This window comes from Staurois parvus, unplaced genomic scaffold (genome assembly GCF_062004578.1).
Source record: "Staurois parvus isolate SC_StPar_1 unplaced genomic scaffold, SC_StPar_1.0 ptg000051l, whole genome shotgun sequence".
Classification (NCBI taxonomy): domain Eukaryota; kingdom Metazoa; phylum Chordata; class Amphibia; order Anura; family Ranidae; genus Staurois; species Staurois parvus.
In genome coordinates this window covers 5,960,786-6,014,161 of record NW_028317847.1, presented here as the reverse complement: position 1 = coordinate 6,014,161, position 53,376 = coordinate 5,960,786, and the positions used below count along the sequence as shown (strand labels likewise).

Below are 53,376 nucleotides of genomic sequence, written 5' to 3'. Positions count from 1 at the left end.
CTGCTGGTTGGAGAGCTCATGCTCTGAGATTTTGGACACCTTTTGTTTTGATGCATCTGTAATGTATTTAGCTATTGGGGTTGCATCATGGGCAGTTTGGTGCTTGTTTTTACAATTGTGGCACAATGGTGAATGATGAGGCTAAAAGCTTTAGCTAGCAATATTACCATTAGAGGGATGCAATGAGGGGAAGGTAAAACTACTTTTCATTGCTGGAAGTCCCACAAAGATATGCAGGCCAGGACTGGCCATAGGGCACACCAGGCATTTGCCTAGTGGGCCAGGGCTGCCTTGATAGGATGGGCGACCGGGCATCACATACGGGAACTGGACTGCGCATTTCTTGGTTCCTCTATGTGCCACCCAACCACCCCTCCTATTCATCTCTTGCATGCCCTGGGCTCCTGTATGCTCCCCCCACAGCTGCCTCCCCTTCATCTCCTGCAGTGCTGCCTCCAGGTTCTCTCCCCTCCCTGCAGCTCCAATGGAGCTTTTGGCAGCATATTCTGTCCCAAGTGCTGACAGTTCCCTGCCCACCACAGACGAAGGAGGAGAGAGAAAGCTGCCCCTCCTCCTCCCACCCTCTCCTTCTGTGTCTGCCCCTCCCACACTTCCCTCCAGCCTTGTGTCTTCTCTCCCAGGCCTTCTTTCTTTCTTTCCTTCTCTTCTACAAAAAAATGGAAAAAGGTAATAAAATATAAAATTGTAAAAAATTAAAGAACAATAAAAACCTACTGAAACTAGTGGCGAAACTACCAGAGTCGCAAAGGTTGCTCTTGTGACCGGGCCCTAGCATTCCACCACTGGGCTCCAAGAAAAGGGCTTGGGGCTGCTCAGTTCAAAATGCCCAAGAATATTTTTTGGCCCAGTCTAGGCTTGGAGATATGAGACTCTAACAGTTGATTTAATCCACCAGCATCAACCAAAGAATGATTTTATCCTTAGTGTTTCAGTTGTGTCTCAACGGAACCCTTTCATAGGAAATATTATAATATACATTACTGCATAGAATACACAGGCTGAGTTATTTATTTTATTATTTTATTTATTACAGGTAGTTATATAGCGCATTCAATTTACATGTTGCTTTACATATATAATGTACATTCACATCAGTCCCTAACCCTCAAGGGGTGTGCAATCTAAAGTCCCTAACTCACATTCATACATACACATACTAGGGCCAATTTAGGCAGGATCCAATTCCCCTACCAGCATGTCTTTGGAGTGTGGGAGGAAACCAGAGTACCCGGGGGAACCCACGCAGGTTAAAGAATAAGTGTACTTTTTAAGAACTGTGCTTCCTTTAAAGTAAAGGTAAACCCAATCATTAAAATCCCATATGGAAAAACAAATCTAAAGTACCTAAACACACCATTTTACAAACTTCTAATGCAATCCTCCATGTAAAGAGAAACAAGGAAGTTAAATACTATGTCTAACAAAATGTTCTTGTGTTTGCTACATTTTTTTCCTGGGGTGTATTTATAAAAAAATTGCATAGCAATTCGCCCAGTGCAGTGCATGTAGTTTTGTGTGAATGGGGCAAAGAAAAATAATTACAAAAAGTTACAGTATCTTACAGAAGTGAGTACACCCCTCACATTTTTGTAAATATTTGATTCTATCTTTTCATGTGACAACACTGAAGAAATGACACTTTACTACAATGTGACTTAGTGAGTGTACAGCTTGTATAACAGTGTAAATTTGCTGTCCCCTCGAAATAACTCAACACACAGCCATTAATGTCTAAACCGCTGGCAACGAAAGTGAGTACACCCCTAAGTGTAAATGTCCAAATTGGACCCAATTTGCCATTTTCCCTCCTCGGTGTCATGTGACTCGTTAGTGTTACAAGGTCTCAGGTGTGAATGGGGAGCAGGTGTGTTAAATTTGGTGTTATCGCTCTCACTCTCTCATACCGGTCACTGGAAGTTCAACATGACACCTCATGGCAAAGAACTCTGAGGATCTGAAAAAAAGAATTGTTGCTCTACATAAAGATGGCCTAGGCTATAATAAGATTGCAAAGACCCTGAAACTGAGCTGCAGCATACAGCAGTTTAACAGAACAGGTTCCACTCAGAACAGGCCTCGCCATGGTCAACCAAAGAAGTTGAGGGCACATCCTCAGCGTCATATCCAGAGGTTGTCTTTGGGAAATAGACATATGAGTGCTGCCAGCATTGCTGCAGAGGTTGAAGAGGTCAGCCTGTCAGTGCTCAGACCATACGCCGCACACGGCATCAAATTGGTCTGCTTGGCTGTCGTCCCAGAAGGAAGCCTCTTCCAAGGATGATGCACAAGAAAGCCCGCCAACAGTTTGCTGAGGACAAGCAGACTAAGGACATGGAGTGCTGGAACCATGTCCTGTGGTCTGATGAGACCAAGTAATTTTATTTGGTTCAGATGGTGTCAAGCGTGTGTAGCGGCAACCAGGTGATGAGTACACAGACAAGTGTGTCTTGCCTACAGTCAAGCATGGTGGTGGAGTGTCATGGTCTGGGGCTGTATGAGTGCTGTCGGCACTGGGAAGCTACAGTTCATTGAGGGAACCATGAATGCCAACATGTACTGTGACATACTGAAGCACAGTATGATTCCCCTCCCATCAGAGACTGGGCCGCAGGGCAGTATTCCAACATGATAATGACCCCAAACACACCTCCAAGACGACCACTGCCTTGCTAAAGAAGCTGAGGGTAAAGGTGATGGACTGGCCAAGCATGTCTCCAGACCTAAACCCTATTGAGCATCTGTGGGGCATCCTCAAACGATAAGGTGGAGGAGCTCAAGGTCTCTAACATCCACCAGCTCCGTGATGTCGTCATGGAGGAGTGGAAGAGGACTCCAGTGGCAACCTGTGAAGCTCTGGTGAACTCCATGCCCAAGAGGGTTAAGACAATGCTAGAAAATAATGGCAGCCACACAAATATTGACACTTTGGGCCCAATCTAGACATTTTCACTTAGGGATGTACTCACTTTTGTTGCCAGCGGTTTAGACATTAATGGCTGTGTGTTGAGTTATTTTGAGGGGACAGCAAATTTACACTGTTATACAAGCTGTACACTCACTATGTCACATTGTAGCAAAGTGTAATTTCTTCAGTGTTGTCACATGAAAGGTAGAATAAATTATTTACAAAAATGTGAGGGGTGTACTCGATTCTGTGAGATACTGTATTAGGCAATTTCCTGTGCCGGTCAAATCATTTTTGTTGACTTGTTGACCACTTAAAGCGGAGGTCCAATCTCCTCTGAAAAAAATAAAAGTCAGCAGGTACAAAAACTGTTTTTTTTTTTTTTTTTTGTGTGATATAAACGAAAAAAGACTAAAATTAAATAAAAAAAAAACAATATTTTTTACTGTCTGTTAAAAAACATATCCAATAAAAAAATTAAAATGTATTCTGCTACATGTCTTTGGTAAAAAAATGACAATAAGTGTATATTGATTGGTATACGTGAAAGTTATAGCATCAACAAACGATATGATATATATATATACTGGAATTTTTAGTTATTTTTTTCATACTACTAATGGCAATGATCAGCATCAACTTATAATGGGACTGCGATACTGCGTCGGGCAATCTGACACTATCTGACGCTGAAGGGAACTGTGTAACTGCCACTGACATCTCCAGTGAGACTGATACAGTGATCAGTGATACTATATACTGTCACTGTACTAATGGCTGGGAAGGGGTTAACATCTAGGGTGATCGAGGGATTCAATGTGAGCCTAACAATGTGTAATGTGTGTATTAAGCCTCATGCACAGCTGTTTTTTTTTGGCTTTGCGGTTTTTATCTACAGCCAGTAAACTCCCCAGCATGTTATCCTATGTGTCTGTGCACACATAGACTGTATCAGTGTTTTTTGGCAGGGGCGTTTTGTGGCTGGAAAAAAACCCAGGAGGACTAGCGGGTTTCTAGAGGAGGTTTTTAGCTGTAAAAACTCTTGAACGCTGGTAAGCAGGGTAAAAAGCAGCAAACCGGCGTTTTTGAGCAATTGTTTGAGCCAAAATTTTATTTTATTTTTTGTGTGTAAATGTTTAGCATTTACATGCAAAAAATAAAATAAAATTTTGGAAAAACGTGGCTAAACACTAATGCAAAAAGCTACAAAATGCAAAAACTTTTTTTTTTAATGCAACTTTATACAGCTAACGCAACCAGCGTTTTTAAAATATCCAGTGTGCATGAGGACATGTGTGCTGCTTTTACTAATAGATCTCTTTGCTTCTCATCCCTGCCCAGGCTGCCCTTCCTCAGTACATTTCAGGCGGGCAGTTTGGCCACTGAATGGTGATAAGTATCATAGGATACTACAGTTGCTGATCGCCATCATTACTAGTAAAAATAATAAAAAACAAAAAATCCCATCATCTATACTGCCATTTGTAAACGCTATAACTTTCACGTAAACCAATTCATTTACACGTATTGAGATATTTTCTAGCAAAGACATGTAGCAGAATACATTTTGGCCTAAATGTATGACGAAATTAGATTTTTTCAATTTTTTTACTGGACATGTTTAATAGCAAAAAGTAAAAAAATATTGTTTTTTTCTCAAAATTGTAAGGCTTTTTTTTTAATAGCGCAAAAAATAAAAACTGCACAGGCAATCAAATACCACCAAAAGAAAGCTCTATTTGTGAGGAAAAAGGAAGAAAATTTAATTTGGCTGCAGCGTTGCATGATTGCGCAATTGTCAGTTAAAGTAACACAGCGCCGTAATGCAAAAAATGGCCTGGTCAGGAAGGGGGGGAAATCCTCACGAGGGCAAGTGGTTAAAATATGATTAGTTTGGTTTGTGTTTTTTCCTGGCAAAAAAAACGCTTCCTGAAGTTAGCTATTTTTGTTTAATTATATATATATATATATATATATATATATATATATATTTTTTTTTTATTCTGTATATATATATGTAAATATGTTTTTAATATGTCGTTTGTAAGATTTTTAATAAACAAAAATTTACACTCATTAGTACTGAAGAAGTGGTTTGGATAAGTTACGGAACACTTTCAACATTTCAGAAGTCCATTTCAATGTGACCAACTACTAATGGCTATATCATGACTGGGATAAAGAGAACCTTCACAGACATACTTACAGGCATTTGTGTGCTGTGCTGATGATTTTAGGGCTCCTGCCACTGGGGTTGATATACTAAAGGCAAATTGCCTGTTATATAAGGAAACTTGCAGAATTTTCCCCAGAGTATAGTGAATAAGGTGAAGCTCTGCTGACTGGCGTTTTGCGTTGCGTTTTTGCCACTTTTTGCTTTTTTTTCATTCTTTTTTCATTTTTCTTGTTGCTAGGCAGATTTAAAACGCATCAAAAACTCATCAAAAAATGGCAAAAATGCACTTCATGCTTTTCTGCACCATTTCCATTGCAGTCTATAGAATCAGAAACGCAACTTTTTGCATTAAAAAAAGTTCCTGACCCTTTCCAAAAAATGCACCGGGTGAAAATGCAGAGATGTGAACGTGTCCCATAGGAAATCATGTTAAGTGGACCGTACTGCGTTTCTGCAAAATGCTGCAGAAGACACTTAGGAGTGAACCTAGGGTAATCTCTGGGGATAATTCCACTGTGCAACTTCCCTTGCAAAGTGAACAAGCTATTTGCCTTTAGTAAATCAACCCAGGCACAGTCAGCCCTCCCGTACTGTAGGCTCAGACCCTAATGGTGCAGCAAAGAGACCCAGGTCTGGCTGGGATCCAAGATGAGTCTGACTGGTCTGCGGGACCTGTACAAATCATTAGTAAGACCTCATCTGGAATATGCAGTTCAATTTTGGGCACCAATTCACAAAAAGAACATTGGGGAACTGGAGGAAGTACAGAGAAGGGCAACCAAACTGATAAGAGGCATGGAGGAGCTCAGCTATGAGGAAAGATTAGAGGAACTGAATTTATTCTCTCTTGAGAAGATTAAGGAGGGATATGATCACCATGTATAATACATAAGGGGGGATATGATCTCCATGTATAATACATAAGGGGGGATATGATCTCCATGTATAATACATAAGGGGGGATATGATCTCCATGTATAATACATAAGGGGGGATATGATCACCATGTATAATACATAAGGGGGATATGATCACCATGTATAATACATAAGGGGGGGGGGGATATGATCTCCATGTATAATACATAAGGGGGGATATGATCTCCATGTATAATACATAAGGGGGGATATGATCTCCATGTATAATACATAAGGGGGGATATGATCACCATGTATAATACATAAGGGGGGGATATGATCTCCATGTATAATACATAAGGGGGGATATGATCTCCATGTATAATACATAAGGGGGGATATGATCACCATGTATAATACATAAGGGGGGGGATATGATCTCCATGTATAATACATAAGGGGGGATATGATCTCCATGTATAATACATAAGGGGGGATATGATCTCCATGTATAATACATAAGGGGGATATGATCTCCATGTATAATACATAAGGGGGGTATGATCTCCATGTATAATACATAAGGGGGGATATGATCTCCATGTATAATACATAAGGGGGGATATGATCTCCATGTATAATACATAAGGGGGATATGATCTCCATGTATAATACATAAGGGGGGATATGATCTCCATGTATAATACATAAGGGGGGGATATGATCACCATGTATAATACATAAGGGGGGATATGATCTCCATGTATAATACATAAGGGGGGATATGATCTCCATGTATAATACATAAGGGGGGATGTGATCTCCATGTATAATACATAAGGGGGGATATGATCTCCATGTATAATACATAAGGGGGGATATGATCACCATGTATAATACATAAGGGGGGGGGGGATATGATCTCCATGTACAATACATAAGGGGGGATATGATCACCATGTATAATACATAAGGGGGGATATGATCTCCATGTATAATACATAAGGGGGGGATATGATCTCCATGTATAATACATAAGGGGGGATATGATCTCCATGTATAATACATAAGGGAGGATATGATCTCCATGTATAATACATAAGGGGGGGGATATGATCTCCATGTATAATACATAAGGGGGGATATGATCTCCATGTATAATACATAAGGGGGGGGATATGATCTCCATGTATAATACATAAGGGGGGGATATGATCTCCATGTATAATACATAAGGGGGGGGATATGATCTCCATGTATAATACATAAGGGGGATATGATCACCATGTATAATACATAAGGGGGGGGATATGATCTCCATGTATAATACATAAGGGGGGATATGATCTCCATGTATAATACATAAGGGGGGATATGATCACCATGTATAATACATAAGGGGGATATGATCTCCATGTATAATACATAAGGGGGGATATGATCTCCATGTATAATACATAAGGGGGATATGATCTCCATGTATAATACATAGGGGGGATGTAATCACCATGTATAATACATAAGGGGGGATATGATCTCTATGTATAATACATAAGGGGGGATATGATCTCCATGTATAATACATAAGGGGGGGATATGATCTCCATGTATAATACATAAGGGGGGATATGATCTCCATGTATATTACATAAGGGGGGATATGATCTCCATGTATAAATACATCAGTGGTCCATATAGTGAACTCGGTGTAGAGCTATTCACCCTGAGGTCATCACAGAACACAAGGGGGCACTCTTTACGTCTGGAGGAAAAGAAATGTAATCTCCAAACATGGAAAGGTTTCTTCACAGTAAGAGCTGTGAAAATGTGGAATAGACTCCCTCAAGAGTTGATTCTTTCCAGCTCAGTGGATTGCTTTAAAAAGGCCTGGGTTGTTTCTTATATACACAGAATATAACTGGATACCAACATTTATAGGTAAAGTTGATCCAGGGAATATCCGATTGCCTCTTGGGGGATCAAGAAGGAATTATTTCCCCAGCAGGAGCAAATTGGATCATGGTTTGCTAGGTTTTTTTTTTGCCTTCCTCTTGATCAACTGTGGGTATAGTATTATATCTTTTTTTTATGGTTGAACTGGATGGACTTTTGGCTTTTTTCAGTCAGACTAACTATGTAACTATGCTGCCCATTAGACTTGCACTGGCCTAGCCCCTTTTTTTTCACCAAGCAGGGTCTATCAGGTAAGCTGTATAGGCTCCATGATTTCTAATGGCGGTCCTGTAGCAACCCTACTAGCTACTCAACTGCTAATGGTTAGGAACAATATAACAGTTATTTTTATCATAAAGGTGCACTTTTTCTTTAACAAAACAGTAGAACATCAAATTACTGTATAAAATGTGTATCTCATAGCAGCCAATCAGGTGTCAGATCAGTTAATAGTTGGTATATGATTGGTAGCTAATGTTTCTTCTTTCAGTGCTGTATAGTCCCAGAGCATTATCTGGACAGCTCTTCCTAAAAAAGAGGTGTCAGGTATAAACTTGTCCTTCATCCCAGAAATTGTCCAGTGGATGGCTGAATCATTTTTACCCTGGTCTTTGTGATCTGGGTCCCATTAACCCTTGGCTTTGCTTTCCCAGCCCTGTCGTATTCTGGTGATCCTTTGGTCGATGCATGGAATGATGAGGATGAATTTCATGGCCAGCACGGCACATGGGATGATCAAGGAGATGACAAAGGCTGGGGGGAGATACCACCGGTAGAACGCATCGTAGATGAATCTGTCCCCACCGTAGACCAGTGTGTGTGCTGTGCAGAGGACCAGGGTCAGGTAGCCCAGTTTTGACTGCAAGGATAATGAGAAAAAAAAAGCATTTAGCAAAGCTGCAAAGAGACCCGATAAAGATATGACCATTGTGAGCTGTTATTTTCTTGTGAAATGTAAGAAAACCGCTAAATTCAGGAATCAAATACATACATACATAGGAGCTGTAGGAGTTTTTCTTGCCATATGATTTTATTAATGGCTAGTGATGGGCTGAACACCCCCCTGTTCGATTCTCGGTCGAATATTTGAACATAACGGAAGTTCAACCTCGAACTTCGAACAGAGGTTAGGGGACAATTCACTCAGTGGTATCTTACCCTATATGAGTACACAGCTACTAAAAACATTCTTTATTGTTTCAGCTGTCAATGGGGTTCCCACTGACAGCTAAATGTAAAAAGAATTGTCGGCATTGCCCGGCATTTAAAAATGTTTTTTATTAAATGCGTGGGGTCCCCCCCATCCATACCAAGCTCTTCAATGGGCAGGTCGGCAACTGGATATCTTCCTGCAGGTCAGCTTTAGAGTGTATGTAAAGCCATAACTTTGTTTTTCAGTTTTGGATAAAGTAGGGAATGGTTAAAGGAAACTCAAAAACTATTCCGTGCAGTTTAACTACACCCTTACTGCAAGGGTTAATTGTTTGTGATGTTGTTTAGGTCTAGGAGACATAGAATAGAAGATCTACTTACCCAATCCTCTGCTCCTCCATGCTGCTAGACCAGTCCCCGCAGCATCTTCTCCCCCACACTCCAGCGGTCTAGGGCCCTTACATCATCAAGACCAAGGCAGGGTCCATAGCCCAGCATGGGACGTGATGACGCCAAGGGACAGTCCACTGCTGAAGTGTGTAGGAGCACCGTCTGCCAAGGGAGCAGAAGATCATGTTAAAGTGCTTCTCTCCCCTAGACTAAACCACTTAATGTGTTACTAAACCCACAACAATAACATCAGACTGTATATGCAATAAAGCATGCTTGTTATACTCACTGTGGAACCTAAGGGGTTAATCCTCTGCATTGTGTAAAAACACTGTTTGATCCTGTCTTCTCTGATCCTCCCCTTCTTCCAGTGTCCCCCTCCTATCTCCTGATAAGACATATTGTGTGGAGTCACTCTGCACATGCTCAGTTTGGTGTGTATTGCTAGAGGTTTTTTTTTCTTTTCTTGGGAGAGTGCATGTGATCAGCACAGGGCCAATCAGCACTGTCCAGAGGTCAGGGGTCTTGCATCCTCCTACAAGAGAATGAAAACTCACCCCACAAGTTTTAACATGTGCTTGGATGGACACTGACAGAAGTCACAAGACTGCTCTTACTGATGATGAGAAAAGGTATTTAGCAGTTTATATTTACTAAAATAATTAAATTTTCATGTTCTGTGTACTGTGGGGACCAGATATAGTGAATGCAGGGTCCGGGGAGACCAGATATAGTGAATGCAGGGTCTGAGGAGACCAGATATAGTGAATGCAGGGTCCGGGGAGACCAGATATAGTGAATGCAGGGTCCGGGGAGACCAGATATAGTGAATGCAGGGTCCGGGGAGACCAGATATAGTGAATGCAGGGTCCGGGGAGACCAGATATAGTGAATGCAGGGTCCGGGGAGACCAGATATAGTGAATGCAGGGTCCGGGGAGACCAGATATAGTGAATGCAGGGTCCGGGAAGACCAGATATAGTGAATGCAGGGTCCGGGGAGACCAGATATAGTGAATGCAGGGTCTGGGAAGACCAGATATAGTGAATGCGGGGTCCGGGGAGACCAGATATAGTGAATGCGGGGTCCGGGGAGACCAGGTATAGTGAATGCAGGGTCCGGGGAGACCAGGTATAGTGAATGCGGGGTCCGGGGTTTAGTAACACTTTAACCCTTATAGTGCAATCACAGTCCCACCTAAAGGGATAATTTTTCAGTTTCCTAGAGTTGGTCTTTAAGACCATTTTATACTTCAATATTTTTATTGACAATTGGTTTACAGTGGTATGCATAGGAACAATAACATTTCCGCCCACATGGCGAAATGGTGAGAATAAACAAAGTCATGGAACATAAAAGCATATATATAAAAAAACAGCATTCTCACCAGGTAGCAAACATTCCAACAGACGATGGACAAGGGCATTGCCAGAGAAATTAACCACCAATATAAAACCCCAATTCAAAAGAAAAAAAGTTAAGAATAGGGAGATCGAGAGAAAAGATCTAGGATAAGACAAGGAGGAGAGAAGAAAAGAAAAAGACAAAAAAAAAAAAGGGGGGGGGGGGAAGAGGGAGAAAAAGAGAGTCAGCTGCGGCATTGTTTTGTTAAGCAATGGAGATACAGTCAGGTCCATAAATATTGGGACATGGACACAATTCTAACATTTTTGGCTCTATACACCACCACAATGGATTTGAAATGAAACAAACAAGATGTGCTTTAACTGCAGACTGTCAGCTTTAATTTGAGGGTATTTACATCCAAATCAGTTGAACGGTGTAGGAATTACAACAGTTTGCATATGTGCCTCCCACTTTTTAAGGGACCAAAAGTAATGGGACAATTGGCTTCTTAGCTGTTCCATGGCCAGGTGTGTGTTATTCCCTCATTATCCCAATTACAATGAGCAGATAAAAGGTCCAGAGTTCATTTCAAGTGTGCTATTTGCATTTGGAATCTGTTGCTGTCAACTCTCGAGATAAAATCCAAAGAGCTGTCACCATCAGTGAAGCAAGCCATCATTAGGCTGAAAAAAACAAAACAAACCCATCAGAGAGATAGCAAAAACATTAGGCGTGGCCAGAACAACCGTTTGGAACATTCTTAAAAAGAAGGAACGCACCGGTGAGCTCAGCAGCACCAAAAGACCTGGAAGACCACGGAAAACAACTGTGGGGGATGACTGAAGAATTCTTTCCCTGGTGAAGAAAACACCCTTCACAACAGTTGGCCAGATCAAGAACACTCTCCGGGAGGTAGGTGTATGTGTGTCAAAGTCAACAATCAAGAGAAGACTTCACCAGAGTGAATACAGAGGGTTCACCACAAGATGGAAACCATTGGTGAGCCTCAAAAACAGGAAGGCCAGATTAGAGTTTGCCAAACGACATCTAAAAAAGCCTTCACAGTTCTGGAACAACATCCTATGGACAGATGAGACCAAGATCAACTTGTACCAGAGTGATGGGAAGAGAAGAGTATGGAGAAGGAAAGGAACTGCTCATGATCCTAAGCATACCACCTCATCAGTGAAGCATGGTGGTGGTAGTGTCATGGCGTGGGCATGTATGGCTGCCCATGGAACTGCTTCTCTTGTATTTATTGATGATGTGACTGCTGACAAAAGCAGCCGGATGAATTGTGAAGTGTTTCGGGCAATATTATCTGCTCATATTCAGCCAAATGCTTCACAACTCATTGGACGCCGCTTCACAGTGCAGATGGACAATGACCCAAAGCAGACTGCAAAAGCAACCAAAGAGTTTTTTAAGGGAAAGAAGTGGAATGTTATGCAATGGCCAAGTCAATCACCTGACCTGAATCCGATTGAGCATGCATTTCCCTTGCTGAAGACAAAACTGAAGGGAAAATGCCCCAAGAACAAGCAGGAACTGAAGACAGTTGCAGTAGAGGCCTATCAGTGCATCACCAGGGATGAAACCCAGCATCTGCTGATGTCTATGCGTTCCACACTTCAGGCTGTAATTGACTGCAAAGGATTTGCAACCAAGTATTAAAAAGTGAAAGTTTGATTTATGATTATTATTCTGTCCCATTACTTTTGGTCCCTTAATAAGTGGGAGGCACATATGCAAACTGTTGTCATTCCTACACCGTTCACCTGATTTGTATGTAAATACCCTCAAATTAAAGCTGACAGTCTGCAGTTAAAGCACATCTTGTTCGTTTCATTTCAAATCCATTGTGGTGGTGTATAGAGCCAAAAATGTTAGAATTGTGTCGATGTCCCAATATTTATGGACCTGACTGTATATCTGATCCATGGTTCCCACGTTCCCTCAAATCTAGATTCATCATTATTGACAATGCTAGTTAACTTATCATTTACCATTATCCAATTAAGTTTTTGTTTAACCCCGTCTAGCAGAATCAATGATTGTCTCCAACTTCTAGCTATGGTAATACGTGCCACCAGTAAGAGGTAATGAATTTTTTTAGTCGATTTTTTGGAAACGGTAGTAGGTCTGCAGGTTTACTATTCACCTTAACGAGCATGTGGTCAGTTCAATGAGTGAATTGGTCAATGGGTGAAATGTTATTATATATAAAAAAAACACAGGCCACATCATCATGATTACTATTAATTAAACTAAGTCCTACCTTATAGTCCAAATAAAGACAATTATGTCATAATGACGAGTGCTCTGCAAGACCATGATTATACAGTATAATTAAAAATGGTTTGCAACATTAGTGGTGTAGACACAATCAAGCAGGAGCATGCATGGCTGTTTTTCCACCCATGCCCATGATGTTGTAATGGCTTGTGGTTAGAGAGTCTTGAGGAGCAATGTTAATTCATATAGAGGCCTAAGTCATAGAGTAGGACCGATCTGATTAGAAGCTGATTAATCCATCAGCATGATTTTGGAAGGAAGTCTTCAAGAACTTCAGACAAGCTCTGGTGGGACTTTCAGTGGAGGGGTAATGCGCTCTCTCACCACACATCTATCTCATTAGATTCTTAAGGCTGAACTTTTATTCTCTCAATTTATAAAATAATGAAGTGATAATCAAACTAAAAATGTAAAGTTGTCCCTGTATATATAGAAAAAAATTTCTAACAGCCAGGGGCGGACTGACTATTCGAGCACTTGGGCACTGCCCGAGGGCCCGGGGTCAGTAGGGGGCCCCATGAAATGCCCCTGGTACCTTTTTTATAGGCTTTTTTGAGTGTGGGCAAGGACACAGGGGCCCCATGATCCCCTATTGCCCGGGGGCCCCATGAGTTGTCAGTCCGCCCCTGCCTACAGCATAGTGCAAAGGGAAATCATATCAAATTAGGTATAGAGGAAGACCACCAGGACCGTCTTGAGCACACAGCTTTCCAATTGTTTCAGATAAACCAGAAAGTCTGAGGTGACCCCTCTCTTCTCATTATAGTATACTGTAGAATTTCTTAAAGTCAAAAATCCTTCCACTTGCAGACCAGAGAGAAACTCTACTATAATGAGAGGCGAGGGATCACCTCAGACTTTCTGGTCTATCTGAAACAATTATAGAGCTGTGTGCTCGAGTTGGTCCTGGTGGCCCTCCTCTATACTCAAGTTGATATGGTACTCCTTTGCACCTCTCTCATTATAGTAGAATTTCTTAAAGTCAAAAATCCTTCCACTTGCCGATCAGAGTGAAAATACAGTATGCTATAATGAGAGGAGAGGAATCACCTCAGACTTTCTGGTTTATCTGAAACAATTAGAAAGCTGTGTGCTCGAGATGTTCCTGGTGGCGTTTCTCTATTCTCAGTTTGATATGATAATCCTTTGCACTTCACTGTAGGTAAATGTTGCTTTATTATACTGAGCCTACTTTCCATTTTTAGTTTGATTTATCACTTATTTATTTTATGAGTTAACAGAATAAAATTTAAGTCCTAGGGATCTACTGGGAGAGATGCACATCGCCCCTCCTGAAAGTCCCAACAGGGCTTGCCTGAAGTTCTTGAAGGCTTCTTCCCAAAGTCATGATGATGGGTTAATCAGCTTCTAACCAGACTGGTCCTACTCTATGACTTAGGGTCTATATTCAAATCAACACTACTCCTCGAGACTCTCTAATCACAAGATATTACAACCTCATGGGCATGGGTGAAAAAACAGCCTTGCGTGATCCTGCTTGATTGAGGCTATACCAATAATGCTGCAAACCATGGACAAGTATACTGTATAATTATGGTCTCGCATAGTACCTATCATTATGACATAATTGATTTTGCACTACGCTGTAGGTAAATGTTGCTCTAATATACTTTGACTACGTTCCATTTTTAGTTTAATTTTCACTTTTTTTTATTTTATAAGTTGATAGAATACAAATTAAGTCTTAAAGAGGAGTTACAGTGAAAATGAACAAAAATAAAAGCCAGCAGCTATAAAAACTGTAGCTGCTGACTTTTAAAAAACAGACACTCGCCTGTCCCTCGATTCCGCGGTGTCCCCCCCCCCGGAGCCCGCTTCACCAGCCATCATGTGTTCCCGGCATCAGCATCTTCAGTGTGGGCACCGGGCTGTGACAGCTTGCGGCTTTACAGCCGGGTGCCCACTGTGCATGTGCAAGTAGCGCTGCACTGTCTGAATGGTCCCGAAGTCTTCTGGGACCTGTCACATGTCCCAGAAGACTGCGGGGAGTGAGGAGGGAGGGACAACTTCTGCTTCCAATCGTCTAGGTAATCGCAGCAGAAGTGGGAGCAGGTACCTGCCAATTTCGGGTACCCGCTCCCCTAAGGTGCCAATCCTTAACGGGGAGTGGGGGGCCAGTCCTTAAAGCGGAACTTCCCCTTCCCACAGTCTGATGGCTGACTGTCCCTCGACGTCCTCATGTCCGGTGCAAGGGGTGTATATAATGTGGAGACCAGTCTAGCTGCGGGGAGGAGCGGGTAAGTATATCTCCTTTTCTTGTTCCCTTAGACCCAAACAAGCAATGAAAGTGTTACTAAAACCAGGACCCTGCATTCACTATATCTGGTCTCCCCGGACCCTGCATTCACTATATCTGGTCTCCCAGGACCCTGCATTCACTATATCTGGTCTCCCACAGTCCATACAACATGGAAATGCAATTAATTTAGTAAATATAAACTGCTTAATACCTTTTCTCATCAGCATTTAGAGCAGTCTTGTGACTTCAGCAGAGCACTGGTTAAAGCTTGTAGGATGAGTTTTTTAGGAGGATGTGAAATCCCTGACCCTCTGTCTGGATAGTGATGATTGGCCCTGTGCTGATCACATGCACCCTCCCAAGAAAAAAAAAAATACTCTAGCAATAAACACCAAACTGAGCATGTGCATGTGACTATGGCTTCAGTCTGTATCAGGTGGTCATTTCAACAAGAGGAGGGACAGAGAAGACAGGATTACACAGCTTTTTTACACAATGCAGAGAATTAACCCCTTAGGTTCCACAGTGAGAATAACAAGCTTGCTTTACTGCATATAAAGACTGATTTTACTGCTGTGGGTTAAGGAACACTTTAACCCTTGCAGAGCTGGCATAACCCCATTGCAAGAGATACTTTTTTATTTGTCTGGAGTATGGCTTTAAAACATCCGCATGGCAATTTTTTTTTTAACATAGAGGGGATGCAAAAATGATAAAAGTTGGTGCTCTATATATAGGTTGTTATTCCATTATCAGGAAAGGAAATTAAAGTGTTAATTGGTTGTATTAGTGATTTAAAAAAGATCCAGCAGCAACTTGCCAGTTCCAGAAGACCCTATTTTAAAATGTTATTGTACTTTTTAATTAGGTTGAAGTTCCTAATTGAATTTAAAAAAAAAAGCTGCATCATTTGTTATACAATATTCTTTCGAGACTACACCGAAATAAAGAGCAGTGTACCGATACAAACTTGTAACTTCTCAAATACCATTTAAGGGAGTTTTACAGTCTTTTTAAAAGGAAAATATAAAAATTGGTTAATATTATTTTTCTATATTTTTTTTGTTATAAATGAAAGTTTTACACTTTTAAATAATGTGTATACAATCTGTATTGTACTAATTATTGTTGATTTTTGGTTTTCGTTTACAGACTGGATGAGAATTGGTAAGTGTGTCCCTTCCCTGGTTTAATTGTCTGTGCAGTTATATTGAACATTTTGAATGGCGTTCTGCATATGGACAGGGGTAGAGGCCAGGGGAGGATGTAACATTAACCACTTGAGCTCCTGAGGATTTACCCCCCTTAATGACCAGGCCTCTTTTTGCTACTCGGCGCTGCACTAATTCAACTGATAATTGCGCGGTCATGCAATGCTGCACCCAAACGAAATTTACGTCCTTTTTTTCACACAAATAGAGCTTTCTTTCGCTGTAATTTGATCACCTGTGCGCTTTTTATTTTTCACGCTATAAACAAAAAAAGGACAAAAATGTTGAAGAAAAACAATATTTTTTACTTTGAGCTATAAAAAATATATAGTAAACTCAAAGTTGGTTATAAATTTAGGCAAAAATGTATTCTGCTACGTGTTTTTGGTAAAAAAATCCCAATAAGTGTATATTGATTGCTTTCTGTGGAAGGTATAGCGTCTACAATCTATGGTATAAATACTGCAATTTACGCCTTTTTTCTGCTATACAGCGCTGCGCTAGTTTAACGGACAATTGCGCGGTCATGCAATATGGTACATAAATGAAATTTACATCCTTTTTTCCCCACAAATTGAGCTTTCTTTCGGTGGTATTTGATCGCCTGTGCGGTTTTTATTTTTTGCGCTATAAAAAAAAAGTCTGACAATTTTGAGGAAAAAAAACAATATTTTGGACTTTTTGCTATAAAACATGTCCACTAAAAAAAAATGCAAAAATCAAATTTAGTCATAAATTTCTGCCAAAATGCATTCTGCGACATGTCTTTGCTAAAAAAAAACCCAATACGTGTAAATTAATTGGTTTACGTGAAAGTTATAGCGTTTACAAATGGAAAGATACTGGGATTTTTAATTTTTATTTATACTAATAATGGCGCCGATCAGCGACATATGGCGGCAATCAGAGACATATGACGGCGACCAGCGACTTATGGCGGGACTGCGGCGAACATTTTGACACTGGGGGGGGAACTGACTTGGGGTCACTAACATCCCCAGTGACACCAATACAGTGATCAGTGAAAAACACCACTGAAACTGTACTAATGTCACTGGGGAGGAAGGGGTTAACATTTTTAGAATTTGCTGTGTAAGGGGAGTGTTTTACTAGGGGGCAGGGGTGTGTACTGGACGGGGGAGGGAGGGGGGAGCTGATCGAGGGAGAGCAGCTTGTCGGCGAACTGTCACAGAGCAGGGCTGTGTGTAAACAATGCAGCCCTGCTCTGTGTCAGTGATCACCGCTCATCGCGGGAAAACGGCTGGTAAAAACCGTCCGTGACCCGGCGGCGGAGACCCGCTGCTGACACCCGCGGGACAGGTAGGGCGGGCGCCTGCCTCGCGCACGCCCCCTACCTGGCTTGAAGGCGGCCGTTTTAAAACGTGCTTTTGCCTACGAGCGCCGCCCTGCCTCCGTTTATATGCGGTGGCTGGGCGGCAAGTGGTTAAAGCGTTACTAAACCCAGGACCCTGCATTCACTATATCTGGTCTCTCACAGTACAAAGAACATGGAAGTGCAATTATTTTAGTAAATAATACCTTTTCTCATCAGCGGTTAGAGCACTCTTGTGACTTCAGCAGAGCACTGGTTAAAGTTTGTAGGAGGAGTTTTCTTTCTGCTCTAGGATAATGCAAAACCCCTGACCTCTGTCTGGACATCGCTGATTGTCCCAAGAAAAAAAAACCTCTCTAGCAATACACACTAAACTAAGCATTCACATGTGGCTACAGGTTCAGTCTGTTTTATCAGGTGGACATTTGAACAAGAGGAGGAGCAGAGAAGTCAGGATGAAACAGCTGTTTTACACAATGCAGAGGGTTAACCCCTTAGGTTCCACAGTGAGTATAACAACCATACTTTATTGTATATACAAACTGATTTTACTGTTGGTGGTTGTAAGGTGGTTGTAAAGCCTTACGTTTTTTACCCTAATGTATTGTATGCATCAAGGTTAGAAAACCTTCTGTGTTCAGGCTCTCCAGACCCTCCTTATACTTACCTGTGCCCCATAGTGATCCAGCCCTGTGCCCGAGAGCAGTGACTTTCTCTGCTCTGTCCCTCCTCACAGGGCAGACCGGTAGCAGCAGGACTGGTTCCCACTACTGTCACACAAACTCTGTAATAAGGGAGTTGGGGGAGGCAAGATCCGCTGTCTGTGTCTAGTGACGCATGCAACGGGGCTTGGGACCAAACCTGCAGGAGTTCCCCCATAGGGAGCGGCTTCTTATGGGGACACTCGCTAAAGAGCAGGAGCCAGGAGCACTGGTGGGGGACCCAAGAAGAGGAGGATCAGGGTTGCTCTGTGCAAAACCATTACACGTGTTTGTTATTTTAATGACAAAATAAAACTTTACAATCACTTTAAGCCTCCTTGGGGATGTAACATTACCACATGTGTATTAGAAAACCCTTTCAGGAAGTTTAAAAAAAAATCTGGGACTCTAACAATATATGGCTGGGCCACACAGTATATTAAAAGTATCTGTGGGGGCCAAAGGTCAGTTTTATAAATAAATGACCCCCAACATTGTACCTTCTTACATCAAGGTCCCCATCAGAGCTCCCCCCTTTACACCAGGTCACTCACATTGTCCCACCTTACATCAGGTTCCCACATTACATCAGGGTATTCATCAGAATCTCCCTTATATTAGGGTCCCCATTAGAGCCCCCACTTTTCATTAGGGTACTCATAAAACCCCCCCTTACATTTGATTGAAGCAGAGACCATAGGCAGACTCTGCTTACCTGAATCTTCTGCAGGCCGGATAAAATCTTGTAGCAGGCTGAATGTGGCCCATAGGACATAGTTCAGAGAGTCCTGATCAGGGGCGGACTGACAAATCATGGGGCCCCCGGGCAATAGGGGATCATGGGGCCCCTGAGTCCTTGCCCAAACTAAAAAAAGCCTATGAAAAAGGTACCAGGGGCATCTAATGGGATCCCCTACTGACCCTGGGCCCTCGGGAAGTGCCCGAGTTTCCAAATGGTCAGTCCGCCCCTGGTCCTGATATATGAAAAGCCCTTGAGGGGACCATTTGTACCAACACTCATGTTACGTTTGTGAAATGGAGTGTGTCATTTCTCTCTGATGATGTCATGCAGTCCTCCAGTGATGTTTTTCTGCAGACCCTTGCCCCATTCAGGGAATTAGCCTTTAGTATTTTTGGATAAGCAAGTACATAACCACCATGTCTCCTGAAAAAGCATATTCTATTTGTGAAACTCTTAGAGAATTTATAATATCCAATACAAACATAGAAGAGTGACAGCAGAAAAAAAAAACAAGTGGTCCATCAAGTCTGCTCCATTTAAATATTTATACATACACGGCTCGAAAAAATGTAAGGAACACTTTTTAATCAGAACTCCTGGGATATTGATCTGGTCAGGTAAGTAGTAGAGGGGGTTGTTAATCAGTTTCAGCTGCTTTGGTGTTAATCAAATTAACAACAGGTGTACTAGATGAACAACAATGAGACAACCCCCAAAACAGGAATGGTATTACAGGTGGAGGACACTGACATTTTTTTCCCTACTTTTCTGATTGTTTTTCACTAGTTTTGCATTTGGCTAGGGTCAGTGTCACTACTGGTAGCATGAGGCGATATCTGAACCCTACAGAGGTTGTACAGGCAGTCCAACTCCTCCAGGATGGCACATCAGTACGTGCTATTGTCAGAAGGTTTGCTGTGACTCCCAGCACAGTCTCAAGGGCATGGAGGAGATTCCAGGAGACAGGCAATTACTCTAGGAGAGCTGGACAGGGCCGTAGAAGGTCCTTAATCCATCAGCAGGACTGGTATCTGCTCTTTTGTGCAAGGAGGAACAGGATGAGCACTGCCAGAGCCCTACAAAATGACTTCCAGCAGGCCACTAGTGTGAATGTCTCTGACCAAACAATCAAAAACAGACTTCATGAGGGTGGCCTGATGGCCTGATGTCCTCTAGTGGGCCCTGTGCTCACTGCCCGGCACCATAGAGCTCAATTGGCATTTGCCAATGAACAACAGAATTGGCAGGTCTGCCAGTGGCACCCTTTGCTGTTCAGAGATGAGAGCCGTGGAGAACATTATGTTGCCTGTAATATCGTTGAGCCTGATGGTTTGGTGGTGGGTCAGTATTGGTCTGGGGAGGCATATCCATGGAGGGACTCACAGACCTCTGCAGGCTAGACAATGACACCCTGACTCAAGTATCAAGATGAAATCTTTGGACCCATAGTCAGATCATACCCTGGTGCAGTGGGTCCTGGGTTTCTCCTGGTGCATGACAATGCCTGACCTCATGTTACATAGTTACATAGTCTGGCTAAAAAAAGACAAAAGTCCGTCCAGTTCAACCATAAAAAAAAATTAATAATCCTACACCCACAGTTGTTCCAGAAGAAGGCAAAAAAACCAGCAAAGCATGATCCAATTTGCTCCTGCAGGGGAGAAAATTCCTTCCAGATTCTTCAAGAGGCAATCGGATATTCCCTGGATCAACTTTACCTATAAATGTTAGTATTCAGTTATATTCTGTGTATCCAAGAAAGAATCCAGGACTTTTTTAAAGCAGTCCACTGAACTGGCCAGAACCAACGCTTGACGGAGTCTATTCCACATTTTCACAGCTCTTACTGTGAAGAAACCTTTCCGTGTTTGGAGATTCAATTTCTTTTCCTCCAGATGTAAAGAGTGCCCCCTTGTCCTCTGTGATGACCTCAGGGTGAATAACACCGAGTTCACTATATGAACCACTGATGTAATTATACATGGTGATCATATCCCCCCCCCGGGGCGGACTGACCATTTGGAAACTCGGGCACTGCCCGAGGCCCCGGAGTCAGTAGGGGGCCCCATGAGATGCCCCTGGTACCTTTTTCATAGGCTTTTTTGAGTTTGGGCACAGCAAGGACACAGGGGCCCCATGATCCCCTATTGCCCGGGGGCCCCATGAGTTGTCAGTCTGCCCCTGATCCCCCCTTAATCTCCTCTTCTCAAAAGAGAATAAATTCAGTTCCTCTAACCTTTCCTCATAGCTGAGCTCCTTCATACCTCTTATCAGTTTGGTTGCCGTTCATGTGGTGAGAGTATGCAGGCAGTTCCTGGAGGATGAAGGAATTGATACCATTGAATGGCCCCCACGCTCACCTGACCTAAATCTAATAAAACACCTCAGGGATATCATGTTTTGGTCCATCCATTGCCACCAGGTTGCACCTCAGACTGTCCAGGAGCTCAGTGATGCCTTGGTCCAGGTATCGGGATGAAATCTTTGGACCTATTGTCAGACCCTACGCTGGTGCAGTGGGTCCTGGGTTCCTCCTGGTGCACAACAATGTCCAGCCTGACGTGGTGAGAGTATGCAGGTGGTTCCTAGAGGATGAAGGAATTGATACCATTGAATGGCCTCCACGATCGCCTGATCTAAATCCATCTGACGCCACCAGGTTGCAGCTCAGACTGCACAGGAGCTCAGTGATGCCCTGGACCAGATCTGGGAGGAAATCCCCCAGGACACCATCTGTCATCTCATTAGGAGCATGCCCCGACGTTGTCAGACACGCATACAAGCATGTGGGGCCATACAAACTACTGAGGACCATTTTGAGTTGCTGCAATGACATTTCAGCAAAGTGGACTAGCCTGCTGCATCATTTTTTCATTTTGATTTTCAGGGTGTCTTTGAATTCAGTCCTCTGTAGGTTGATCATTTTCATTTAGATCAAACAATGGGGTATCCTTACGTTCCTAACACATTGCCCAGTCCATATCAGTATAGATATCCAGCATGATATTCTTCCCCATTGAGATCTGATGTGTTTTCAAAGTGTTCCTTTAATTTTTTTGAGCAGTGTATATATGTCAAGCGCTGTGTAAATTGTCAGTGTTATATCATGTGACAGTATGAAAGGCGAGGTGATCGATGGATGCTATGTGTCACCTCGCATGTGTTCATACTTGGGAGTTTAAGGTGGAGTCCACGCTGGGTTTTCTGGGCCACTATGGTAGAGGTGATTCCGGACCTGATTTTGTGGTCCACTGATAACCACCAGCAGGTGGTATAAAAAAGTAGGAAAGGAGCAAGAAGCTGCTCCTGGCCCCGGACTCAGAGAGCCATTCCCGAGAGAGCTGTGTATGAAAGTGTGTGTTATACGAACAAGAAAAAAGGTTTGCTTATTGTTTCATTTTTGTTGGTGACGGGGAAGCCCTTCACCAGTGAGAGAGGAAAACTTCGGTGTTTAGTTAGTGCCTGGATGGCAGGGGTTTATTTTTCTGTTTTTGTTTGTTTTGATATTTTGCAACCTTTGAATAAAACCGACGACCAGTCAGATTTTAAAGAGCCTGTTGTGCGGACTTTCTTTTTCCCAGGGAAGGTGATCCCCCACCTGAGCTAACCCCACAATAAATACCTGTAGTAAATAAATAAGATAAATAAATGTAAGTTCTCTGAAACTGAACACAGTATTCTAAATGAGATCTAACTAAAATCTCATAGTTGAATATTCCAGTATTGATATTTTGTAAATATCTGATGGGATATTATTATAAGGAGGTTACATATGTAGCTGCTCATCCTATTACATTTTATGCTTAAATGTTAATAAATATGATTTTTAGTAATGGGAAAAGCTGCTGTATATTTCTTTCACATTAAATATCAGATTGTACATTAACCCGTTGCCACCCACATAGCACATACTGTACGTGCGGTAGGAAATAGGTGGGCTTTAACACTCATACATTGTACTTATGCATCTACAAGCAGCTGAAGCTTCTGTGCTGAGAGCAGGGGCGGACTGACCATTTGGAAACTCGGGCACTGCCCGAGCGCCTGGGGTCAGTAGGGGGCCCCATGAGATGCCCCTGGTACCTTTTTCATAGGCTTTTTTGAGTTTGGGCAAGGACACAGGGGCCCCATGATCCCCTATTGCCCGGGGGCCCCATGAGTTGTCAGTCCGCCCCTGGCTGAGAGCGCCCACTGTGTGCTCCCAGCACATACACCAAGCTGTCTAAGACAGCTCACAGTCCCCACTAATGACTGGTAGCTGGTGAGACCGGATCATGTGACCACTGTGACAGCCAACCACAGTGGTCACATGATGGCAAAGAGCAGAGTGACAGAAAGATGAGCTCATCTCTGTGCTGCTTCTTCTTTCACTGTCCAGTCACAGGCTGGGGAGGGTCCAGGTTGACCTGAGCTCAGAGGAAGTGAGTTGAATGATGCTGAGGACATCTAGTGGCAGAAAAAATGACTGTGGGGGAAATCTCTGAACTGAAGGTGAATATTGCAGCAAAAAAGGTTGTCGTTATTTTGACTTTTCCTTTCCTTTTGCTTTCTATCTTGTTAATTGTTCTCATTTACAAAGTAGTGTTAACCAGACCAGGAAGTGAAAAAAATATATCTAGCAGAGTCCAACAGAGGTTTGATGGAAAGCTATCCATCCACTAGACCCAAAAAGAACAATCTTACTTTCATCAGTCCACAAAATGTTGCGCCATTTCTCTTTAGGCCAGTCAATGTGCTCTTTGGCAAATTGTAACCTCTTCAGCACGTCTTTTTTTCAACAGTGGGACTTTGCGGGGGCTTCTTGCAGATAGCTTGGCTTCGCATAGGCGTCTTCTAATTGTAACAGTACTCACAGGTAACTTTGGACCTTCTTTTATCTTCCTGGAGCTGATTGTTGGCTGAGTCTTTGCCATTTTGGCTATTCTTCTATCCATTGGAATGGTAGTTTTTCGCTTTCTTCCACGTCTTTCAGGTTTTGGTTGCCATTTTAAAGCATTTGCGATCATTTTAGCTGAGCAGCCTATCATTTTCTGCACTTCTTTGTATGTTTTCCCCTCTCCAATCAATGTTTTAATCAAGGTACGCTGTTCTTCTGAACAATGTCTGGAACGACCCATTTTCCTCAGAATTTCAGAGAGAAATGCACTGTAACCAGCATGTACATCATTTGCTGCCTTCCTTCCTTAAATAAGGGCAATAATTGCCACCTGTTTTTCAAAGAATGAATGACCTCACTAATAGAACTCCACACTGCTATTATTTTGAACATGCCCCTTTCAATGAGTGATTCAATTACACAGAATCAGCAGCATGCATGTCATGACTGTTGGGTCTGTTGGATTTCTATTACTCTACTACACCTGCTAGTAAATTATTTGCCATGTAGAATTATCATTTCTACCAAAAACAGTGATTGTTCAGGTTAGTGATGTCTGACTGCTATTATTTTGAACACAACTGTGTGTGTGTGTATATATATATATATATATATATAAGTTAGAGGTTTGAAGTCTCTGACTTAGTGGAAAGCATCGTATATAATTCACACTCACCTGTACGAAGCGGAATTCCCGCCAGTTAACAGCATTGCTGACTGATGGCAGCGAAGTAATGCCCAGTAACACATAGAAGAAGAATCCCAGTATACCCAGTGCCACATAGGAGTCAGAGAGCCAGGCATAGTAGTTCAGGAATTGATACGTGGTATTGGATTTAATCTGCAAACCAAACACAAAGTAACTTTTTTTTTCCACTTATCTCTATTAATAGCATTAAACTGAGTTTACATTAGATTACATTTAGATTCCATTCAGTGCTACAAGCGCAGCATTGCCGGTGCCTGTGTCTCCGGTATTTGCCTAATAAGATAAATCATTTTAAGCCTCTTTGTAACTTCCTATTTATATTTTGCCGTTATTTATTTCCTGCAAACTAAGACTGTAGATGAGTTTATTTTCATAGGTTCTAATTCATTTTAAAAGGTATTTTAAGCCAACTGTAAATAAAGTGGGATTTTCAAATTAGGCGTAGTAATAACACCACTTCCTGTTGTACTCAGATATCCACTGCAGACCAAAAATCCATTTTAAATGAAGGTTCATTTTAAATCCCCAAAAAATTAAACATGAAAGTTTATGAAACTAAAAAAAAATATATATATTTTGTAAACCCTGACAAGGAACTTCTCTTATTTGCTCCCTTTTGGTCTGTTTAATATACCATTGAAAGCATTTTATTATATATGATTGGTGCAAAAACGTACATTTATCTTTCCATAAATCTAATACTTCCTGTGCTGCACCAGTACATTGTTCCCAGCTATTTTTGTGGACTACAGAATACAAATGTGCACAATCAATTTGTTTTGTTCTGTTTCACATTCATTCATTAAGGAAATAATTTAATTTAGTCATAATCAGGCCCGGACTGGGACAAAAAATAGGCCTGGCATTTTAGACTGAATGGGAGGGTGTTCGCAGGGGAGTTTAGTGACGGAAAATTCATGGTGTCCTCCGCACTGTAATTTAAAGGGGCACTGTGATATAAAGGGTACTGCACTGTAAAGGGGCACTGTATTGATTGCAGTGCCCCTTTATAGTGCAGTCCCCTTTATATTACAGTGCCCTTAGAAATCTAATTACAGTGCCCCCTATATATTCAGCAAAGAGACAGCCCAATCCAGCAAAGAGACATCCCAAATAGCAAAGATACAGCCCAATCCAGTAAAGATATACTGTGTCCCTATATAGCAAAGAAACAGCCCAATCCAGCAAAGAGACAGCCCGATCCAGCAAAGAGACATCCCCATATAGTAAAGAAACTGCCCAATTCAGCACAGAGACAGCCCACCCAGCACAGAGACAGCCCATCCAGCACAGAGACAGCCCATCCAGCAAAGAGACAGCCCATCCAGCAAAGAGACATCCCATCCAGCAAAAAGACATCCCATCCAGCAAACAGACATCCCATCCAGAAAGAGACAGCTCATCCAGCAAAGAGATAGCCCATCCAGCAAAGAGACATCCCATCCAGCAAAGAGACAGTACATTAAGCAAAGAGACATCTTTTCCAGAAAAGAGACAGCCCAAACAGCATCGAGACAGCCCATACAGCTAAGAGGCAGCCCATACAGCTAAGAGACAACCCATACAGAGTGTGCCTGCCAGTGAAGGAGAAAGGCCTCTGTTGTCCCTTCAATGCTGCTGTGTCTACAGCGGCTGTGTGTGTATCCCCTGAGGCACTTTCTGCTTGTCATTGGAGCCGTCTCTCTCTTTCCTCCTGTCGGCCCTTCTTTAGGCATAGCCGTATAGTGGGAGGTGAGCGGCGTCCATGGTCTGTGTTAGACCTGTTCAGACCAAGGTTGCCACTTGCCTCCCACTGTGCAGCCCGGTCAACAGGCTGCTCTTTTTAGGCCTGGTGGCTGCAGCCCGCCACGCAAATGCCTATGTGCCCTATGGCCAGTCCAGACCTGGTCATAGTCATGTTAGAATGATTCATTTCCATAATTTGTTTTATATATTCAGATTTATTTGGTATATTTGGATTTGTTTTGTATATTCGTTGTTCTGAATCAGTTCATATTTTTGGAAGTTATTTCAGAAGATTGACCTTATTCATTTTAATTCATTATTTTGAGAGATTATTTGTACACTCTGAATCATCCCTGCTAGTCCAACCCACAAAGAGAAAAGACTGGAGTCACGTGCATCTGAAGTAACAAATGGAACAAAATTAATTTTGGATTCATTTGTTATGTTATAATTCAGAGATTCTGATGAATCCATCTCCATCCAACCCAAACACAAGAAGTAGGAATCATCATCTTATTTCACTTTTATACTTTACTATATTTATTGCAATGTGTCTGCATTTCATATATAGTACACTTTTTATAATAACGAAAAATGTTAATGCAAATGAATCGGCTTATTATTAGAAAATTCATGCTACACTCAATACAATAACAACAGATGTATCTCAATCAATTCAGAAAATTCGTTATATTGTTACGCTATTTCGGAAGCTTCAAATGTTAACAAAAGGCCCAAACTATCGCATCATGTCCTCTGAATGAAACTAATTAATACAAATTAATTTGTTGTTTTCATTATAATTTATTTTGGTTTAATTGAAATTCATTATTATTGTGATTCGAGATTCGAATACATCCGAATCACAAAATTTCCATCCAAATTTTGATTCATAATGAAACAAGTCGCACATGTCTACTATAGAACACCCCCTGCCTCTGTTTTTAGAAAAAAGTGTTCTGTAGATTCTGTCTTCCTGCCATGGGGTGACAACTAGGGATGATTTTGTGTTGAATCAGCTTCAGGTGAGCTATCATTCATGGGTGGGGGATTTCCTGCCCTGCAGCTGACATACACTGGGGGACAAGGTTGCTTGTGATATCACTGACCTAAGATGCCAATGTGGCTATAATGCAGCTACCACATCTAAGGAATGGTATGCTTCAATGTGTTATATTTTTGTACTTATGTTTAGATATATTTTATAACCCAACATTTATGGCCTGTCCAGAATTGCAGAGGTGGTATCAATAGTGCTCAAAGTGAATCTTAGACTCAGAACCCCAGGAGAGTATGGCAAGAGTGCTAACGAAAAATATATCTAAAGCCAAAATGTTTTGTTTTTTCATTGTTTTGGATAGAGTAGGGAACGATTGGGTCGATGACATGGTTGAACAACTGGGACAGGTGTCCTCACTGGAAGATTTCTGCTCTATCTCTGCTCTGGTGACAACTGTAATATTTTTAATTTCCCAATGTCCTTAGTTCTGGAGCTAATGGTAACCAATTGGGATTAACATGGGTTTGGTCCAAACGAAGGTTCAGACTGAACCTTTGGAGGGGATGCTTATGACATCAATAACCTGATATGGCCATGTGACCACCTGCTGTGTTCATTTAAAACTTACTTGACTCATACCTGTCACACTCTTATTCTTCAGATTACTCTAAAATATCTAAAATTAGGGAAAGGGGTTTCGGCTTTGCACTTCATTTTCCATGAGTCTTCAGTTTATATTAAATCAGTTGAATTTAATATTGCTGAGGTTAAAATAATTACCTGTGCCTTTATGTAATATTCCACCCACCACCTTACATAGTAACGTATGGGCATCACCAGTGTGTAGATGGCATGTAGAAAGGCATACGCCAATGCTACCAGCCCAAGCTGTTTCCGGCAGAGCATCCATTTGTCCAGCCAGTCTGGAAATCTGCTGTATTTGGTGCCTCGGTATAGCTGGATGATGGCTGCAAAAATTCCTGGCAGATACACTAAAGCCAGCAGTATGAGAGACACGATGGGGAACACTCGGTTGGCAATGGAAATCATGATGAGGTAGGAAGTGTCCTCCTTCCCTGTGACAAGGGGATGGAACACTTCAAAGATGAGACAATAGAGGAAGACCAATATGGTGAAACCAGCACAAATATAAAAGGGAAGTCTCCACAATGGGAATAACTGCAGTGGGTAATTCTCAATCTCTTTAGCTGCCAGTAGAGATCCTTGGTCCAATGGCGTCAGTCCAAGAGATCGAACGATCTCCATAACTGCTTCCTTTGCTTTTGCTTCATCTCCACAAAGAAAAACCTGTTCAGATATAAAAATTGGTTGGAGTGCTGCATTATCATGAAAGAAATGGCAACTACAATATTAAAATTAATACATATTCAAACTGTGAATACTACCATGATTATTATTATTATTGTTATTTTTCATATTCTTCCTTGGTGTCTTATTCTACCCATCTGCAAAAATAATTGGTACTGTAATTAGTACAGCAGCTTCAGGGCTTTTCTAAAGCTGTGCAAAGCCCTGGAGCCTTGCCACAATGCACCAATTGCAATTGGTTGCAATATACCCATGGCACCCGGGAAAGAAAAATATAGCGGTGCTCAACGCATGCTGCAATGATATTGGGAAATTACCTTAGTTCATGACTAATGTTTCTGCATTTTATTAGCCCAGGTCAGGAAGGGATTTGTATTTCCTGCACACCTAGGACAGTGCATTATGATTCTCAGCCCTGAGCAGCTGTTCAAAACATTTGATGATTCTCATCCCTGACCAGCTGCTCACAGCATGTGATTATTCTCAGCCCTTATCAGCTGCACAGGAAACACACACATTTCATTTTTTCCCTTCTGAAGCATAAGAAAATTGTTAGTTTTACTTTCACTGCTGGAGGATTGTGCTACCAGGACATATTGGTATGCACAACGGGGCAGCATGATTTAAGGTGGAATTCCCATCAAAATGTAACTAAAGCTAAACCTACTCTCACCCTATTCTAAGCCTACTCTACCTAACCTTGTAAAGAAAAGTCCCCTATGCTCACCTATTCTGAAGCCATTATGGTCCGGTCACAAGATCAGCTGTCAGTGGCGGCTTCTGTGTAGAGGAGGGGCAACCAACAACGGATGCCCCATGGTAAGTCTACAAGGAATTTCTAGCTGCTGCCGGCATTCTCTCCTGCACACAGTAGCGACCACTGGAGACCGGACTGGAGCGGCTTTATAATAGGTAAGTATTGGGATTTTTTTCTTTCCAGGGTTAGATAGAATAGGCTTAGAAAGGGGGTAGGAGTAGGTTTAGCCTTAGTTAGATTTTGACTGGAATTCCACTTTAAGAGTAAGTAAGTTAAATCTTAGGCCCCATTAACACCTGAGAATTTTGGAGCTCAAGATTAAGGCCCCATTCACACCTTCACATTCCTGAACATGTTCCTGAAACGTCCAAAAGCGAGCAAAAAAGCTCTAAGTGCTTGAACTGCCATTATTTCATTGCATCCCAAACACAGGACATGCATGTTTTGTTGCACAACAAAATGCTCTAAAACATGTAGTAAATAAAGGCACCGAGGTCTGCTCCCAAAATATAGTGTGGGACCAGCTTTTGTACTTTCACACTGTCAGGCAAAATATGTGTCAAAAATGAGTGGAAAAAAAGCACCAAGGAGCATCACGCAAGTGTGAATGAGGCCTAACAACCCCATTGTTTTAAATGGTGCCCGTTCACACCTAAATGCTCAGTCGCCTCTTGGCAGACACCTGTTCTAAAAGGTAGAGAAGCTTCCTTTCTTGCAGATGTGGGCATTTTTGGACCCAAAATGCACAAAAATGCATGTTTTCAGGCGTTCCTGTAATGAATGTCTGTAGGGCCAAAATTCCTTTCCCAAAGAAGTTCCTGTAGGGCACATCGCTCCTAAGACACCCAAAACAATTCAATAATGCACAAAAAAGTCTTTAAAATCATCTGAGTTTGTTATGCTCAAGGTTGAATGGAGCCTTAGTGCTTTTGCCAATTGTTTCTTTTATCAAAATAGCTAGTTTGACATGGCCCTAGGAGCAGGGGTGTATTTACCACAAGGCAAACAAGGCACTTGCCTATGGCAGAATTTTTCAGAGGGGAAGCACCGCCCCCTGGAAGAAGGGATGGAAGAAGAGACACATGCGGCTTGGGGAACAGGTGGGATCTGAAAGAGGCTGCGGGCTGCTTGACTCTCTTTTCTGGGGATGTCCAGGACTGTGAAGGTGAGTGTCTTTCTCTCTCTGCTGGGAGGGGAGTGGCCACTGTATGGGGGCAATGGCAGTGGAAGGCTCTCTCAGGTGGAGGGGAAAGGTGTGTTGTTGCTCAATGTCAGGCTCTCTCCGGGAGGGGGGATTTCAGGTTGCCTAGGGCAGCACAAAACCTAAATACACCACTGCCTAGGAGTATAAAGCATAAAACAAAGCTTATTGATTCCGTTAGCACAGTGGATTGTGGATCATTTACCTGTCTGCTGGCATCCAACGTTCCTGATTGTAAAGCCCAGGCAGACACTGTATTAAATGCTTTGACCACTTTAGCTCCCGTTACCAGACTAGCTAGGAGCTCAGCATTAGATTTTGGGTATTGGTTGATTTTCAGGTTGTTACTGACATCTACTAAGATTTTTCCCTTCAGGATGTCAGAAAATGGCATCAGAAAGTCATAGTGCTCCCTGTGAATGGCTATGATAATGATGGAGGACTTCATTGCGGCTTCAGCATGACTGAGAACCTCAGCTCCTCTTGGAATGAGGTTGGAGGAATTTGGGTTTCTGCTTCCAAAGACAACCACATAACCACACTGGAGTAACTTATACCCCAGAGATCGTCCAAAATCTCCAGTGCCAAATATACAAACGGTTCCACGTTTTGTTGGATCTGAATGCACTTGAAGAGGAATGTTCGGGTATTCATCCATCTCCTGGAAAAGAAAGGCACAGGTTGCTTTGTAGTGATATGTAGATACGGCAGTACATTTTGGTAGTTGTATTGGAATTACCAAACAAACAAGAGTTGCCACTTTCAAGCATGCAGACGTCAGATCCACTTTCTAAACAGGAATTCTAGCAAAACAGCTAATTAGGTGGTTGAAATATATATTTTTTTCTGTTCTACCAGCCAAAGGGTTTACTATTTTGACCAGATATTCTCATCACACACTAACCTGTTACAGCCAGCACGGGTTATGTATAGCCAAACCATTTTTATTGTAGTTTTGAATAGAGCAGAGGAGAGTTAAAGGATAATCTCACCTTTTGGACAAAAATAATAAATGCACATTTTTTTGCAGGTAAAAAAATGTGCGTTTATTATTTTCATCCAAAGGAGCCTGGAAAGAATTGCACCAGGGATCAGTAGATCGCTGATGCCATGCAGGTCTCCTGCAGACCTGTCAGAATATCTGCTTGCTGTGCAGGGATGTATGAGGAAGCAGATATTCTGACAGGAGACATCAATGAACTACCACGGCGTTCCACAACGCCATGGTAGTTCATTGAAAACTGCAAGCCCACAGCCACTAAGGAAGTCCGTGAATGAATAACGTGGCTGTGTAGGTTGTGGTAACGTGTGCATTACTGTGAATCTGGCTGCAATGGACCTGGGGTAAGGCAAACTTTCATAAAAAGTAACAGAAGCTGTCAAATATTTACTTTTGCTGCAAAAATCATTGCTTTATATTACGCTGGCAGCCAGTCATGCGATCAAAATGCAACGATGTTTGCTGCAGGGGAGAATCAAAGATCAATCAGAGTTGCTGACCTGATGACTCCTCTCGGTAGGGATCATGCAGACAGCCATAGTGACGTGACCAGGCATGATGGAATCCTTGGATGGCAGTATTTTCACTGAAGGTATTTTGTAGTTTCTGTTACTTTTTATGACTTTAATGTGACCCTGTCACCACTGGTAACTAAAGGCAAGCAGGGAACGTGTATTAGAGAAACCCTACACAAAAGAGAAACTTCCTACTGTAGCTACATGACTTTATATAGCATACATTTCTTGGTGGAAAACCAACAGCAAAATCGGTACTTATAGAAGGCCATCTGCAGTGCCTACCACCCCAACCCCAACATTAACATGATAAGTCCACAGTCTTTGTTTACTATGCAGCAGCTTTTACTGACGATCCTATGAGAATTTTTATCACGCTGTTGAAACACTGATGACTTAGGCGTTGCGGGATAGTGATGTAGTGGGCAACCTGGTCTCGGAAATGACAATTTTGCAGAAGGAATGGATAAAGATATCTCTGCTGATCCGAATCACATGGTTAAGCAAACTGGAATATGTTAAACTGAAGTACTGGATTCCACTTGTTAATTGATCATAATAGATATGGGGTGTCAGGTGAGAGTCGGCCCTTAAACACAAAGAGGATACCCCTATAAATGGGGGACCTGAAATCTAAAAGCAACATTTATAAAGTCCAAAATTAGTGCCAGACCAATGAGCTGAGAGTCAAAAAAACATAATAGTCAATGCTTTTCGAGAGTATCTCCCTTCATCATGGCTCAGATATTGTGTAAACCTGGGTAGACTCAAAATGGAAGACTCATCACAATGAATTGTTTGATGAAAAAAAAGTGAAACAGCATCCAGGACTAAATTAGTAACATCTTTGTACCTTTGAAATAAAGCACTGTTGTCTCCGTGCTGCCCAGTGATAGTACCTTTGAACCCTTGAAACACATACTGTATAATTTTTTAAAAATCAAATAATTAATTGTGGTGATTCTGCCATTTTAGGTCCTCTTATAGTTATACAATAACTGAAGAAGGAGATACCTTTGAACCCCTGAAATATGTTGACTGTTTTGTATTGTTTTGCTGCACATATTCCAACATTCAGCCTGGGTTCACATATATGCGGTGCGGTATATCGCATGTGATTCACACAGGAACTGCACCGCATTCCTGTGCAAATCACATGCGAATTGTGTGCGGTGCGATTGGAGCCATACATTGTGTGTGGCTCTAATCGCACTGCACCTGCACCAAAAACGTGCAGGACCCTTTATTTGGTCCACACTAGAATCGGATCGCATTGTCATTCACACCTATGCGATCCGATTCCGCACATAGCACTACGTTTTGCGAACCACTTTCAGGATGTTGTTAACTTAACATACACAATATACAGTAAAAGGTGCAGCGCTAAGACATAATGTGCAAAATAATGCATATAAAATCACAAAAATCACATAAAGTGCAAAATTAAAGTGCCAAAAAATAAGGATGTCACCAAAAAGCTGAGCGTGGTGAATAAATGTCCCAAATAAAACAGCCCACGTGAAGATCTGGTACGATCTCAATAAGGGGGGGCTACAGCAACTGGACGTCTAGCCACCGCTGTTGGCCATCCTACTAATATATGGTCAGTGTTTTTCCTATTTTAATTACCTTGTCATTATTCTTTTACACCTACCCTTTATGGAATAAAGTTCCCTATACAGTATCACGCTATGTGGTGTCCCTTATTTGGCTCTCCTTGTGAGTGCTGCCATTTGCAGACCCTGCTTCAAAGGTGACCCCAGATGGTGATACACTTCAAGGACCCCTGAGCACCCTTTCAGATGTGATCAGAAGGTGTGTGAGATGGGGAAATAGCTCTCATTGTTTGAATACTGCTTGTGTGGAGTAAATTAAATGTTTTGACTGACATTCTGCAGTTTAGCCACAAGATGTCACTGTTTTTCTAACACAGCCTCAGACTGCATAGATCTTTCTATATTCATGAAGAGGTGGAGTGTTCACACAGAGTTGAGAGAGAAAGGGAAGAAGAGAGAGCAGCCATGTTCTGGAGAATGGTGAATGAGGGGGCCGTGTGAGCTGAGAATCTGATGACATCCAGGTGTGAAAGCATCCCTCCGTAACCAGAGCTGCAGCTAAGTGAAGATGATGAGATTGCTGCCAGGAATGCTGATGAGATTGCTGCCAGGAATGCTGATGAGAGCAGAGGAACTAAGCAACATATACGGCGAGACCACATGCTTGTTGGAGAGACATTTGTTCTGTTCAAAGTCACCAGCGGATGCAAAGCAGACCTGGGTCGGTAAGATCGTGCACGCACCTCATTTCAGTGTTGGCGCCTTGAGACTGAGTCCAGGCCTATAGTTAGTTAGTTAGGGTCTCTGTTTCAGGCCACAAGTGTTATTACTGATCATTGGAAGGACTCCACAACTTAAAGTGACATTTCACATTGGAGAGCTGATAAAATCCTACAAACTCAAGCCAGACTGGCGTTTTGCTCAGAAGGAATACTCAGGCACGTGCTACATGACCAGTTATGGGAGAGGGAATACTGTAGATTTGTGTAAGATTGTAAGCTGTTGTGCTGCACCGCAGGCTAGCCCATACCGTACACCCATACACTGATTCCTGCTCTTTTAGGGTAATAACAGGTAAGGTGTGGCCGCTTAGTTGTGCCCGCCAGTAGGTAAATTACTACACTTTCTACCTTCATCCATCAGAAGGCGCTGTGCTGTGCAGCACAAGGGTGTCAGCCTTTGGGCTGGGTGTATGTAAATTTATTGTATGTTCTCAGCATTTGTGGTTGTGTTTATTTGCCACATCTAAGTAAAATTCTGTTGTGGCAAAAGCTGGTGTTGGGGTTGCTTTCCTCGTTCGTGACTTCACTGTATCCTGGGTAGCCCACCTCGGTACACGGCCTTCAGGTGTAGGAACCTGACCTGGGAGCAGATGACCTGATTGATACCTGATGAGACAGGCTATATCTCAAATGCGTGTTTTTTACACACTTCTGGTGAGTGCGCAATTTTACTAATTGCATTTATCATCTGCCACCCTGGACCAGATTCCCACGCACGTATATTGAGATTGTACCAGATCTTCACGTGGGCTGTTTTATTTGGGACATTAATTCACCACGCTCACGTTTTTGGTGACATCCTTATTTTATGGCACTTTAATTTTGTACTTTATGTGATTTATGTGATTTTATATGCATTATTTTGCACATTATGTCTTAGCGCTGCACCTTTTATATTGAACACTTTTAGGAAGGTTTTATTTGGTTGCCTTTTCGGTGTACGAGCAGCTGTTTTCTTTTACAGGTAAGCGCTTGCTCATTTTTCTTTTATCCAACTTGACATACACTCCCGCAGCAGTTTAACCACTTGCCTACCAGGCACTTATACCCCCTTATTTACCAGGCCAATTTTCAGCTTTCAGCGCTGCCGCACTTTGATTGACAATTGCGCGGTCATGCAACATTGTACCCATATGAAATTTTGATCATTTTTTTCTCACAAATAGAGATTTCTTTTGGTGGTATTTAATTGCCGCTGGGCGCTTTACTTTTTGCGCTATAAATAAAAAAAGTGCAAAAAATTTGAAAAAAAAAAAAAGTTTCTTTGTTTCTATTATAAAATTTTTCAAACAGGTATTTTTTCTCCTTCACTGATGTACGTTGATGAGGCAGCACTGATGGGCACTGATAGGCGGCACTGATGGGCACTGATAGGCAGCACTAAAGGGCATGGATAGGCAGTACTAATGTGGTGGCACGGATAGGCGGCACTGATAGACAGCACTAATGAGGTGTCATGGATAGGCGGCACTAATATGCAGCACTGATAAGCGGCACTGATAGGTGACACTGATGATGGGTACTGATAGACGGCACTGACTGGCATCACTGCTGGGCACTGACTGGCGGCACTGACTGGAACAACCCCTGGGCACTGACTGGTGGCACTGACTGGCAGCACTGCTGGGCTGCACTGGTGGGTGGCACTGGTGGGCAGCACTGGTGGGTGGGCACAGGTGGGTGGCACTGGTGGGCACAGGTGGGTGGGCACAGGTGGGTGGCACTGCTGGGCACAGGTAGGTGGCACTTCTGGGCACAGGTGTGTGACACTGCAGAGTGGCACAGGTGGGTGCACTGCTGGGCACAGGTGGGTGCACTGCTGGGCACAGGTGGGTGATCTGCTGGGCACAGGTGGGCAGAGCTAGTGGGCGCACTGCTGGGCACAGGTGGGCGGAACTTGCGGGTGGCACTGCTGGGCACCGATCATCAGGGCACTGATCATCAGTGCCCTGATGATCGGTGCCGATCCCTGCTCTGACAACTGCTGGTTCTTGGCAGTACTTTCCTCACGATCTGACAGCGTGAGGAAAGTGCAGGCGAGAACCGGCACTTGCATTTCCCTCTGATCAGCGTGTCATTGGACACCACTGATCACGTGGTAAAAGGCCGCTGTGATCGGCCTTTTACCGCATCACGTGATCAGCTGTGTCCGTAGGACACAGCGATCATGGAGATCGCCGGGTGCGCGCCCCCTGGGGCGCGCAGGAGAGCGCGTTCTGGGAGGCCGTCATATGACGTCCACTCAGAACTGGCCGGCCGCAGTTTAGCCGTCATTCGGCTATCTGCGGTCGGCAACTAGTTAATGAACTGGGTGTGATTCTGATGTGGTGCGGAATTCGCACAGAAAATGCTGCGAATTTTGCACCGCATCAGTGTGAACCAGGGCTCAAAGCTTTAGGACTCTGCAGAATTGTTCTGGCACACTCTTTGAACTTTGTAGCTATGGCTGCAGCAGGTAGGGTTTCTGTAAGTACATCTAATACAGATTCTCTGCCTACCTTGAGTCCTCAGTTTAAATATGATCTCTATGTACTGTAAATAATCTGAATGTGCAGATAATGCACAGCATGTACTGAGTGTAGTAATACTATAGCCACTGAAAGTCACTTTGGTATGTTTTCTCTTCATCGTGCCAAGCTTCCTCCTGTTGCTGGGTGTATGTTCCACAACGAATAAGAGAAATGGCTCCTGAACCTGGAGCTGCACAATTCTTATTGTACTGGTTACTCTGACCTCATTATTCGCATACCATAGGAGAATTGATAACAAATTGACAATTTGCATACAGGTCAGAGCAGGGGCAGACTGACAACTCATGGGGCCCCTGGGCAATAGGGGATCATGGGGCCCCTGTGTCCTTTCCCAAACTCAAAAAAGCCTATGAAAAAGGTACCAGGGGCATCTCACGAGGCCCCCTACTGACCCTGGGCCCTCGGGCAGCGCCCGAGTTTCCAAATGGTCAGTCTGCCCCTGGGACAGAGTATATTCTGTAGTTGGTAATTCTTCTTTGTTAAAGATTGACTATCTTGTAAGGAACTCTATGACACATACAACATAAATGCCAGAATAAAAGGTTTACCTGCAAAGAAGAATTAGCTTATCTTTAACGCTGCCCACACTGCCAAACACCACGCCAGTAAAGGGAAAACATCCCCCAAAGTAGATGCAGAATCTGACACTTCCAGGAATGTCGAGCAACTGTGTGTTCCAAAGCACTCATTGATTTCTCCCATCAACCCCTAAATCAGTACTGAGCTGCTTGCTGGAGAGGAAGCTGCACCTGAGGACCTGCAGTGGAAGGATTTCCCTGTATCTGCTCCAGTCCTTGTATATGCCTGCTATCTTTACCTCTCCTGCTGCTTCTTTTTTTTTTTTATTTAATTCTGTTTATTGTTTTTTTGGTTGTACAAAAATATATAAAGAAAGATCGGGGTTAACCCCTACCCCACGGGCAACCACCTTCATTTTTAGACAATAACATAAATAGTCCACTGTGGAGCAAAGAGGAAAAAAGAAACACAATAAAAGGATTATATAGCCCGTATAAGCCACAAGGTAACCTTCCACCAGAAGATCATATGACGAGAGTGTAACCCCCATAGCATCCTTCCTCAGAACAGCTAGCAGACAATCAAGAGTACAGTACTCAATGACATGCAAACCAATGGGATGCAATGGGAAAGTCTCATCGTGTTCAGCAACCAGCACTGCCAAACCTTATCAAATTTACGTGGGCATCCCCTATGTAAGTATATTACCTTGTATAAAGGCAAAGATTTATTAATAATACCCTGCCAAAACAACAGAGATGGGGCTTCAGGCTTTTTCCAAAAAAGTAATATAAATTTGAGGGCATAAAATAAAGTAACCAACAAGAATATCCTCTGTGTTCTAAGCGGAGCTATTTCCTCTCCTAGCCCCAGGAGGCATACCGACATTGTTAATGGGACTCGTAGAGGCGTAAGCTCCTGAATAGTGCGGGTGACAGCCATCCAGAAATTCTGTATTATTGGACAATGCCTAAAAATATGATCAAAGTCCTCAGGTGATGCCTTACACCTCCAACACTCTGCAGAGGAGGTCCCATAAATCTTGGCTAACCTTGCCGGAGTATAATAAATCCTGTGCAGGATCTTAAATTGGATGAAACGATCCCTGGCCGAAACTAGTGCTTTGAATAGTACCTCTTGCTGCTTCTTAATTATTCCCCCACCAGTCAACAGGGGGCTGCACTATGATGGGAAAAGTAAAGTCCTGCTCTTCTGCCAAGATGGACGCCTTCACACTGAGACACAGACATGGTAAGTCAACAATTGGGAAAAATACACTTCCGGGAGCATAAAGGCAATACAAGTAACTATTCGCTTGTCCTCCAATTTCACAGTTTATGTCCTTTTCAAAGTGTGAAAAAGTATACCAAGAGAACAGCATGGGATATATCATTCAGAAAATGCTTTGGAAAGCTCTGAAAATTAGAATTACCATGGTGACTAGGCATATGAAAATTTGCATCAACAAATGGTGTCGTAGGAGCTCATAGGAAACAGACTTTCAGACAGAGCCAGTCAGTTAGCAGCTGTGCCTGGACTCCCACACTGTCCCTTAGCAGAGGTCATGTGACCAATGCCTAGGCATTTCCTCTTGTGACACAAGGGCTCAGAGCCAGGAAAGTCTTGCAGACCTGTAAGTTTTGAGGGGTTTCATCTAACATCAATGATAAGTGAGGTGAGATAAGCAGAAAGCTTTTAAAAACCTTTGTTTCTGTCAACTAATTAAAGGGACTGTGTGTGTACCCTTCCTTTCAGAGAACACTCCCCCTGACAATGCCTTCATGTGCTTTCCTCTCCAGGAGGATGGAGCCATCTTTGTTCAGGCATCATCCAGGGTCACCATCTACTTCCTGGACTGAGATTCCAGCTCGGAGGAGACACAATCATGTAAGTCCTGGTGTCTGTGCCATTCTTAGCTGTGTTCGCAAATGTCTGACACAGTTCAGCTCCTACTGCAGCCTTCCTTTATGACTTATTAAAAGTTACAATATACAGGGCCTTGAAAAAGTATTCATACCCCTTGAAATTTTGCATGTTTTGTCATGCTATAACCAAAAAAGTAAATGTATTTTATTGGGATTTTATGTGATAGACCAACACAAAGTGGCACATAATTGTGAAGTGGAAGGAAAATAATAAATGGTTTTAAATTTTTTTTTCACATAAACCTGTGAAAAGTGTGGCGTACATTTGTATTCAGCCCCCCGGAGTTAATACTTTGTAGGACCACCTTTCTCTGCAATTCCAACTGCTAGTCTTTTTGGGGATGTCTCAACCAGCTTTGCACATCTAGAGAGGGACATTTCTGCCCATTCTTCTTTGCAGAATAGCTCAAGCTCTGTCAGACAGGATGGAGAGCGTCTGTGAACAGCAATTTGCAAGTCTTGCCACAGATTCTTAGTTGGCTTTAGGTCTGGACTTTGACTGGGCCATTCTAACACATGAATATGCTTTGATCTAAACCATTCCTTTGTAGCTCTGGCTGTATGTTTAGGGTCGTTCTCTTGCTGGAAGGTGAACCTCCGCCCCGGTCTCAAGTCTTTTGCAGATTCTTAACAGGTTTTCTTTTAAGGTTGCCCTGTATTTGGCTCCATTCATCTTCCCGTCAACTCTGACCAGTTTTCCTGTCCCTGCTGAAGAAAAGCATCCCCACAACATGATGCTGCCCCCACTATGTTTCACGGTGGGGATGGTGTGTTCAGATTGATGTGCAGTGTTAGTTTTCTGCCTCATATAGAGTTTTGCTTTTAGGCCAAAAAGTTAAATTTTGGTCTCATCTGACAGCACTTTCTTCCACATGTTTTCTGTGTCCCCCACATGGCTTCTCGTAAACTGCAAACGGGACTTCTTATGACTTTCTTTCAACAATTACTATCTTCTTCCCACTATTCCACAAAGGCCAGATTTGTGGAGTGCACGACTAATAGTTGTCCTGTGGACAGATTCTCCCAGCTGAGCTGTGGATCCCTGCAGTTCCTCCAGAGTTACCTTGGGCCTCTTTGCTGCTTCGCTGATTAATGCTCTTCTTGCCTGGCCTATTAGTTTAGGTGGACGGCCATGTCTTGGTAGGTTTTCAGTAGTGGCATACTCTTTCCATTTTCAGATGATGGATTGAACAGTGCTCTGTGAGATGTTCAAAGCTTGGGATATTTTTTTATAACCTAACCCTACTTTAAACTTCTCCACAACTTTATCCCTGACCTGTCTGGTCTGTTCCTTGGCCTTCATGATGCTGTTTGTTCACTAATATTCTCTAACAAACCTGAGGGCTTCACAGAACAGCAGGATTTATACTGAGAGTAAATTACACACAGGTGGATTCTATTTACTAATTAGGTGACTTCTGAAGGCAATTGGTTCCACTAGGTTCCAATAGTTAGTTAGGGGTATCAGAGTAAATAGGGCTGAATACAAAAGCACACCACACTTTTCACATATTTATTTGTAAAACATTTTGAAAACCATTTATCAGTTTCCTTCCACTTCAAAATTGCGTGCCACTTTGTGTTGGTCTATCACATAAAATGCCAATAAAATGCATTTATGCTTTTGCTAGTAACATGACAAAATGTGGAAAATGTCAAGGGGTATGAATACTTTTTCAAGGTACGGTAGCAGTCTGATTGCTGGGGGGGGGGGGGGAGGAGATGGAGGAAATGCTTCCTCCTGCCTGCAGCTGACTGATGGCGTCATCACAGCCTAGGCAAAGTCACTAGACTGGAGCTCAGGTAATGTGTAGAAAACTGTTACTGTAAATTGTACCATGTCAGGAATGTATTTGTTCAGTGTAAACTCCACTGCAGGCAGAGTAAGCAGGCCTTTCACAGGACTTCTGAGAACCACAGAACACACCCGCTTGTTTTTTTACCAAATCAGATTGAAGACCTTTAAGAAGTTGACACTATAATTTATCCTGCACAGCTGCCAACTAAACACAGTGAGGTTGATTTACTAAAGTTGAATAAACTGTGCACTTTGCAAGTACAGTTGCTGCAGAGCTTAGTAAATGAGGTAAAGTTTAACTTTGCAAAGAATATTCAATCACATGTAAGGAAAATAAAAAAAAACAGCATTTTTGCTTTCACATGATTGGATGATGGAAGTCGGCAGAGTCTCTGCTCATTTACTAAGCTCTGGAGCAACTGCTCTTGCAGAGTGCACAGTCTATTTGCCTTTAGTAAATCAACCCCAATGAATGCCAAGGTTTAAAATAACAGGCTGTATTTTCTAAATTAGATAGTTTGTGTTTACCAAAAGTGTATATATAACACATTTTCGGCACATTTTTGTTTTTTTCTAAGACCTTAAAGCTAAACAACATTTTGTTCCCTAAAAAGTAGTCTGGAAATGTACCGCTGTCTATTGAAATGCCGCCTCTCTCCAACCCTCTTCAGTGGACTCAAACTGAGCTGCATAAAATCCTATGTGCGCCGTTTGGAGTAAATTACCAGCAGAGAGAGTCCACGGTCTGCGCACAGCGGGGGATACACTGCGATGTACACTAAGCAAACTGGAAACTAAACGGTAGAAAAAAAGCAATATAGTTGATAAATAATCTACCACTGTGTTCTATCACTTCCATTTTTTACTGTAAAAGAGGAGTGACAACTTAAAGAGGATCTAAACCCAAAAGCAAAAATGGAATATTTAGCAGTTTACCAATAAAAGAAATCTCCATTTAAAAGGGTTAGTTCACCTTTTCAGAAAAAATAAAGAGGTGAACTAACACCCTACACCCTCCCCACCCCCCTGCTCCCCGAGGCATTGACCTCCATGGGTAATACAGTTTTACCATCCACACAGCCCAGTGTAGCAGTCCAGGGGTTTGAAAATTGCACTGTTCTTCCTCTTCTTCCCCTAGGGATGCCAGGATGGAATAGAGCAGTTCTGACTGGTCAGCACCATCATATGACTGCAGTGACCAATCAGAACTGCTCTGATTGGAGACCACTGACATGTCACCGTGCTTGCTGTGATTGGTCAGCACTGACATGTGACCATGCTGACCAATCAGAGCCATTCTGATCTGTCCCAGCATCCCAGCAAAAACGCAATACATGTTTTTCTGCAGCGTTCTCATTGAAGTCAATAGAACCAAAAACGCAATGTTTTGCATTAAAAAAAATCCCTGACCCTTTCCAAAAAACGCACCGGGTGAAAAGGCAGAGATCATGTTAAATGGATTGTACTGAGTTTCTGCAAAACGCGGCAGAAAACGCTTAGCTGTGAATCTAGGATAAGACAGGAAATGTGTTACTGGCCAGATTACTCGGTGAAAAAAAGAGAGCCTAAAAAACTAAAACCAGCTAGTGCAACTAAGGCTACCCACACTCAAAAAATCCAAATTTCTTGCTACAGCTATTGTATTATGACAGTTAGTGCCGCTGGCTGTCAGAATACCCAAACAGCAGCTGCATCTGATAGGATACTAATGCATTTTAGTTGACAATTTTCAATTGAACGATGTCGATTGGGAGGGGACTAACAGGGCCACCCACTGAGCGAATTTCAGCCGGTTCATCAGGAACTGGTTGTAATTGGCACAGTGTATGGCCAGCTTAGCACTACCTTCTCTACAGATTGGCAATGCTGCTGTTCTAGGGTGGCTCTGTTGTGTTCTAACCAGATCACAATGTGAAAATAAAGGAAGAAAATCCTAAAAAAGAAAACTAATGCAGACTCCACATTTAGTGATTTGTAAATTAAAATGGAAAAAAAAATTTTGTTTTTAGGTTTAGATGCACTTTGCATTTATTTACCAAAAGCAGCAAAAACAAAATTGGGGCTGTCTTCACAAAACAATGGTTAAACTATGGCTTTGCACTTTTGCATCGATGTGGGGAAATTTACTAAAACTGGAGCACTCAGAATTTGGTGCAGCTGTGCATGGTAGCCAATCAGCTTCTAACTTCAACTTGTTCAATTAAACTTTGACAATAAAACCTGGAAGATGATTGGTTTCTATGCAGAGCTGCACCATGCAGTTGTAGTAAACAAAAGCCCCATTGGGTGATATACATTGTATAAGATTTTATTCTACAGTTTCTGCAGGTCCCATATGGTATATAAGCACTTACCCCTGTGTCTGCTTCTCTCAATCTACGGGACACGGAAGGACAAGTCACTTAATCCGAAGCTTTACTGGAGCTGTTCAGCTCTGTACAAAATATTTTCTGCACCATCGGCCAGGGTTGTGGAGTGCTGCGTTTATTACTGAGTAAGCTCTGCCAACTTTAAACCACTCCCTACTTTAAATTCAAGTTAGATTATTTCGGGAAAACCCCAACCTTTCGTAAGACAAAAATATTTTTCTTGGATTAAAACTTTCAAAGAAAAATTGCTTAATTAAACAGACATACACTCACATAATGCTGTCATGTCCGATCAACTGAATGAACACATCTGGCTTATGAAGATTTTCATTATTAGCTTTCGGTTTAAATCTCTTAAAGGAAGCCAAACATATAAAGATTACTTGACGGTAATCTGAACCCTGAACTTTGTGCATAATGCACTACGGAACCCTGCATCCCATGCGTAACACACTCCAGACCTCAGAACTCTGAATATAGCACACTCCAGAACCCTGCACCCTATATGTAGCACACTCCTGAACCCTGCATCCTTTGCATTTTATGCATAGTGCCCTCCTAAACCCATCACTCTGTGCACAACATAGTCCTAAACCCTGCAATCTGTATGCAGCACACTCCTGAGCCCTTCACTTTGTGCACAACACAGTTCTAAACCCTGCAATCTGTACGCAGCACACTCCTGAACCCTTCACTTTGTGCACAACAAAGTCCTAAACCCTGCAGTCTGTATGCAGCACATTCCTGAACCCTTCACTCTGTGCACAACGCAGTCCTAAACCCTGCAGTCTGTATGCAGCACACTCCTGAGCCCTTCACTATGTGCACAACACAGTTCTAAACCCTGCAATCTGTACGCAGCACACTCCTGAACCCTTCACTTTGTGCACAACACAGTTCTAAACCCTGCAATCTGTATGCAGCACATTCTTGAACCCTTCACTCTGTGCACAACATAGTCCTAAACCCTGCAATCTGTATGCAGCACACTCCTGAGCCCTTCACTTTGTGCACAACACAGTTCTAAACCCTGCAATCTGTACGCAGCACACTCCTGAACCCTTCACTCTGTGCACAACGCAGTCCTAAACCCTGCAGTCTGTATGCAGCACACTCCTGAATCCTGCACTCTGTGAGTAATGAACGCCTTAACTCTGTACTTCATGCACAGTGCACTCCTGAACCCTGCACTCCATGTGTAGCCCACTCCTAAACCCTGCATTCCATGCATAACACACTTCTGAGCCCTGCACCTCATGCTTAGCACGCTCCTGAACCCTGCACTCCATGCATAACATACTTCTGAGCCCTGCACCCAATGCATAGCATGCTCCTTAACTCTGTACTCCATGCATAATGCACTTCTGAGCGCTGCACCTCATGCATAGCACGCTCCTGAATCCTGCAATCCATGCTTAGCACATTCCTGAACCCTGCACTCATTGCATAATGCACTTCTGAACCCTAAACTCTGTTCCCAGTGCACTCCTGAACTGCAAACTTTCTGCGTAATACAAACCTGATCTCTGCACTCCATGCCTAGTGCTTTCCTTAGCCCTGCACTCTATAAGTAGGCCACTCCTGAGCCCTAAACCCCATGCATACCTCACTTCTGATTCCTGCAACCCATGTGTAGTACACTCCTGAACCTTGCACTCCTTGTGCAACACACTACTGAACTCTGCATTCTGTGCATAATGCACTTCTGAACTTTGCACCCTGCATGCAATGAACTCCTGAACCCTGCATGCAATGAACTCCTGAACCCTGCACCCTGTGCTTGATGCACGTCTAAATCCTTAGAATCTTTGTGTTATGTGCTCCTGAACCATGCCATTCTGTGAATTTGGCACTCCTGGTTTTATTTAACAATGCTCCTTTAAAACCACCCACAGCTAGTGAAATTTGGCCACAGCCATCAATTTTCCATTTCAACACTCTCCCCTGTGGGTGAGGAAAGGGGTTGAGGACCGAGACTTTCTGCACCTATTCTCTGAGGACACAAGCCCTGAATTTGTCCTTTTTGATGGTTAAAGTGGTCATAAGCAAACATTTATCATATTGCAGCTTACTGGTTCTTAGATGAGAGGACTTCATTCGTTTTCTTCTTTTGACTTTCTTTCCTTTATTTTCACCTGTTAATCCTGCCAGTTTTTTTTCAACAAGCAAGCTGTCCTACAAATGTAGCAGTTAAAGGGTTAAGGCAAACTATTTACCACTAACGGGTGCTTTCAATAATCAGATTTTATTTATTCATTTAAAACCTTTACCCCAAAATAAAAAACTGTTTTCTATAAGAAGTGGGAGCTGGAGTTTGGTTTCAGTTTGTTAGTGTATCTAAATCAACTAGTACATCTAACACTCCCTACCCCCCCCAGACTGACAATGCTGCTGTACAAAGGTGTATTTGTTGCTTTTTCATCCAAAATGTAGGCAGCCTAAAGAATGTGGTTGATTTACAAAAACCAGAGAGTGCAAAATCATTGTAGCCAATCAGCTTCTAACTTCAGCTTGCTCAACTGAGCTTTGACATAAAAATAAAAAAACTGTAAATTGATTGGTTTCTATGCAGAGCTGCACTAGATTTTACACTCTTCAATTTTAGTAAATCAACCCTAATATGTTTTACTGGTCAGATCACCAGATAAAAAGCCAGAGGGAAAAAGCCTAGAAAAGAAAACCAATGCAGCCACCACATCTAATGACTAGTAAGCTGTAATATATTACATTTTTGGATTTGGGTTTAATACCGTTTTTAAAGTCTAACTCCATGCAAGCAGGTAAATACACCATTAAAGGGTAACTTTAGTTGATTTAAAAGAAAAAAAAATAAAAGTCAGCAGCTACAAATACCATAGAGCAGGGGTCTCCAAACTTTTCAGTACAAGGGCCACACTGTATACTTTATAAATATTTGTGGGTTGAAAAAAAAATCTGTTTTATAAATGAACAAACCTAATTTAAACAAATGAATATGTTTTACTTCGAATTTTTGTTGTAATCAGCATGATTATATTTAGAACACCAGATAAAAAAAACTCCAGTAACACAAAGCAAAGAAATTCCAAATAAACCTGAACCCATCAGAGTTCCTCTTTAGAGGAGAGTCATGCAATCAGAGGCACCCCTTACATGAGAGTCCTCATCAGATACCCATCTTACATCGGAGGGCCAGGTAAAATCTTGTAGTGGGCAAAAATTGGTGCGTGGGCTATAGATTGGAGACTTCTCATATGAAGGCTGGATAAAATATGTAAAGCTGTGTAAAGCCCCGTAAACACGAAGAGAATATCGAACGAATGATTGTCCGTTTTTGTTTTTTTTTTTGTGCGTCTCATATTGAAAGTAAAGAGGTTAGTAAAGTTACAAAAATTCTTGTACACTAAAGTAAAAATTTGCAAGTCATGTAATGTATTTTATTGTACTTTTGTATGAAAATGTTGCTGATTAAATAAAAATTGGACAAACTGGTATTGTACGAGAAAATTTATCATGCTTGCCCCTTTAAATAATTTTGGATGAAAGCTGTTTACTATCAATCAGATTATATGATCGCTTTGAAGGCGGTATTTTATGTACATTTTTCTGACTGTGTGTACTAGGCTTTAGGCAGGAGTCTCCAAACTTTAGACTCCAAAGTTTACTGTCCTTCAAACTTTGAGGCAGCTGGATTGTGGTCAATGAGAGTAGAAAATGATCTGACATCAATGGGAGTAAACAGTGCCTGATCATTGGTATTAGTAGGAGTAATAGTACCCCATTGTTTGTATCATGGGAAGGAATAGTGCCCATTTATTGGTGTCAGTGGGAAAAATAGTGCACTACTGTTGGTGTCAGTTGGAGGAACAGTGCCCATTCATTGGTGTCAGTGGGAAAAATAGTGCCCTGCCATTGGTGTCAGTTGGATGATTAGTGCCCCTTCGTTGGTGTCAGTTGGAAGAATAGTGCCCCATTATTGGTGTCAATGGGAGGAATATTTCCCTATTGCTCATATCAGTGACAGGAATTATGCCCCATTGTTGGTGTCAGTGGGAAGAATAGTGCCCCATTGTTTGTGTCAGTGGGAAGAATAGTGCCCCATCATTGGTGTCAATTGGAGAAATAGTGCCCCATCATTACTGTCAATGGGAGGAATAGTGCTCTATTGTTGATATAAGTGACAGGAATTATGCCCCATTGTTGGTGTTAGTGGGAGGAATAGTGCCTTGTAGTAGTGAGAGAAGCAGTGCCCCAAGGGCCACATAAATGCAAGTAAAGGGCCACATCTTGCCCTGGGCCGCAGTTTGAAGACCACTGGTACAAGGCTTTTTATAAAGGTCAATGTCAAGGGACAACTGAACGGGAAGAAGGACAAAGAGATCTGGTTCCAAAAAAAAGAAAAGTCCCTCTAAATGAGGGACATTTGAGAAGTATTTTTAGGTATAAATAAAAAGTAGAAAATTCCCCGTGGAAATAAATATATTTTGGTATGTGAACTGAAATAAAATTTAAAAAAAAGGTGACAAGATATCCCCAGAAAATTTCTTGTCTAACCAAACATCCTTTAGAAAGAGAAGTGGCATCACGGTCTCCCAGTGTAATCAACCTCCTGAGGGTGTGGGACACATCCACTTAGGCCAGGAAAAAGGAGAGATATTTTGCTCCTGGAAATTCCACAAAATAATTTTCATTGCTATGTAGCATCGGTTTTGTGGTGTTGACCTTCAGAAACGAGCTTGACATTGGTTAATTTGGCCTGGTACCATAAAAGAGAGCAGCTGATGACCCTGAGCAGAAGAGAGCTCTTGCACAACGTTTCATAATCCTCATCTCATCAGTATTTGTTCAGTCCGGTATTTGTTCAGTTTTTCCTTCCACTAGAAATGTTAGTTTAACTTGGACTCTGCTTGGCCTCTCTTATTGGTTAAACACACGGCCCTATTCTCATGCCAACTTTTAGCCTCTGCTGCTCGTCCAGTCTCATTTTACAGTAGCTTTTTTGTTAGAAGCCTTAGGAAAAACATGTGTTCCCGACATATTGCATAATTTCGGAATTCACTTCTTTTTTTTTTTTTAAACTATGATTTTCCGAGACAAAGAACATGCAGTGCTAATAGCGGCTGACGTTTTCAGGGTAATGTCTTCAAATAAACAAATTTGTTGTGTGTTGTATGAAATTAGGATTAATACATACTGATCAGTGTCTCTGAGTAGCTATGTGCCTTGCAGATTTGTATTTATAAATTTTCATACACGTTTTGTTGGCAGCCGTGCTTGAGAAATGCTCAATGTAGATGTTTTTTGTTTGCTTTTAATAAATGTGATTAAATGTCATTTATATAACGAGAGGGTTATTTAGCAGGTGATGACCTTGTTCTGTAAGATATAAACCAGCAGAGTTTACAGGTTCCGTGCCACCACTTGTTCAATATAGAAATTGAACAGATGATAAAAATTTGATCTGTTGGCAGTTTGCAAATGTTGCCCTCAAAATTTAGTCCACCAATGTGAAAAGTAAAAAAAAAAAAATCTTATCTAACTATATTAATGTAGTATGTTGAAGTGAACCTGTGGCCCAGCTATGGACTGTCAAGTATTTATATTTTCTTAACAAGCAGATGAGCTTTAAAACAAGCATTAACCAACCTCTGTACCTTCAAGGAATGAGGAACAATTCATCCTCAAATCTCACAGTAGAAGAACTCAAGATTTTTAAAGCGGTTGTAAACCCCTACATATACCAACTGAAGTGACTAGCCTCAGGTGACAGATATAAAATATTGTTTACTACATAGGTTGTACCTGTTCATCTGTAGCCCTCTCTTCTCTACAGCCTTCTAAAGCACACATTTTTACACAGTATTCCATAGCTACAAATGGCAGGGGGTAAGGAGCTGATGTCACTCACTACACAGCATTGAGCAGACAGCCAAGTGTAATCTGAAACCAGAGTGGAGGGAATGAACACCCCCCTTCACAAACTCACAGAACAACATGCACAGCTGAGGCTGTAAATCACCTGATGTGTGCTAGTGGGGGCAGTGCCATCTCCGGGGATTGTCAGCATAACCTGTCAGAAGTGACTCATGCAGATAGCAGAGGAATGAGAGAAATGACATAAATCATACTAGGTACTTTGGATAAAGGCAAGTACACACATAGAAGGAAATGCTTTTACTTTTCATTTCAGAGGTTTACAATCACTATAATGTAGTAGGTTAAAGTCAACCTGTGACCTGGCTATGGACTTTCAAGTGTTTTTATTTTCTTAATGAGCAGATGAGCTTTAAAACAAGCATTAACTGACCTATGTACCTGCAGGCACTGGGGAGTGCTTCATCCTCAAATGACCTTTCTCTGCTCTTCCCTGCCAGCAGTGTCAGAGCAGTTAAGCTCCCCCTGCTCACTCCTCCCAGCAGTGACTCACTAGCTCAGCCCTTCTGAGTTCCATCTAAGCTCTCTCCACTCTATCCTTCCAGTTTTGACTGAACAGCTGAGCTTCTCCTGCTTTCCCTCCCAGCAGTGACTCTGTAGCCAGCCTTTACAAACACACATGTACTTTAATGGCATCCCAGTCTTAGTCCGTAGGGTTCAATATTGAGTTGGCCCCGCCCTTTGCAGCTATAACAGCTTCAACTCTTCTGGGAAGGCCGTCCACAAGGTTTAGGAGTGTGTCTATGAGAATGTTTGACCATTCTTCCAGAAGCACATTTGTGAGGTCAGGCACTGATGTCGGACAAGAAGACCTGGCTCACAGTCTCCACTCTAATTCTTCCCAAATGTCTTGGTATGCTGGCATCTTAAGAGTTCCCTTTACTGGAACTAAGGGGCCAAACCCAACCCCTGATAAACAACCCCACACCATAATCCCCCTCCACCAAACTTTACACTTGGCACAATGCAATCAGGCAAGTACTGTTCTCCTGGCAACTACCAAACCCAGCTCCTGAGAGCGACCCATTCTTTCACAAATGTTTGTAGAAGCAGTCTGCATGCCTAGGTGCTTGATTGTATAAACCTGTGGCCATGGAAGTGATTGGAACACCTGAATCCAATGATTTGGAGGGGTGTCTCAATAATTTTGGCAATATAGTGTAGATGGGTCAGAGGGTGAGCTATTAAGAAACGTTGTCACTATGCCCTGAATTGACAAAGTAACAAGGTCTCTTTAAATGTGCTTTAGGTCTCTTGTTGGGGTTGCTGGTTGGATCTAGATCCACTATGTGTTTTAAAACCAATGACTTGTAAATAAATGAAATAATTTGAAGTTGGCTAGTAGGCCCATGAGTGTGAGTGCTCTTCATAAGAAGCTTAAATTAATGCTGAACAGGCTTTATGTCTTCTGCCAGGTTCCATGACGGACAGGGGAAATCTTGAAGCCAGGACATTACAATGAAATGTGGGAAGTATTGCCCCAGAGGAAAAGTAGATGGAGCAACTTCAATTCTTCATCAACTGAAATAGAATGAAGGGCATGCCATCATTTACAGCATCTGCATAAAAGATACGCTGACAGACAAAGGAAAAATCATAAGCAGAGTTTATAAAACATATCAACCAATCAGGATTTTATTTCACCTAATGGTTAAATATGAACTTTTAACTGGTTGCTGTTGGCTACAGTGATCCAAGCTATTGGTCCAGCTTGGATCACTGTAAGTATGCATATCCCATAACACAGTGAAAGTGAAGCTTCACTGTAGAAGTTGCAGCTACTACAGTGATCGCCACTGTCTTCTGGGTCCTGACTGAGCTGCATAGTGAGCACAGGTGGTCACTTGCTTGTCACAGGCCCTGCATTTTTCTCAATGAATGCAAGGCATTTTCTAACTGGATGAGGTGGAGAATGTGACATCATCAGCCCTCCTCTCCACCTCATCCAATCAGAGAACACCTTGCATATGTTGAGACAAATGCAAGGTGTTCTGTAAATGATACCCGTGCCAAGTGACCCTCCTGTGGTTACTTCGCAGCACAGCAGCTGCTTAGCATGGGACCCTAACAGTAAAGAATTCTCTGCTTCCACAGGGGTCCCATAGGTGTGGATTATGTACTGTATACCTGCATTGGTTTAAGTTAGACTAATGTAACAATGCAATAAAATAAATACCTAAAATTTAGTTAAAAGTGGAATTAAACTCCAGTTTTTGATATTAATTGCTGTCCTGCTGGTTTATTCCTTAAGGTGCTAGTATGCACCGCATTATAGCAGACTTTTCTGTCAAACAAACCCTTCCAGCACTACAGTGTTGGCGCTCCAGCTGGTCCCAGGTGCCTCCGTCTTTTTCCGTTCTTCCTTCCAGGTTCTGTCTGTTCAGCCTCTTGAATAGCCAGGTCAAAATTAAATCACCTCTGCGCATGTACGCAGAATTCACATCATCATGACAGTAATGCTGTAAATATACACTGAGCTGTGCATGTGTAAATTAGAGCTGACAGGCAGGGGGAAGCATTTATGACACAAGGGATCGAAAGAGTCTCTTCTGTCATAAAACTCCCACCTGTCAGCAATTTTTTAAAAATGAGAATTTAATCAAATTCAATTTAATTTCAATTTCAATTCAAATTCAATTCAATTTGTAATGATGTTTTAATGCATACAGAGCTGCATTAATTTTTGCCCTTTTATATACTGTATACCTGGAGAATAACTTTAAATTTAAAAGTAGGTTATAAATATACTGTATGTAATAAAATTTGTAAAATAAATTGAATTACATTTTAAAATAGAACTGTGGCCAAGTTCTGGGCAGTCTAATATTTGCATATTATTAATAAGCCTTACATAAACTTTAAAATGAGCCCTCCCTGACCTTTATAGTTGCAGCCACAATGGAGTAATTCATCCTCAAATTTTGCAGCAGGAGATTCTCAATTTTATGTTCACTTTTTCTTGGTAGCTTAGTTATTCCTCCCAGCAATGACTTGATAGTCTGTCAATCTTCTAATCTATAAAAGCAGAGCAGGTACATTTGAAGAGAGGAGAGAGCAGAGTTTTACATGGAATTACACCACAATATTTGGTGCTATAGATGTCAGTGGGAGCTTATTTTAAAGCTTTTAAAGATTTTAATTCTGCTTTAACTAAACTAGGAGTTATTATGCATCTGCATTAAAACCCAATTACACGTAGCCAGGTGCTGAAGTAAGGAAAGTAGAGAAGGAGATATTTCCGCTTTTCCAGTCAGTTTACTTTCACTTTCTACGGAGATACTGATGTTATGGTGCACCATTTTCCTCTGGACAGCAGGGGGAGAGCTAAAGCTAAGCATTCCTATAGACGTATGCAGAGCGCTGAGAATCCTAGAAATTTTAATTTGGGACAGCAGCCATATAATGGGACCCCTAGAATCATTAGACACTGTGCAATAGGATGAGTGGAGAGAGGATTTTTATTAAATTGCCCAGGGAACATTCTTCCTCTTGGCACAGAGGAGTTTTGATCACTTCTGTCTAAGGATT

At 42.1% G+C, this 53,376-nt stretch overlaps 1 protein-coding gene across 1 annotated transcript; it reads right to left on the bottom strand.

The window, feature by feature from the left end:
- Positions 1–7,397: 7,397 nt before the first annotated feature.
- Positions 7,398–44,033, bottom strand: LOC149470206 (metalloreductase STEAP4-like). The gene is made up of 5 exons (XM_089666368.1): positions 43,921–44,033; positions 31,146–31,601; positions 28,434–28,961; positions 24,896–25,060; positions 7,398–8,771 (listed from the first exon to the last, which is right to left on the bottom strand). Exons 2-5 carry the CDS (start codon positions 31,596–31,598, stop codon positions 8,541–8,543), a joined length of 1,377 nt encoding a protein of 458 aa, XP_089522494.1. The 5' UTR covers positions 31,599–31,601; positions 43,921–44,033; the 3' UTR covers positions 7,398–8,540.
- Between the last annotated feature and the right edge of the window lie 9,343 nt (positions 44,034–53,376).

Bases quoted from the DNA above. Each gene is read 5' to 3' on its own strand.
- LOC149470206 (XM_089666368.1), bottom strand. From the start codon at position 31,598: ATGGATGAATACCCGAACATTCCTCTTCAAGTGCATTCAGATCCAACA. The intron at 28,962-31,145 runs GTAAATGATCCA...ATATCTGAACAG, and splicing joins CGTTGGATGCCAGCAGACAG to GTTTTTCTTTGTGGAGATGA. The intron at 25,061-28,433 runs GTAATTATTTTA...TTTGGTTTGCAG, and splicing joins AATATTACATAAAGGCACAG to ATTAAATCCAATACCACGTA.